At 37.6% G+C, this 72,089-nt stretch overlaps 2 long non-coding RNA genes across 2 annotated transcripts; one reads left to right on the top strand and one right to left on the bottom strand.

Moving 5' to 3' along the window:
* Positions 1 to 15,610: 15,610 nt before the first annotated feature.
* Positions 15,611 to 61,687, bottom strand: LOC132656041 (uncharacterized). The gene is made up of 4 exons (XR_009593997.1): positions 61,572 to 61,687; positions 27,365 to 27,463; positions 16,839 to 16,992; positions 15,611 to 15,741 (listed from the first exon to the last, which is right to left on the bottom strand). It is a non-coding gene; the product is annotated as an uncharacterized LOC132656041 (long non-coding RNA).
* Positions 44,409 to 53,917, top strand: LOC132656040 (uncharacterized). The gene is made up of 3 exons (XR_009593996.1): positions 44,409 to 44,487; positions 50,000 to 50,188; positions 53,662 to 53,917. It is a non-coding gene; the product is annotated as an uncharacterized LOC132656040 (long non-coding RNA).
* Positions 61,688 to 72,089: the final 10,402 nt, after the last annotated feature.

Here is a 72,089-nt window from a genome sequence, read left to right as displayed (position 1 = left end):
CATGTTGCCTACGTGGCTGTTTTCTGGGCTCGTGTTGATGTCAGAGCAGTGGGAACTGTCAGGAAAAGACAGCTCAATACCTGTGACAAAATAAAATGATTGTGACCAGGCTCATCGCCACCTACCCTTGATTCCACCTAGTTGAGTGCGCCTCTGTGAGCGTTCCTTTATCATTAAGAGTGTGTATATGCAGACTGGGCATATATAGACAATGCAAAAAGCCTGTAGACATCGTCGCTGGTATGATACTGATAGACCATGCTGATGGATAACAAGAGATAAGGTTAGTTAGTGATTGTGGGGGTTTGTTTACAGTAGGTGCTTCTCAATGGACTAAAGAAAAGTTAAAGCTCTGTAAGACATAACATGAATTTGGTTTCTGAGGAGATTCTTGTGAGTTTTTTGTGATCCATGAAGAGAATAGAAGTATTAATGGAACATGGCAAAGTTTATAAGCCACTTTATTATATTGTGATAGTGTAACTTTTTAAAAGAAATCTGTACAGCAGATAGGCTGAAAGCCCACTTGGCATTTATACTCTGCAAACTTATTTCTGATATATATTTCCTTCAGGCAATTTTTATTGTAGTAAGTGTAAGATCTTCTGAGTATTCTGGGAAATGGGAGGATAGAACAGTAGTTAAAACAAAATTCCATTAGCTTTTTGATTTTCACTACCAAAAATTCCCCTCCAGAAACCTAAAAAAAACCAGAACAACATAATGACAGTAACAGTAATCAGCACATAGTTTTTTTCTCCTAGATTTCTTTGAAAATAGAGTTGTTTTTATAATGTTCAGTGTATGTGTGGAATGATCAAGAAAAAGATTCTTAACACAGTTCATCACGGCTCTGTAATTTGAAGCTAGATCCTAAACACTGGGTAAAATTGAACGCTGGTAGAGAGCTACCTAAGGTTCATAAGTTCTTGGGTAGAAGATTGGTTTTAATTTTAGCAGCAAACTTGAGGCAAAGTAAACAATTTCATAAGTCTTTTCAACAATGTTCACTTCTAAAGAAGTGCTAAATGTTGATATGATTGACGGAATGATGAAGAAAACTGTTGGTGGCCTAGGCCAACACAACAGTCAGTGGAAATCATTTTAGAATATCAGCCTATAACTTACTGCAAGGGAATAATTTTATGCTTCCAATTTTTACGTGGTTAGCCCACTACAAACAAAGGTCAAGTCCAACTAACAATTATCCCAGTTTAGAACATTGTGCTTGTGCATTTGGCAATTACTTGTATATTTGTTTGAATAAAATATTTCACTAGCACCCACATTACCATGCATTTTGATTTTCAGTTTTCATGGTGCTGAGCTGGCTGTAGTGAAAATAATTTGTCTCTTGAGTGACATTTTGTATGTTTTATTACATTTGTTACTTCAGTATTAAATACTGCTGGGTTTCCTTTAGAAATTAGCCAAGAGAGATGACAGGATTATGTTTGTCGCCAATATAATGTGTTAGATAAATCACTCACGGTCACCTTCCCTTAAGACTCAAAACAGCAAGTGGAGTTGTCAAGTTGAAAGTTTTCTTCCATAGTTGTTTAAGCAATAACATTCAGGCCACAACATCAGCAAAACAAAATGGAGAGTGTGCATCTTTATTTGTCTCTCTGGCTATGAAATTTCCACTTGGCTCTTTTCTGGGTTATGGGGATTGCAAGTTGTGCTGACAGTGTGCAAAGGTTTTATTCCAGATGGACTCAGATCAGAAACAAATATGTGGTTCAGCCATGATGAGTTACAGTTTTCAATTACGGACAAGCATCAGAAAATGTACCTAGGTTTTGGTTTCACTCACTTCTAATTGGCGCCTGCATCGTAATAACTTGGAATTGATAATTGTCCAAGAGTTTGAAATTGAAATTATTTCTACTCTTTGTGAAGAGAGGGAAAAAAAATGAAAGATTTTTTTCATGTCTCTCAGATATATTGGCCTCTTCTCCAAATGACAGGTTCCTGACTGATCAACTGTACCGCCTGCTACTAAAGCCCAGTAATATTAGTCTGTGGAATGGTTTCATTCTCATCTCACACCTCAGAGATCTTGCGCTCAACCCCAGGCATCCCTTGTGTGTTTAAATCAGCTTAACGGCTCATACAGTGAGCTGATTTCCTTGTAGGCCTCTGTTTTCGCAAAAAGTGATCACCTTTTGCCAATGCCCTCAGGATTAAACAGGGCAGTCTGGTTTTCCTTTTCTGCATTGGCTGTACCTTTGTAGTCAATAAAAGACTAACTCGAAAGGAATCAGCTGATGAGAGAATCAATCTTCTGGAAGCCTCCCCACAGTTTTCTCATCATTTCTGTGCCGTCTGTCATCTCAGGTTGTAAAATGGAAACCCAAACTCAGTATGTGGGAAGACTTTTACTGCTCCTTGTTAACAAAAACAGTAAGACCAGGGGTTTTGATCTTATGAGTGTATAGGTAAACACTAAGCTGTAAGTGCACTGTCTTGAAGTGGCTTTTCTCTGTTTCTAATGGAGGTGTGCAAAGAATTATCAAAGTGGAATCACAAAGGTCTCCCAACACACAGGAGTGTGGCTATCCATTCTGAGGAGGTCAGGTTAAATCTGAAGGTCTTAGATACGACGATGCTGGCGGATCTTGTGCAACAGCAAGCACTTCTACCTGTTTCTTAATAGCCATAAAAAAGAGAGAGAGAGAGAGAGAGAGAGAGAGAGAGAGAGAGATGCACAGAAAGACCCTTTCTGCATTTTTATAGCAGGTTACACCGCATTAATTTATTTCTGTAGCATTACATTTTAAATCAAGTGACATTTTGTCTCATTTAACTTTTTATCCTGAACAATTTTATCTCACATAATTTGCTTTCTTGTAGAATACCCACAAATGTGTAGGAAATATATTCAGATTACCTTGGCCAAGAAAGGTCATTTATTCACACAATTCAGATTTTTTTTTTCATCATCAGAGAATTTGAAAATCATTTTCTTCCTATTTTTATTTTATGATTTTAGATCTTGTTTATAACTGGAAAGAATAGCTTGAACAGGAATTTAAAATACAGAACTTGAGGGTTTTTTTTTTTTGTTGTTGTTGTTGTTAGTTTAGGCTTTTAGTTCTTTATGACACTATCAAGCTATTTGGTTTCTTTCTGATCATATATTACATATAAATATGAAAATGTATGTTTAAATGTGTGAAACGTCTTGTGGAGTCCTCCTGTCTTCATTGAATGAGGGCTTTGTGAATACGGAGAATAGTCTTCTTCATCCTCTACTGTCAAACTGAAAAAGTCATGCAGTTTTTTCCTGAGACTTATTAATTCACTTGTTACTGGTAAACTTTCCTTGTTGGTGTTATGTTTTTGATGGTATTTGTATATATTTGGATGTGCTTGTTCATATTTAGGAAATAATATTGTAAGAAGTGTATAAGACATCCGTTGAAGTGTTCACTGTCTGTAGAGCTAGGTAAGGAATTATCCCCCAAATGGAAAAGTGTGTACTGAAATAGCCTTTAGCTGCTTACTGCGTGGTTAGCATGTCTATTTAGAGCATCACTGGTTACTGGTTGGTTGTTCATAGGTCTACAGTGTACAATCTTTCCCTGGACACTTTGTAATTAATATTTTGGATATCATAAATGTTTAAATGTTAATAAAACACCCAAATGAAATAACACAGAACTGATTCATGTGTCCTGTATTTTCAAAGAATTTTGTTATTCCGATGCTACCTTTCTTTCATTGTAAATTATCTTTTCACGCTTGTGTTTAATCTTTATTTTAGTCTTATTATTCTAGCTAAGTTCAATAGCTACAATTGCCTAAGAAAATTGGGCAGATTTTTTTTTCTCATTACCCATACTTCAAAATATGTTTAATGTTTTGTTACAGAGAGTTTGAATTCCATGGAGGCAGGATCCCCACCTGGCTGGTCACTGTGACTTCTCTTGTGTCTGACACAAAAAAACTAAATAAGTAATAACTGTGACTCGAGAAGAAGTGGAAGATGAAGCTGGTGTTTCATATTTGTTGTTCCTCCTGCTCAGGACACTGAGGCAGGAGGACCATGTATTATGGAAAGCACAGAATGACAAATAAATTCAAGATCAGTCCAGGCAACTTAGTGAGATTCTGTCTCCAGGGGACATTTGCACAGTCTCCAAATTTTAAATGTATTAAAAGTCATTTTTCAAAAGCCGTGCATGGAATTCATAAACTACTCGCAGAGAGCTAGCCAAAAGAAAGCATAACTAATTGGCTTATGCAAATGGACAATAGGTTTGTCTTATGCATGTCTGGATCAAGAAGTTTATATGAAAGCAGGATCTCATTACATTTAGGATCATTGAGAGTGTTTTGTCACAGGTAAATCCTGTGGCAATCCATTGATAAGCCAGTTAATGATCTAGACCACCCTCAATTCTAATTGTTCGCTTTTGTCACCCAGGGGACAGAAATTATTTTTGTCCACTTGTGAAACAGGCATACAGTGAGGTGCACAGCCTGATGAAAAGTCTGTGTTAAAGCATTAAGAACAGCTGTAAAATTCTTGATTATAGGATTGTACTTCTTGGTATAAGAAAACTTTCTTTCAATTCATCCTTTTGCCTAAGGAAGACACTCTAACCACATAGTATTTTTAATTTAAAGTTCATTTTCACAGTTTTTCCCCAGAATTCTAGAAATAAGCCTATAGAGAGGGAAAAATCATTTCCTAGATCACAGACTACTGGATGTTTCCGAATGTTCCCTCCTTATATTTTCACATTTTTATTTATACTAGTATTAAGATGAACAAACGGTAGGACAATACACAGTTCCTCTAGCCTCTCTGCCCATGCAGATAAGAACACCTTGAGAAGAATTGTTAACCTGAAGTCAAGAACCAAGCCCTCCTAGAGGGTCACAAGTTTAGAAAGAAAACACGTCTAAGTTTGTATAAGCCTCTAACTGAAAAAATAGCATATCTTTCAACTATAAAAAGCATTGCAATCCTAGCAATATCTGGCCTCTTTATCCATAGAAATAATTAACATAATTTCCTTCTCTTTTATTTCCTTTTTGAGGTAAGATCTCCTTGTGCTACCCAGGCTGGCTTCGAACTCATAGGTTCAAGTGATCCTTTCTCCAAAAACTCTCAAATAGCTGAGGATTGCAGGCATAGGTACTCTACTAGTTAGATATACTTGGGAATATAAATTTTTTTTTCTGCTAATTTTCATGGAGACATTATAGTAGTTACCAATTACTTTTCATTTAATACATTAGTATGAAAATGTATCGCCATATCATAAATTTGTTTTTGAGTGTTCTCCAGCTCACATGAGTTATTTTTACATTGATGGAACCAGATTCTTGACCAAGACAGCTTAAGAAGTGAAACGTTTATTTTAGCTCATGATCTCTGAGAAGTTTCCACTCATTAGGCCCCGTAAGCATGGCAGAGTCCACTGGTGTAGGAGCACGTGGTAGGTCTTTTTCGTGGTGATTGACCAGAAGGCAAAGCAAACATGGTCACCAAGAGATCTCTGTCTCCCAGCCATGCTCCACATCATTAAAGTTCACAATCTTCACAACAACCGGCTGGGAGAGCTCGGACATGGTCCTTGTGTGAATTAATTTCCTGTGTAGTCTTCTTATTCTTATTTCATGCAGTAAAAAGACCTCCAAATTAGGAATTGATAGAGCTTTGGTTATAGCCAAAGGAACTTATGATTCGAAATGGTTAAGGGGCAAGAGTCCGAGGTCCTGATTTTGTTTTTAGACAGTTCTAAGCAAGTTGTTGCTTCACGTATTAGGGTCTTAGTGTTATTGTTACTGTGGTAACGAAGCAGCACAAAGCATAACAGCAAAAGGTTGTCTTTCCTGGTTCTTGCCTCTTACAGTGGCCACAGAGTAATTATTCGCCCACATATCTCGTGTAGAGAGTGGGAGGGGGCTTTTTATATTTTAGCTCCTACTAAATCCTTGATCAGTGGTTATCAACAGTCCTAATGCTGAGATCCTTTAATACATGTAGTTCCTCATGTTGTGGTGACCCTAACTGTAAAATTGTTCTCATTGATACTCAATGTTGTAATTTTGTTACTGTAATGGAAAACAATGCAAATGTCTGTGTTTCCTGATGATTTTAGGCAACCCTTGTGAAAGGGTCCTTTGACCTCTAAAGGAGTTTTGACACACAGGTTGAAGACTGCTGTTCTAGATGTTTCTGCTACCTGAAACATTGTTCCCAAACTCACCTCTTAAGCTCAAACGGAATTAAGGGCTACTCCGCTAAAATAGATGACTTTCTTTTAGTTCTTTTTATTTCCAATGAACTTGTTTTCAAATCAAGTCATATATTACAGAGCTTCAATCTATATTATGGGAAGACATGATTCGGAGTATAACTGCACAGACATACATGTCCTGTAACATCACAACGACACACATATCCCTGTAATTTAACTCAGGCTATTTTGATGCCTTCATCTCATAAACTTAGCCCATTCCCAAGCAGATACACTTTGAAACAAGAGCTGAGTTGAATTATAATTTGGATACAAGCAAGAGAGCCCAAGTGGGATCTTGACTGCCCAGGCATATAATTACTGCTAGATTTTCCAGTTTATAACTGTGTTCTCTGATCAATTAACAAGGTAATTCTTCTAGGACAAAAGTGCAACCTGCATGTGATTTTGTTTGTTCAATGAAAATGTTGTGCAGTTTCAACAGAGACTGTGGAACCCACAAAGCCTAAAATAGTTAGTGTCTGCATCTTTGATAAAAATGTTTTTCCTTGTCTGATATGCAAGAGGAATGAGGAAGAAATTGGACTTCTCTCATCCTCTCTTCTCTGTAACAGAAGAACATAGGGAATGTTTTAAGTTAGAACTGGAAGAATTAAGCAGATAGTACAATATGAACTAGACCTTAGACTGAAACTGTAGATTTATGTATTATAGAATATGTTGACCTACCATTGAGATCATTGACACAAGGATATTGCTGTAGAGGAAATAGAAAACCATTAGCAAATTATTAAACAATCAAAGCAACCAAAAATTAAACTCACATGAAACACGAAAAAAAATGTTCATGTGGCATAGAGAGAGTGGAAGGGAACAATCAGGCGAAATTTTATGGAATATCTTACTTTCACCAGCATTATTAATGGGACTGCTGTTTGACCTGACAATGAGAATGGCCTTCCTTGTGCCGTTTTGGCAGTTTTATTTCTGTCCTTTGAAAAATATGGAACAAAGGATAAAAGGCCTTGCTTGAACACTGAAACAATAACATAGTGTGAAGAACTCCCAATTGCTCATGAGCTCAAAGGACTCCATTTTTATGACTTCCGGGGAGCTAGAAATTTGATGGAAACTTGTAAAAAAGACCTCAGATCCCTTGAAATCTTGTGACTAAATGGGAGAGTATCACAGAATTGGCCCCTTACAGCATAAGGTAGTGACTTTTTTTTTGGTGGAGGGAGATATTTCATGTTAAATAATCATAAACAACTATGGAGGAATAGCAAGTATAATGGATTTGGGTGCATTTCAGAAGGAAGACACAACTTGCCAGTCAGATAAGTTAGAAACCATGGCTTTGAGGTTACAGGCACAAGTCCCCTGGGTTTTATGATTAAGTTTGAATTATTTGATGAATAATTTTCAACATACCTAGAGAAAAGCACCAATCACATCTTTGTGGACACTGTTTTACAAATATTACCAGGGCACAAAGGCTTGCACTCTGGCCAGAATTTAATGGAACTTGAAAAAATAAATAAATGTGCTGACAAAGCTAGGCACCAAACATAAGAGATACTTGGTACATAGCTATTCTGGCCCCTGTGCATGCCTTAAATCATGATTTCCCTTGATGTCATCCGTATAAGCTATTGCCATGTGTTAAGGGATTCTTAGATAAGCCCACGTCTACTCATTTACCGCCATTTTTATCATGTCCATTTCTTCTACTTATCATTTGTGATAAAGCAACTTTGTTAGGCTCTTTTTTTTTGACTGCATGGATTATGAATATATTAAAAAGAGTTCATAAGGCGTTTTTTTTTTTTAAGCTAAGAAGACAGGCTGAAAGATGGCTCATGTTGCCTCATGTTGAGGTCTTTGCTCCTTTTGAAGTTGTGCATGGTGATAATGTGGATCTATCTGCATTCTTCTACATGCAGATATCCAGCCTGACCAGCACCACTTACTGAAGATTCTAGAGAGAGCCTTTGGTGAGCTATTTGATACTATACTAAAGGAGAATTGCAGCTGATAAGGAGAGCCTGGGCATCATAGAGTAATGGTGACAAATTAGGTAATCCTTACTGTCAGAGACAGTCCCTGATCCCCTTACTAGGAACCCACTTGGAAACTGAGAAGCCTATGGGCGTCATCTGAGCAGGGGCCTAGGTCCTTTTCATATATGGCCTTTGGTTGGAGTATCAGTCTCTGCAGGGCCTTCTGGGTCCAGGACTTTTGTCTCTGTTGTTCTCCTTGTGGATGTTCTGTCCCCTCCAGGTCTTTTTATCTCCCTCTTCTTCCATAAGGTTCCCTGTACTCTGCCCAAAGTTTGGCTAAGAGTTTCAGCATCTCCTTCAATACCCTGATGAGTAGAGTCTTTCAGAGGCGCCCGGCAGAAGGTTCCTGTCCTGTTCCCTGTCTTCTCCTACTTCTGATGTCTACTTCTGATGTTTGCTCTTCTGAATGAATTTTCAGTCTCTTTCATAGAGTCCTCCTTGTTGCTTAGCTTCTTTAAGATTATAGAATTTATATGTTTATCCTATATTATATGGTTAATATCCACTTATAAGTGAGTATACAACATATGTGTCTTTCTGTTTCTGGGTTACCTCACTCAAGACGATCTTTCCTAGTTCCATCTTTTTTTTTTTTTTTTCTGAAAATTTCATGATTTCCTGGTTTTTAACTGCTGAGTAGTATTCCACTGTGTAAATGCACCATACTTTCTGTATCCATTTCTCTATTGAGGGACATCTAGGTTGTTTTCAGATTCTGGCTAATATAAATAAAGTAGCTATGAACATAGTTGAGCAAATGTCCATGTTGTGTTTTTGAGCATCTTTTGAATATATGCCCAGGAGTGGTATAGCTGGATCTTGAGGTAGCACTATTTCTAATTTTCTGAGAAAGCACCAGATTGATTTCCAAAGTGGTTGCACAAGGTTACATTCCCACCAGCAATGGAGGAGGGTTCCCCCTTTCTCCACAACCTCTCCTTACTGTAGACTGGGACAATCATGTATAGGTAGAATGCCTGCAGAAACATGGAAACCCTGGAAATTGATACTGCCAAATGCTGAAAACTGGATATATTGATCTTGTTGTTGAATTTCAGATTATAGATTCAGTATGATTGTTCATGTCATCAACTCTTACATGAGAGATTTATGACATCCTTAATAGGCTAGGAAAATGAGTCAACTATATCTTCTAGGAATGAGGGAGAAGATGATGAGAGATTTAAATTTCATAGCGATATGTTAAGTGTGTGCTATTCATGAATCTGTATTATATTATCATTATTATTTTCTTTGTATGTAAAAAAATGAAGAGATATTGAAAATGACTACAAGTTAAAAGTAATAGGACAAGTTGGGCATCGTGGCACATGACTTTTGTTCTAGAACTCTGGGATTCAGGGGCCAGCCAGGTCTACAAAGTGCGTCCAGGATAGCCAAGGATACACATAGAGACCTTGTCTTGAATGAAAACAAAACAAAATGATAGGGGAGGTCCTCCTCTCCTTCCATCTGACCCTAATCTATCAGGTCGCATCAGGACTGGTTTATTTGTCTTCCTCTGTTGACTGGTAAGGCAGATCTCCCCTCAGGTGGAGGTGATCATTGGACTAGGGGAGGAGCATAGCAGAAGAAGAGGGAGAAAGGGTGGGGTTGGGAGGGGATGGGAGAAGAGGCTACATCTGGGATACAAAGTGAATAAACTAATTAATAAATATAAAAAATAAAACAAACAAACAAACAAAATTAATAGGATAAACCTAGACAGCTATAAATTTGGCTTGAACATCTTGGAGGCTTGTGTGATTCTCAGAGGTCTTCTTTGTTCAATTTCAATAGAAATTGCACACGTTTTAATAGGCCCAGATAATTGATCTTTTGTTGTTGTGTTCTCTTTCAGATGCAGTACAGAATCCATGTTCAATGTGGCAACTCTATTCAATATGTTTAGCTTCATGTGGTTTACTCAATAGGCATGATTTAGAAAATAACTCTAGGAATAAGTGGCATCAATGTTCTTAATGTGAATTAAAGGTTTACTTCTTAGGTAGGAGCTCCTAGGTTTGTATTATTGTATTAATGGAACCTCTCTTCCTCTAATATCTTGATTGTGACTTTGTGAGTAAGCACTTTCAATTTGTCTTGAAAAATTACTGAGATATTCAAAAGACAGACTCTTTTCTGATGGAGGACCCTTTCCTGACTTCTGGAGGTTAAGCTCCAAGAGATGAATGAGCCTTACTTATTCTGCTCTACAAGAGCCAGAAAACTGAATTTGTAGTTAATAACTCTTTCTTTTTTTAAACAACTTTACTAATTTATGAAATAGTGGCCTTTTCATAATGTAGTTATTTACTTAAGAGTTTTGTAATCATGGATAGCTCCTGCACAGCTTTGGATAAGGCCTTACATATCTGATTTCAAATGGGTGTTTTCAGTTAAATGAATATCTCAAATAACTGAAGCAATTCTCTCAAAACTCTTTATTTTACCTAGTTTTGATAAATATCTTTACAGAATTATATTATGTGGTGAAGATAAGACAATATGCTTGAACTAATTTAACTATTTCCTGATGAGTCAGGACCATTATAATGCACATTAATCATAGCGCTTACAGCAAGACAATACAGGCCTCTGGGACCGTTAAATTAGACAGAACAGGCTGTCCCTAAGAGCAAATTGACTCAACTTGCTGTGTTTCCCCGCTCAATCTTCTGTTCTCTATCCCCTTTCTTCTGTCACTTCTCCTTAGCAGCTATGATCACAAACAACCACATTTACTAAAAGTAAAACAATAATCTTAATTTTACACCTGTAACATCTGAATAAATGTATTTGTTATGTAGATTCTCCCAGGCAGCTTAATCCTAACAGCTGACATGATTCCCTTCCCAAGCACTCTTGAAATTATATTTTTTAAAATTCTGCTTTTAAAATTACACTAAAATATTTAATTAATAGTAAATGGAACATACGTGGCATAGAAAATATTGGTGTAGTTCTCAACACACACTGAGAAGATCTATATGATTCTCTAACCCCTGATAAATTCTAACAATGCTTTTGTTTACTGAGTGCTATGGACAGCTTCTTTCTCTGTCATTGTATAAATTCTGCTGTGTGTGACTCCAAACTGCTTCCTGACTCTTCAAACCTACATATTATATATTTTATTTTCAATATACAGTTTCAATTTTCCCAAGATTATTCAAACATACATTATATACTGTAATCATATTTAGATTCTTGCTATGCTTTGGATTTCGAATGTCTCCTAATAGACCTTGAGTTAAAGGCTTGGTCACCAGCCTGTGGCACCATTTTGGAGATGGTGGAATGTTTAATGAGAGCCCTAGTGAAAGAATGTTAGGCCACTGAAAGTGTAATCTTTGGGGGAGTACTGCTGTCATTGCTGCATCCTGGCATCATCTGTCTCCTTTGTATCCAAGCCACTCCAAGCCTGCTCTGTCATGTGCTCCTACACCACAACCCCAAAGCAACAGGGCCACGGTGGAGATGAGGGAGGGAGGGAGGGACTGGGAGGGAATGAGGGATCGGGACACGGCTGGGATACAGAGTTAATAAAATGTAACTGATAAAAAAAATAAAAAATAAAAAAATGCAAAAAAAAAAACAAAAAAAAAAACAGGGCCAAGTGGTCATGAAATGAAATGAAACCCCTGAAATTGAGCCAAATTCATGGTTTTCTCTTTTAAGTTTGATTATCTCAGGCATTTAGTCAGAGTGGCAGTAAGCTGATATTGTTCTGTTCAACTAAACTACCACCTCCTGGCTATGTAACTACTAGTATAGTTACCTTCCATCAGCTGAAGCCACAAAGCCTATGCAGGGTGGTTTCCATGAATGCTTTGCTGATTTTGAAGACAACTATTAAATCCATTGGTCTACTCTCAGTCTTCATCTTACTTGTCCTGGTGACAGCTTGTGGTAGAGTTGATAACCTCATGCTTCTTTTAGCTTATAAGTCCTAATGTTGCTCTCATAGTCTTCCTGTTCAATGGACCATTATCACTGAGTCTCCATTGCTGGTTTCACTTCTGCCTCCAGGTTTGGCATTCTTACAGTGCTTGGCCTCTCTTCATATTGACTTCCCAAGTACAAGTGTTCTTATTTACAGTATAAATTGATATTTTTACACCAACGATTACTGAATCCTTATCTTAAAAACTATTTCTAAAAGTGAATAAAGTGTAATTAATAAATATTAAAATAAAAAAATATTAAAAAAACTATTTCTAGTTCTGAACATCAATGGAGTATTTGTTGTTTCAGTTTGGATGCCTTGAGGCACCTTTAATTTGAATAAGGCTTTTTATTTTATTTTATTTTTTACAATTTATTAATTCTGTATCCCTACTGTAGCCACCTCCCTCATCTATCTCCTCCTGGTCTCACCCTCACTCTCCCTTTCCCTCCATACTCCTCCCCTAGTGCACTGAAATGAGGAGTCCTCCTCTCCTATTATATGACCCTAGCCTATCAAGTCTCACCAGGACTGTCTGGACCCTCTTCCTCTGTGGACTGCCAAGGTTACCCACCAAGGGGAAGTTATCAAAGAGCAGGCAACCAAATTCTTGTTAGAGACATCCCTGCACCCCTTACTAGGGAACTCCCGTGTAGACTGAGCTGCCGATGAGCTACAGCTAAGCAGGGGTCTAGGTCCTGTCTGTGCATGGTCCTTAGTTGATGTATCAGCCTCTGCAAGCCCCACAGGGCCCAGATATTTTGGCTTTGTTGGTCTCCTTGTGGGGCTCCCCTCTGAGTCCTTCTTTACCCCACTCCTTCCATAAGACTCCCTGCACTCTGAATAAGTCCTAAAACAAATTTAATATTTTCTTTCATGAAAATATTTCCCCACCTTAGAAATTCCCTGGTTTAGAAAAATTTCCTCATTTTAGAGAACAACTATGCTATTGTTCTAGGTGGTCCTCCCTAAACGGTTCAAGAAACATATATGTTATTTCACGCATTCCCTAAGCCTTTTAACTCGAATAAGCAGTGGCATAGAATTATATTTTAAAAGTCCAAGCAGAATGCTGTTGCTCCCATCCTTTCTCTCCTGGTTCAGATGTCTGTACATCTTAGCTTGGACACGCAACTGAAGCCTCCTCAGCTCATTCTTGCTGACACTCTACATGCCTTGCCAAAAGACGGAGTGATCTTTTAAAAGTGAAACACGTTATGTCATGTTATACAGTCTTCTGTTTGCCCTCTCGAGGGCTTTTTTGGTGAATGGAGAACCTTGGCCGGGGCTACAAAGCTGTGTAATATGGCTAGCCGGTGTGTCTACAACTGAACAGCCTACGAGGTATCCGTTCCTACTCTAATTCAACCACCCAGGCCCGGTGTCTCTTCTTTAGAGATACCATGCTCAGCTTTTGGGCTTACTCTCGTCCACCAAAGCTTGTTTCCTTATCTGCCAGCATCCTTTCCTCACTATCGTGAGACTAATACCGCCAGTTAAGACTCTCCTTCCGTGATAATCCCCCAACAGACTGGGCTTTCTGTGCATCGCATCAGCCTTGGAACACAGCGCTTTGTCCATTTGTTGCCCATCTCTCGGCTTCTTACAAGTTGAATGTCTGACCCTTGGGTCCAAGCTTCTCTGCTTCATCCCTGTTCCATCCGCAGATCTTGGAGCAGTGCCTCTACGCAATGCACAGTTCGCATGTGATGGGTTCGTGGGTAAATAATGACCTTTGTGCATTCCTCTATGTTGTCAGCTTCTTGTTGAGAGAAGTGTTTTTCCTAATCTATCTGCAGACTCTTGGATTGTGCTATTTACCCTTTACTGTTTACTTTACTCAAACAGGCACACTAAATCAATTTGTTCTGTCTGGAGGATAATTCTAGACCTAATCTATACTATCAGATCTTTGTGACAATGGCTTTCTCTGATGCCTGGGAGCTTTTTACAGCCATATTTCTTTATGGCTTGTGGGTCTTTCTTTTTAAACTGATTGCAGTTACCTGAAGTCAGATTGCCAGGGATGGCAGAAATTACTCTATGTGTAAAATACTAAAACTTTTACGGTGATGTGTTCAGGAAATTGGGCTTGATGTTTATTGTAATTTCCTTTGGCTCCTCCATATGACAGAGCCAGATAAAAGCAATTAAACTTTTTCTTTCTTTTACGTTAATAACATGTTTACATAACATTTGCTGAAATGACATTGAAATATATTATAGTTAAATATAAGTGAATATAAATAGTACAAGGAGAGAAAATACATTGTTTTTTTTAAATACTCATGGGAAAATGGAGAGTAGTGAAAACAACAGAAATTTCTGAACTAGAAGAAATTAAAATGAGAGTAGTAGCTGACACGTGTCTTCATGTTGATAAACAGTGAAAACTTTATAAATTGAACTATTTAAAAATGATTCAGTAAATTCTAGTGTAAAAGCAGCTCTAATACACCATACAGCAGACTTCTACGCGGTATGGAGGCTTTAAGAGATGGGCCTCAGCCCACTCAGGTAGAAGACTTGGATGTATAAATAGTATACACTTGAATGTTATTTGTTTTCGGTAACAACATAAATATTTAATTTCAGTAATAACATGGCTATCATCAGATAAATTTATAGAATATTACTGCAGTTACTAAATGATGTGTTCTTGTATGAAACCACCTCATAGAGATTCTTTTTTTTTTTTTTTTCAATGCAGTTTATTCAGGAACCTTGAACAATCATCTGACCCTGGGGAAAGCCAGCCCACAGCTTAAATAGCCTCTGGAGGCTAGCCAACCCAGGCGTGCCACGTGGGCAATGCAGATAGGTCCACATACATGGAAGCAAGCCAGATCCTCAGCCTTAGCCAAATGTGGAGTTGTTCCTGACAGAGAGCACTCACCATCGGGAAGGTGGAAGGCAGAAACCAGTCAATCTTTAAGGCACAGCATTCCGCAGCTCTCTACAGTTCCCCCTTTTTGTTTTAGATGCATCAGGCAAGAGTAGAGGTCTGATCTCTGATATTAGAAATAAATTGGGACTTTGTACCGATGTTCATTTAGGTGTCATCCACCCAAAGAGCATCAGACCCGTCCGATACCTTTTTCTCAGAGGCGGGACCTGGGGCATCAACCCGCATGCAATCAGACATGCTCTTCTCTGGGTCCAAAGCGGCTGACCCTGAGTGCAGTGCTTAGCCTCGCATCCTGAGCGTAACATTTTAGCTTTTTATGGTATCCAACCATGCTTGGGGCGAATGTCCTGCTTCAATGGCTGTAAAGGCCTGAATGATCATGGCTGCATCACACTGTTGTGAGACTCTAATCTTGCATATGTACCACAGGCAAACCAAGGAGACCAACACCAGAAGGCCTGCTAACGCTCCCATGCCCGCCCATTCCTTCAGATGATTCATGGCTGCAGCAATCCATGATGATAATCCTGTGGCTAGTCCTGTGTCCACTCTGGTAGAATGTACTGTGACAATGGCCACTCTCAGAGATTCTTAAGGAAACTCAAGCTGTATGAAATAAGTGAAACAAAGAAAAGTCAAAAGCTTTAAATAAAAATCAGTTACTATGCTGAAAACTGCTTTGACTAGAATCACATTAAATATATTAAAGAGCTGGGTAAAAATGATATTGTGTCATATAAGCAGGTAGAGGATTAGTATTTAATCTTTATTCAGGCAAACTAAACTAAGTCTTCACAAGCTTTAAGCAAGCAAACATCTAATCAAACTCCTTTTGTATTTTCTCTTATTTTTTTAAATAATGAAATAATGTATTGGTACATAATTCCAGCATCTATGTTTTAATAAAATGTTTAAGAATTCTTTTCCTTTCCCATTATTATTATTATTATTATTATTATTATTATTATTAACAATTTATTCACTTTGAATCCTGGTGGTAACCTCCTTCCTCATCTCCTCCAAGTCTCACCCCCACTCCCTCTTCATCCCCTATCCCTCTCCCCTAGTCCACTGATAAATTAAGTCCTCCTACCCTACTGTCTGATCATGATCCTAGCCTTTCAGGTCCCATCAGGACTGCCTGTGTCTTTTTCCTCTGTAGGCTGGCAAGGCTGACCTGCCAGGAAGAAGTGATCAAGGAGCAGGCAACTGAATGGTGGAAAAACACTTAAAGAATTGCTCAATGTCCTTGGCCATCAGGGAAATGCAAATCAGAACATTTGAGATTCCATCTCACACCCATCAGAATGCCTAAGATCAAAGGCTTAAGTGATAACACATGCTGGAGAAGATGTGGGGAAAAGGGAACACTTCCATTGCTGGTGGGTCTGTAAACTTGGACAACCACTTTGGAAATCAATCTGGTGCTTTCTCAGAAAGCTGGGAATAGCACTATCTTAAGACCCCTTGTATTTTAGCCATCATAACTTCTCTTATTCCTCGGCATCAACAGATTCTGCCTCTTAGTGTGGCTGTACAGTTTGACTCTGAAATGTCCTGTCTTTCTTTCTTGCTACCATGTTTGGTGATGATTGACACAGGCATGAATGGTTTCAATCAGTTGAAATGATGTAATTACAAAAACCGAATTGGTTAGGGATAAACTTATTCCTAAGTTTGGGCATTGTCAACTCAAGACACACCTGGTCACTCCTGGGACTGTTCCAGCAGTCACAGTTGAGGAATTGTCCATGTCAGATTGGCACACAGAGCGTCCCTGGGGCGTTTTTCTTCATTTCCAATCAATGTAGTAGAGTTGTGATCACTGTGGGAGGTGTCATCAATAGGCAGGTGGGCCTGGGTTGTATAAGAAAGAGCTGAATGAGCCAGAGAAAGCGAGCAGCAAACAGCATTTCTCTGTGGTCTATGCTTCAGCTTCTGTCTTGAGTTCCTGTCTTGCCTTACCTCAGTGGTGGCCTGTAACCTATAAGCCAAAAGCTCCTTTTCTCCCGTGAATGGCTTTTGGTCAGTGTTTTTACCATAACAGCAGAAAAGCAAACAAGAACAGGCAACTAGTGTGAATACTACATTCATGCATAGAGAACTTCTTTTGTTTCACACACACATACAAAAACACACAAAATGCATACCCAGACACACACATAATCTTCATACATACAGGACTGGGGCTTCATATGCTGATAAAATCATATTTTATCTGTCTTCTTTTAAATTTAATACTGCTTTGAGTATTCCTAAAATGATTTCTTAAATGTGTGTGTATGTGTGTGTATGTGTAGGTACACACACATGCCTACAGGTATTCAAGGGGGCCAGAAGAGGTCAGTGGATCCCTTGGAGCTCCTTGGTAGAGGCTATGGTCAGCAGCCCAACATGTGTGCTAACTGTTTCAGGTGTTTTCAAAAACCACTGTGAGTTGTGGCCGTAGGCCCCCTGCATATATGTAGCAGGGGTGCAGCTTGGTCTTCATGTGGGGTGGAGGTGGGGTGGGCTCCCAGGCTCTGATGTCTCCCTTTGGATCCCATTCTCCTAACAGGGTTTCTTGTCTGGCCTCAGTGGGAGAGGATGCACCTAGTTCTGCAGGGTCTTAGTGTGCCAGAGTGGGCTGGTACCGGTGGGGGACCTCCCCCTTCTCTGAGGAGAAGGAGTAGGGAGGATGGGGGAGGGGTGTGAGGGGAAGGAATGAGATGAAAAGAGAGGGGCTGCAGTAAAGATGTAAAGTAAATAAATCAATATTTTTTTTTATAAAAGAGAGGTCATAATTATTGAGAATTTGCTCCAATTCATGTTTAAAGTGCTTTTATAAAACTGAATGTTTTGGAATATTTTACAGCTCTGTATTATTATATCTTAGGGATAATTTGTAATTTAATGAAATCTATGTTGTTTCTCTCACATTTATTACTGTAAATAAAATCATTGATATGCTCGTAAATAAACCTAAGTCTAAGTTAACAAGCTATGTATTACTAGTTCTTCAAGAGATTAGCAAGTTTCAAATGTGCTCTATGTTTTAAAAATAATTTGATATTAACTGAGAAATATCAGAAAGGCATTAAAAATAATCCTGTCTCAGGATATAGCTAACTTCTGTTTGCCATTATATTGCAGACAACCACATTGTCCTCCATTGTCCATTTGAGTATTTGAAGGTTTTAATGTCTTCTTTGGGGATTAATAGCTTTTTTATAAAATGAATGTGTATGTGTGTATCCATACAATATTTTTTTGTGACATACATATTGTTCAAACAAATATGTGAGTCAAATTTTCATATATTCATAAATAAATTAATAAACCACTTTTGAAAATGTATTATTTTGCTTGGCTCTTATAGGTTGGGGCTCTTCTGCTTTTTTTTTTTTTCTTACTGCTTTAAACTTGAGTTTTTCTAATTCTCTGTTCACACATGCTCATTACACACGTTTTCCAGTTAATTAAATGCTTTTCTTATTATTTGGGGAACTTTTTAGAGGTCAGAAGTAATACTTTTCTTCACTTTGAGCTTATTCTTGCTTTCATCATTTTGAATAACTGTAGTTATCTTGGTTTGCGAGATTTATTTAGCTTTAAGTGGTATATTTCATTTTTAAATGTTTCAGTAATTATCTCTGGTGATTAATCCCTTATATTTTCTAGTGTAAGATGACACAATTATTTTATTTTATGATTTTCGCTACAGAAACAGCTAATTACACAGCTGTTTTGTCTTCCACATTTCTTCTGTCCATTTTTGATGCAGAAATGTTTTTTGATGGTTTTATGTCTTTGTTTTCCTCTGCAAGTCCCTTATTATCAACATTATTTTAGAAAAAAATTAAGGTATTTTAAGATATATTTTAGCTCCATTGGGAATTCGACCTTAATGTTAAAATGTTCAAAACCTGGAAATCCTAATATAGTTAGTAATAAATGTATGAATTAATTTGAGGACAAGGAATTTTTTTTTGTTCAGTTTCGATGTTCAGAAGTGATCTTCTTGGGTTTGTGGATTTGAGTCACGTGTAAACCTTTCAGGAGATTGTCAATCAAGGTGACTGTAGAAGTAGCAAAAAAGAAACTCCATAAAGACAGAGATAGGAGGGCTGGATCATAGCAACAGTGGGAGCCATAATCAGGAACCTAAAGGAATAAATAAGGGACATGGTTACCAAATTTTGTATAATGGCATCTCCTGACAGAAGAAAAGATGTCATGATCTCCAGCGAGAAACTCAACTGACACCAGCTCCTCATCCTATAGCCAGAAAGAACACCCACTTCCCTTCACTTTTTTTTTTTTTTTTTTTTTTTTTTCGTGTACAACAGCTGGCTAGAGAGCAAAGCATCCATACAGGGAAGGTATTTAATTCTAGATCTTTCTGTTTGTCATATTTCTGTCACTGTAACAAAATGCCTGGCTCATAATTTTGATAGTTTAAGTCCATGGTCACTGGGCTTGGTTATTTGTGGGATGCTCTGTGTCACATATTTGTGAGAAGCAAAGATGCTCACCTCATCCAGCCAGGAGAGAGTTTGTGTGTGTGAAAGAGAGAGAACGTACATTAATGACTTATGCCCTATAATTTTGCCCTACCTCCTAAAATCTCCTCTTCATCACCCAGCAATGCTATCAATTATGAATCCATTTGTGGTTAACATACTAATGAAGTCAGAGTCTTCACTGTCCAGTCAACTTCCAGAAATCTCACTCTGAACACTTCTGCACAGGACTGAGACTTCAGGACAAAAGCCTTTGGGGGACATTTCGGATCCAAACTGCACCATTTCTTTACCATATATTTAAACATTTTCAGTATTTGTGGTTCTACTTGCTTCATCAGTCAGAGTCTGAGCAGAAGTCTTATGCTATACTCAGCTATAATATTTGGTCACAGTGTTTTGACATAAAGAGGGGTTATGCAAATGTGGATATAATGTATTAATAAGGAGGAATAGAGTTAGAGTTTGAGTTTGAGTTAGAGTTAGTTGAGACAACCAAGGGTAGAGATGTGATTCTTTAGAGCTGAAGGAGTTGAAAAGGGCATTGTAAACCTACTCCTTAACAGAGTCACTACTTTCAACTAATCCCAGGCTATTGTAAATGTTGTCCCTTAGTTGTATCAAATTATCACATCACAATTAATATCTTCAACTCTTTTGAATCAATATTCACACACATGTTCCTAACAGTAATTTTGAAGAGTTCTGCTATCAGTCTCTCCATGCTGAATGTCAACTCCTCTATTGTTGCTAGATTTACTGGGAAAGTCTCTTTCTAAGATGACGTCCGGGAGAGTCAGTGCCATGCTGTGGTCATCAAATCATCTTCAGTGATAAATGGACGCTAAGCCGCCTGCTGGACTCCGTGAGGCTGTGCTTCCCTCTTTAACAGAGAAGACAAGAGGTCAAAACCATGTCCACACATGTGTGCATGCCAGTACGTGACTGTGTGCCTCTGAGTACATCAGCTCTTGACACTGACTTCCTCTCAAATAATTTGATACCATCTAAATTTTTTTCTGGATTCAAGCTCACATGCAATTTTTTGGTTGTTGTTGTGGGATGGGGACATTAAAATCCCTAACTAGTAACAGAAAATAAATCCATTCCTGCTGATGTTTAGGAAGATACATTACTCAAATAGAATATAGACTTTGCTTCTTTGAGTACGTACACAGCTGGGAACTGAATGGAAGAGATTTTTGAGACTCCTGGACCAACATTTAAAACAACAAGGGTGTGGACACTCTTTATTCTTCCCCCTCATCCTGAAGACTGGACTATGGGTGGGATATATGTCATCTGAGTTTGACCAGGCAGGCAAATATAACTAGGTGCTGGGGCAGAAACAGAATAAAGGAATGGTAGCATATGTCTTTCTAAAAGTAGTCATCTAAGTGGAACTGTGCATGCAAGAGATTTAGCTGTGTGTGTAGCGGGGAGATTTTCAAGGGATATGGGTGACGAGTAGGGAGTAGGTAAGTGTCATCTTTAGAAGACCATGGAATTTGTCACTTGCCAAAGTGAGAGAAGGAAGCAGTATTGGACAGTGGACAACTTGTTATTAGAAAGTCTCAACATGGTTGACAAGGAAGGCTCTTGCTGAAGCCACCTGGTCCACCTGGTTCTGCAACAAGGCATGACACCAGTGTCTCTGTCATACACTCACTGAGTGATGGCATCTGGCGCGCTGTAGACTGGGAACCAGACAGTTGTCAGCTGCAGCTGTCCGTCACTCTGCTTCTTGCTACAGGACCTGTGAGGAACTCCATGAAAGCTTTAGGAAGGGTTTTATTGATCTGCTAATTAACAACAGGAGAAAAGCAACCTCCTCATCTGAAGCATGTTCTTCCTAATTGCTTTGTTCCAACAATTTTTTTTTTTTCATTTATAAAAGAGGTAGACTTTGGGAATGTTCTGTAATAGTAACTTTTGGGTGCACCATATATACTTTCTATTACATTAAACTGGTCAAACAGAAAACAAACAAACAAACAAACAAACAACCTGTTCCCATGTTTCGTAAGCTGTTTAAACCAGATTGTTCTTTACTGAACATGTGGAAATTTTTTTAAATATTGAGAAGAGTTTAAGTACTATTTAGCATCTCTTAAAATATAACTTTTAAGCCAGAATTGGTGACACACACCTATAATCCCAGAACTCTGGGAGGCTGAAGCAGGCAGATCTCTGTGAGTTTGAGGCCATTTTGGTTTACAAAGTGAGTCCAGGATAGCCAAAGCTATACAAAGAAACCTTGTCTCAAATAAACAAATGTATATATGCATATATATATCAAATGTTTTCTTCATTTTTGTAGTTACTTTAATAGGTAACATTTTTATTGTCCAAGTGGCATCCAAAACATTATAATGTGTGTGTGTGTGTGTGTGTGTGTGTGTGTGTAATTTCAAATATGTTTGGCTAAACATATTTGAAAATTAGGGAAACACTAGGATCCTTTAAAATATTAAACTAAAACAATTTCAAGATATAGGGAAAATTAATGAAATATTTTATGTCTGTTATGGTAATAAATGCAATGTTTTATATATAGTTTTGGTAGTAAGCCTTCAAAATACATTTTTAATTTTTTTTATTTTTTTTTACTATTAATTACACTTTATTCATTTTGTATTCCCCCATAAGCCCCTTCCTCTTCCCCTCCTGATCCCACCCTCCCTCCCCCTTCCTCATGCATGCCCCTCCCCAAGTCCACTGATAGGGGAGGTCCTCTTCTCCTTCCTTCTGATCTTAGTCTATCATATCACCCCATTCAGAATGGAAAACAGGAGGGAAACCAGAAGCAATGGAAGAGAGGAAACAGTATGGGAGCCTTCTATAGAGGGTCTTCTGAAAGGATTCATCCAACAGAGGATCAAAGCAGATGCTGAGAAGTGTTAAGTTTTTAACTGCAATAATTTAAATGTGTTTGGATTTCATGAAGTTTCTTGTTAATATAAATTTCTATAAATAGATTGATGCAAATATGCTTAAAACTACAGTGAATTTAGTACCATTTTAAGTTAAAATAATAATATGAAATAAAGCAATGTTCAATTGCTCAGCTTTATGTGTGCTACAAGTACTGGTGACTTCTGAATTGGATCCCAAGACCAGTCTTCCCTGAGTCAGTCACATATGGCATACATGTGATTGAGAATATCTGAGCTCCAATTAAATCTATCTATGGACATTGGAACTTCGAACGTCATATGATTTTTACATGCCACAAAAGTCTTCTTTTCTTTTATCTATTTATTTTTGACAATTGTCCCCTCAACTGTTGAGAAATTTAAAATACCAACAAATTTAACTCTCTCTATCTCCGTGTGTGTGTGTGTGTGTGTGTGTGTGTGTGTGTGTGTGTGTGCTGCCCTCAAACTCACAGAAATAGTTCTACCTCTGCCACCCCAAGTGTTGGGTTTAAAGGCATGCACCACCTCTCTCATCTTTAACAATATTCTTCTTAACTCATAGGCCATAAGAAAAATGGCAGCTGATAATTCTCAACTGACAGGTCTGATTTGCAGAGCCCTGTTCCATTGCCTTAGATCCGAACAAGTAAACAAATATAAAGCAATCATGAGAAAAGGTAACATTAGGATGAAGATCACATTTGAAAATGGACCAGGCCAAGGTACTTGAAGACAGATGACTTAGAAGTGTATTGAAGTGTGTCTTGGTGCCATTTTCCTTATAGTCGGTAAATACCCTTCATTATAAATTTTCTGTGGCTTGTAAGACAAAGAGTCCTGTTTTACACAAAATAATGCCCTATATTTTTACTCCCTGTAAAGTTCTGAAATAGGACAGACACTGACTTTAATGAATCCAATTCTACACTGCACACTTAACATTCTGAGAGTGTTTTTGCTGCTTCCAAGCCATCCAATAAGCATTCTGTAAAAGTATCTCTTATTGGTCTTTTGTAATTGTCATTTAGGTGGCACACTGCTGCGTGAAAGTAACTTTTATTCTCCTGAGGCTTATTCTGTCCCCCTGATAATCTAGGCCTAGTTCTGGAAGCTTCTAGCCTCCATAAAATCTAATCTAGGCCTAAAATATTTTCAGACTCTGAGTCTTACTGCTGAATATGCTCACCCATTCTAGTTCTTTCTGAATTCTGCCTGGCTGTTTCAACTCAGCTGTCCTGCTCAAACTCTTCTCCAAGCTGACTGACTCCATCTGGCTTCTCTCTTGGTTTCTGACTGATTTGCTTTCCTTGGCCTCAAAGTAACCCTGGCAATCTGTTCTAATCTTCTGGCACATTCTTTCACCTGCAACCTTTCCCTGTAAAACTGTCCTCGTAAAACTGCCCCTGAACTCCAGAAACTGAACTGCCACCAACTGAACTACCAGAAACTCCACTACACTGCTTTCCAGCTGACTGACTTCAACTCAACTGAACTGCACTCACTGAACTGCTCTTTTGCTCTCTCTGTCTCTGTCTCTGTCTCTGTCTCTCTCCTGCTGCTTCCCTTAGTTGCCTCTCTATCCTGAACATATCCTTTCTCTGACTCATTCTGTCAAATCTATTCTCTGATTCATCACCTTTGTCTGCTCTTCAATTATAGGTCACTTTCAAATATGGATGCTTCTTCCTACAAATTGACCTTACCTACATTGTTTGGGATTAAAGGTGTGCACTAAGGACAGGGCATGCCTAAATCCCAGCCATGGGATTAAAGGTGTGTGGTATGTTTGCATTACAGCTGAAGACCAAGAAGGTCTTTAGACGTGATCCCTTGCCAGAGCAATGATGTTGCTGGATTAAAATTTCTCTACATATTTTACAGTTTAGTATGAAATAGTATGTCATGGTTGTGGGACATGTCAGTTGTTTTTGAAGAAAATTGAAATCATGGTTATACTGACTAATAAACTAGCCAGCGTTTAAATGATATATATCTCAGAGTAGATTGTTACATTTAAAACAGTTTTAAATAAAAACTTAACAAACTGAAACTTTAATTGAGTGACTTGATAGGAGGTTATTGCTTGAAATGGAACTAGCATGCTTAGATTTGAAGCTTGGATTTTTTAATTTACTGTCACAAAACTAGCTAGAAATTCTGAGATAGGTCTAAATCTTTGAATTTTTAATTTGGTAATTACAACAGAAATACAAAATATTCAACAAATGAATTCAAATACAAGATAAAGAAGAATAAGATCCACTTTGAACCAAAGAGATGAATTTCAGAGTAAAGAATTATTTGTAGAACTATTGTTCCAAAGGTTAGAGGAAATTGGAAAATTGTCAAGACACATACTAAAAATTTATTAGAATAATGATAGCTTTCTTCCTACACAGTGCTTATCAAAATTAAAGCAATATATTCATTTCCAAAGTTTCATATCAAATGAAGAATGGGTTGAAGAAGTCAGAATGATCTAATCAACAGTTGCACCATTTTCCCTCGATAAATTCTTGGTAAAAGCAGTAACTTTTTTTTCCTTTAAGATTTATTTTGCTGCTTTTTATGTGGGTTTAAGAGCAAATGATTTCTACTCCCACAATGAATTTTACATAATCCTAACTATTTTTACATTTCTCTTAGAACATTAACCACATGATAAATACCCAAACTCACAAATTCTGATATGAATATGAGCATACTTGTTTCCTTTCCAATTTTCAATTCAAAATTTAAGGTTATATAATAAACACTGTGATCACCATCTGAAGTTTTCTTTTTTGGTTTTTACTTTTTAATTTTTTTAATTTTTAGTTTTGTATTAATTACAGTTTATTCATTTTGTATCCCAGCTTTAGCCCCTTCCCTCATTCCCTCCCAATCCCACCCTCCCTCATCTCCTTCCATGCCTCTCCCTTTCCATCTTACCCTAGTGTATCAGGTCTCATCAAGACTGGCTACATTGTCTGTGGCCTGGTAAGGCTGCTTCCCCCACAGGGGGAGGTGATCAAAGAGCCAGCCATTGAGTTCATCAGAGGCAATTACTGTTCCCCTTACTAGGGTACCCACTTGGATACCAAGCTGCCATAGACTACATCTGTGCAAGAGTTATAGGTTATTTCCATGCATGGTCCTTGTTTGGAGTATCAGTCTCACAAAAGACCCCTAGGCAGATTTTTTTTTTTTTTGGTTCTGTTGCTCTTCTTTTGGAGCTCATGTTTCCTCCAGGTCTTTCTAACTCCCCTTTAATTCATAAGATTCCTTGTACTCTGCCCAAAGTTTGGTTATGAGCCTCAGCATCTGCTTTGATACACTGCTGGGTAGAATCTTTCAGAGGCCCTCTGTGGTAGGCTTCTGTCCTGTTTCCTGTTTTCTCTCTCTTCCGATTTCCATCCAATCTGTCTTTCTGATTGAAGATTTATCATTTTATTCAGGGTCCCTCTTCTTGCTTAGCTTCTTTAGGTGTACAGATTTTAGTATGTTTATCCTATGTTATATGTCTGATATCCAATTATAAGTGAGGACATACTATGTGTGTCTTTATGTTTCTGGGAAAGCTCATTCAGGATGATCTTTCTAGTTTCTACCATTTGCATGCAAATTTTATGATTTCCTTGTTTTTAATTGCTGAGTACTATTCCATTATGTAAATGTACCACAATTTCTACCCATTCTTCAGCTGAGGGACACCTGGGTTGTTTACAGATTTTCGCTATTATGAATAAAGCTACTATGATCATGGTTGAGCAAATGTCCTTGTTGTATACTTGAGCATCTTTTGGCTATATGCCTAGAGTGGTATAGCTGGATCTTGAGGTACCACTATTCCTAATTGTCTGAGAAAGCTCCAGATTGATTTCCAAAGTGGTTGGAAAAGTTTACATTCCCACCAGCAATGGAGCAGGGTTCTCCTTTCTCCACATCCTCTCCAGCATGTATTGTCACTTGAGTTTTTGATCTTGGCCATTCTGATGGGTGTAAGGTGAAATCATAGGGTCATTTTGATTTTCATTTCCCTGATGACTAAGGACATTGAGCATTTCTTTAAGTGTTTCTCTTCCATTCAATATTCCTCTATTGAGAATTCTCTGTTTATCTCTGTACCCCATTTTTAATTGGATTATTTGATTTGTTGCTTTTTAACTTCTTGAGTTATTTATATATTCTGAATTTTAGCCCTCTGTCTAATATAGGGTTGGTGAAGATCCTTTCACAGTCTGTAGGCTATAACAGTCATGAGATTACAATCCTTTCTATATTCTTGACAGCACGAATCATCATCTAATTTGATTATTGTAGGTGTATCTATAGACTCATCAATTCTAATTATAATTCTAGGGAAAATAACTATAAATTAATCTGATTCACATATTTTTAAGGAAGCTTATACATTGTCTCAATGTGATAAATCAGCTGAGGTAATGTTCCCTGTGAACAGTCGTTTGCTCAACAATCCAACCACTTCAGGCTCATAGAATTATTTTCAGTTGGAAAACCTTATGTATTTCAGATTGTATTGCCAATTAATTGGTTCAGTTTCCCAACTTTCAACTAATTCCATTTTCTCACAGTCTAATTTTGAAATCAATATTAATCTCCAGGCTTTCCCGATCTACCCTGTGTAGCAGGAAACATGGTCTCAAATCATAGCTATGCCTCCCTGACATTCAGAAGCCACCTTATGCTTTTTTTTTTTTTTTTTTTTTTTTTTTTTGTACATAAAGCCTATGTCCAAATGACTTTCTCTTTATGCGTCTTATTTCCATACCAGAATGATGGGATCAAAGTTATTGCCTGGATACTTACTGTGAACATTAAGCCATCAAAATAATATGTGTGTCTTAAAGAAGTCACCCTCATTCATCCTTCATTTGCTCCAGAGTTCAAGCAGTTCTCTAAATAGTCCTGTAAAATTAAATTTTTATTTAGTGTGAATGAAATATTTATTTATTAAAAATGTAGTCATCTGCAATCAAACATTTCGCTCACTCTCTATATCTGGATTCTGCTGATAGTTACTGGAAGCTGTTTGGGGATTGGAACACTCAGCACTATTGTATTGTGATCAATAATTAAATTTAGTGCTGACATGCATCTAGTTTATGCAGCCGTCTCTGACAATCCCATCTTGCAAAATTAATCCTTTCCAATTTATTTAATAGGGGACATGGACAATAAAATAATTCAGATGAGTACCAATGCAGGATTATTTCTGGTCAATATTACTTTATTATAAATTGGGTCCACATACTCATTAGTAAATTAACTGTCAAATCTGAAAACAGCCTTTTTTTGTTTAAAGGTAATTATTGGTGCTGAAGACAAGGAGGCACTTAACCTTGCTGTACAGTTGTCCTTACCACAGTGTTTTTTATTCCAGGCTATAACTAACCCATCAAAGCTGCACAGGAAAAATAATTAGTGATATTAAATGGATGAAATTTAACTATTACAAGGCTGTGGCTGCTTAGATAAAGAACCTGAATAACCATCAGCTTCTATAATGATTTGAAGTCTGGGTTCATTTTGTGGGTATTTTAACTTCTGTTAATTGATAATTCTACTGGAAACAAATGAAAAATTGATATCAAATGAATACTGTTTTCAAAACATGGGCTACGTGGGGTTGATTTTTTTTTCTCATAAAAATTGTACAAAAGCTGCTCCCGGTTTTCAGAGATGTTTGATAATTTATAAATTATTTTAATGTGAGTTTTAGGAAAACAGTCTTGCATATAAAGTGCTTTGTCAGCTTTGTGGCTTTTTACCATACCAACGAGCCAATAACGTCTCGATTCCACTAATCATTTTAAAGAAATATTTTACACAGTTTCATAAAAGTATTCCATTTTCTAGTTTGCTTTATGATTTTCACACACACACACACACACACACACACACACACACACACACACTCCATTGCATCAATGCACAGAAGAAGCATAATAAGCACGACTTACTTTCAACATGTTAACTTTCTCACCGATGTGCAAATGTACAGTATACCACATCAGTGCAATGACTGGAATTCATGTTACGCATTTCCCTGTGTCAGACAAGTCAGAGGTATTATTTTTCAGTGCTTGTGTGAAATACAAATTTGATGGAAAGTGCTGAGTCTTACTCTATTGATCGCTGTTACACCTAGCAAAGAATTGAAAAGAGTGAAGAGAAAGTGGCATATATTCATTCTATTGATGTTGCATGCCATCAATAATCTGCACCTTAAGATGTCCCCAAATCACATTTGTTAACTATTTCATCCTTTTATTGTGCTGTACAGAACTCAGAAAGAATGCCAGTGTGCTATCTGTCTTGTAAAAATATATCCACCCTTACATTTTAATAACTGAACTTGTGTTACACTAGAGAGACCAGGAACTAGATGATAAATAATGAAAATTCAGCTTGTTAATAATACACTATTGACTGAAATAAAGTGACTCATTTATTCAGCTTACCCACACAGTCTCAGAAATAAGATGAAAAAACAGTAACCCCAGAGAAATGTCTTACAGGTATTAAAGTATATTTTCACAACTGAACAGTGGTGTAAAATGGTTTCATAAATTTGCACCTAAATATACTAACAGTGTAGACAAAGTCTTTGAGACATATTATGATTTTTATTTCAGTGCCTCATGAAGAACAATGCTGAGTAATCAAGGGCCGAGGAAATTTTTTGTCACTTACTCCCAAGTGGGAGAAAATACACAGTTGCAAAACAAAGCATTCGTTTCCATATTGGGCGTTCTTTCTTTTTCTTTTCCCTTTTTCTTTTAACTGTTTGAGAATTTCATACATACTTATGATATGTTTTGATCTTTCTTATAACTCCTGTGGTATGGTGCATAGAAAGGTAGAGGAATAACCAAGAACCTGCTCCCTCTGTGTGAAATTATGTAGATTTTACTCTTACTGTCTCTGTATTCTGAACTAGCTGTTGGCTCTGTTGCGGAGCACACAGCAGCTTCCATGAAACCTGCTAGTTTCTGACTACATTTTCATCATGTTTTCTAGCACCATTGGACCTCACTCTTTTATGAAGATGAGAAAAGACTTATCCATTTACAAGGTTTAAATTTTAATCTGTGGGACTGAAAATTTGGCCCAGCCACTAAGAGCACTTGTTCTTGCAGAGGACCAAGGTTCAGTTCCCAGCACTCATGTCAGCTTGTGAATACATGCAACATAATTTAGAAAGATTAGACTCCCTCTTCTGGCCTCTGTGGATGCCTGCATACCCAGAATACACATATATACTCTCAGATACACATACACAATTTAAAGATTATTTGTGATATATATATATATATATATATATATACTATAATTTACCCCATTGGGATTGTGATATTTCAGATTGTTCTGAAAAATCAAGGAAATATGGGAACAGGGACTGTCTCTGACATCAACTCAGTGGCTGGCTCTTTGATCCACAGCCCTACCCCCCAAGGGGGGAGCAGCCTTGCCAGACCACAGAGGAGGACAATGCAGCCAGTCCTGATGAGACCTGATAGGCTAGGTACAGAGGGAAGGGGAAGAGGACCACCCCTATCACTGGACTTGGGGAGGGGCATGGGAGGAGATGAGGGAGGGAAGGTAGAATTGGGAGGGAATGAGAGAGGGGCTACAGCTGGGATACAAAGTGAATAAACTGTAATTAATAAAAAATATAAAAAATTAATTTAAAAAAATTTATTTATAAGATCAGTGTGTATACATACAAATTTAGGATGATGCAGTTTGTTGGGAGGAGGTACAAAAGACCTCATGCAGACCTCATGATTGATGGTTTAACGCTGAGTTTCATGCTATGAAGCATGGAGGTGAATGTAAGTGGCTCCCTCTAACTTAGGGGGGATATCAATGAGTCTGGAAAGCATGTAAAGCAATGTTTGTGTACAGCCCAGAGTGGAAGATCTCTCAAAAGGAGAATGTGATCCAGTGTTGATCAACTTTGTCTTTTCAGGAGGAGGAGTAAGGGGTGATGAGAATCAGTTTGTGTAAGCAAATCATGAAGGTCTAACATTTTAATTTATTAATGTCATAGAACAAAGATGCCATTCAGCAAAATTCAGGCACCATTCAGTTTTGGACCAAGATGTGGATGTTAAGTGAAAGGACCACATGACAGGTACTGTGGATAGCTTATGTCATTGTGCTCCTCATTCTTCCAATATCATGCAGCACAAAACATAAAAAAAAAAAAAAAAAAAAAAAAAAAAAAAAAAAAAAAAAAAAAAACTAGCTGAAGGAGTGTTTCCCTTTCAAATCCTGGCCATTTCTCTCATGGATATCATCTTCTGCCTTCACCCTGCGGCTGCCTGCCTTCCTATCAGGTCTACTGCCTGCCCTATTCACTCTGCTTCACACCATTCTCAGTCTCTCCTCAGCACTCTGAACACACAGCTTTCCTCAGGTCTTGATCACATCTTGTTCTATATTATTCTCCATAACCCCTTTTGTATGAAATGTAGTTAAAGGTCATGTATCCTATCTACAGTGTAGTGGATGGAATTCTCATTTATCTATCACATGTGAGTTCTATGAGATACAGACATTTCCAATGAAGCGGGTAATTAGAAGAGAAAGTCCTGATTGATAACAGAATAGTGACTATGGGGTAAGTCTTCCCATTCTGCTTGCAGAATTCTTGAAACGTACCACGAACTCCTGAAGACTGGTACTAGCTGGATGTATCCATTCTTTGTGTACACTTCTTATGGTGCGCAGTCACCCCCTTTCTATGTAGAGAGTAGGGTGTACCTTTGAAGTTTTCCCAGTCCCTAACACCATATGCGAAAACCAAATAGATGCTTGGTGATGAGAACAAACCTGCCAAACTGGGAAGTTAGATTTCGATCGTGTAGAAGTCATTTTGGAACTATTGCAGAATGACCAGTAGCCAGTCCTCATTTTCTTCCAGACCATAAAAGGTACAGTTATAATAATACTGGCTTTTAACTGTCTTCCTGGCTCTCATTAGTGGAAAATCTTGTCTGAGAACAGTTTTTAAGTGTCATTGATAAAGTGGGTTCAGAACCTGGATGTGAGGTCTCTAATGCATTAAATGTATGGGATCTTACACTGGCTAAAGTGTTTATGGGGGATTGCTGAATGAGGTATCTCATTATACAGAAACAGCGCAAATCGCAATTACTGACTGCATATTGTACAAAGGACATAAGTAAGTGATTAGGTATACATAATTTGAAGACTCAATTTACAGACATTAATGCCAGCAAAGAAAAAAAAGGGAGCTGCAGCTGAAGCACAAGGGCTGGATTTGAATCAGTTATGATAATCTCCAGCAGGCTCATCCTTTATCTCCCTCAGCTGTGGGCTTCATTACCTTGGCTCTGCAAAGGTGAGAAGTTCTGCCTTAAAGTGTGTTAATAAAAGTGTTATTCCTTTGAGTTTAAAAATATACTCATTAGCACTTGCCACATGCCAGAAACTGTCAGAAGCATTTAATAAGCATTAACTCATTTAATCTGTTATATAACCCTTTGAGCCACGTATAGTTTTTATCAGAGTCAATTTATATAGACGAGGAAACTCCAGTCCTGGAGCCCCCTGAAACCTGTAATTCTTGTTTTCTGGTCCACCAAAGATTATTTCTAGGAAAGCGTTTCATGAAATGTAAAGAGCTTTAAAAACGAACAGTGTAATTGTTACAAATTAATTTTTCAGCATCCGTGTTTGGTTCTCTTTCTTCTTTCCCAGCTAATAGGCTGTAGGGCCAAACATGAAAATAACCCTAGCTACTATGATTTAATATTTTGTGACAATATTGTTGTTATTACAAATAATAAAATGTTATGTGAAAAACAGAATTTATCTTTGCCCAGAAGTAAAGGGCAGAGGGTAAGCAAGGGTCATTGTGGAGAAAGTCTAAGCTGATTCATAACCCTTTAATAATATTATGCTCTCAAGCTCTTGAACAAGTCTGGGTTGGGGAATTTTTTGATAGTTTCAAAAGCTTTCCGCTTCCAAATTCCATTTGTATGTAAACAAAAAGTAAAATGGACAGGCAGAAAATGTGGAATATGTTAACAGCTTGTCTCTGATTTCCTGGCCATCTTGTGCTGTGTTCAAAAGTCTTGGGAAATTAATGAAATAGATCTGTTGGTATTTAAAATACATAGGTCAGATGGGCATAAGTATGGCTTAGATGGGGTCAGGCTAGAGGGACTCATCGGATTCAGCTCTGCCCAGGCAGCTAAGGACAGTCCAGGCTTGCTAGGGAAGAGGCAATCTTTGTCTTCAGTAATGTAGCTAGCAGTGAGTTGCTCGTGGTACAATGGAACACTTCACATCTAGGCCAGGCAAGAGGCCCCAGAGGGGTCACAACCAAAACCAGAGACAAAGCAAAGGCCTGAGAGTAGGAATGGAAATTGCTGGGAAGAGGAAGAGTGAAAGTAGGAGCCAGAGGGTGGGGAGATGAGAGGGACCTGAATGTACTAAATACATGCTTGGAATTGTCAAAGAATAAAAGCAAGAAAAAGTGTTGTTAACGATTTAATGTGATCTGACAGAAGGATTTTATACAATAGGTGAAACTGGGCAAACTACTAAGACTTACAAGAATGTCAAGGTAAACTGTAAGATGCCAAAAGCATTCTATATTAACAAACGCAAGGCGAGACTTTTAAGAGTAATCAATACTATAATTACAGGACTCTGACTCCTAATGATCCTCAAGACTTATTGAAATTCTGATTTGGGTGTGGTGCTGTGTACATATAATCCCAGGACCTGAGGTTGAGACTAGAGGTCTGAGAGTTCTAAGCCAATCCGGACTTCATAGTGAGCTCCTGGCCTACACAGTCTATAGAGGGAAATCCTTTGTCAAAACTAAGGCATTAGCAAACAGGAATTATAACTATCTTAATCAAATGTAATGCCCTGCTGTGATTAAAAAAGTACAGTGGCATGTTGGATATAATAAAAAAGGGGGTTGTTTATTACAAGGAATTACAAAATCAAATAAAACAGGCCGTCCAGCTTGTGTAAGAGGTTGGTACTTTAGCAGTTGAAGTAGTCCTAGAAACTGCTGAAATATGTCAAGAGAGCCAGACTGGTGAGGCTCAGCTGAGACCAGATAGGGTCATCTTCAGCATCACATAGGGCAGGAGAGAAGGAGGAGTGCACCTACTCGAAGTTAAAGAGAAATAAGTCCAGAAAAGGAAAAAGAACCTATGAACAATTGCTTGTGAGAAATGTTAGGGAATTTATCACTTCAGGAATGAAAATGAAAATAAATAGAAAATAAGCTTTGATTACTCTCTAAAGTGTAAGGCCCATTAGATTGCCACAGCAAGTGAAAGCTTAGAAAAGACATTTGAAATTTGTAAATCATACTAAGGGCCAAAGAAATGGCTCAGCAGGTAAAACCATATGCTGCCCTTGCAGAGGATTTGGGTTTTAGTTCCGGTACACCCACACCTGTCCAGCAGCAGCACACACACACACACACACACACACACACACACACACACGGCTGTTAACTCCAATAAGGGACCGGACACCTCTGGTTTCAAGGGGCACCTGCCCTGAATGTACAAGAATCATCCATAGAAATACCCACACATACCAAAAAGTAAAAGTAAAATTTTAAAACAAAGATATCCCATTTAAAAAATAAACCACTCAACTTGGAAGTCATTCCACCTTACCAGCTGAGCTGGGTTTCACTTTTGCCTTTTGATGTATTGCACGTGGTCTTTGTTGAGTAGATGCTAGTGCTATTGCGCTTTTCAGCAGTTGGAACTGGATCTTCATGTTTCCAAACCTAAGAGTGTTACATTATAATTTTAAGAAACTATAATTGGAACTATGAGGGGGGAAGAATGTTCTTGAAGTGTGACACAGGAAGAATTAATGTTCAGAAGTTCAGTATGAGAACATTTGAATGAGACAGTGAGTGCTACTTTATACAGTGGGAGTGTAATGAATTTAGGTCTACAAGATTATTTTTTTCTGATCTGCATTCCTCTCACACATTTGACAATGAGTTAATAAATAATGTTCCAGAGGCTGTACTCCCTGTTTCCTGAGATAAGCTAATTAGAAAGACAAAATGGAAGTCTGTGTAAAGTGTCTACCCCAATATTTTAAAAAGATTAAATAAATACTCAATAAAAAAATGACTGAAAAGACACTAAGATAAAACTTGACCACTCTGAGTTCATAAAATATTCGGAGATGTTATCTTTGAGATTGCCATGATTAACAACTTCTTTGTACAGGTAAGAAAAATACGAACCAGAGAAATGTGCAGCCTGTACCCTGTTGCTGGGTACCACAGCTCACTCACTGACAGGGACATCACAGACCGACTTCAGAAGAAGCAAGTCTTTCTAAAGTCCCTGCATAGCTAGAGGTGTGTTTTTGGCTTAGAAATTATTGTACATATACAGGAAATCTGGGTATGTTCTTGGAAGTCTTGTCATTCCTTGATTATGTAGAATGTTCCAGGTTCCATTTTGCATATAACTTCCTCTGATCATTGTAATGATCCATTGATACAGCTGCGGTTCAAATTTACTCCCATTTTACATATGAAGCAAAATTCAAAGGTGTCTAAGGATTTCTTCAAGTTCTTACATATGAAAAGTAGAATAGGAGGTATATATACATATATATGTACATATATGTATATATATTAAGCTGCTTGACTCAGATCACCAATATTCTACAATATAAGATAAAAAAAAAAGTCTGTCCTGGGGAACTGTTTTCTCAGGGGAATGTTTCACTCAACTAAAAAAGACAACCTAAAATAGCTGATGGAAACGTTTTCTTGCAGACAGGATGCTTGATTTCCATTTTATTACAGTGTAATGAAAGCATCTCAGTAGCCCAGTACATTATTGCCATCTGCCTCTTTCCCTACTCTATAAAGTGTGGGTAATTATACTTCAGCAAGATGTTTAGAAACTTAATTAATATTATTGGTTAGAGATCTTTAGATTAACAACCCAATTCTGTTTATAATAAACACATCTGGACTTGTCTACTGCCTCGTCTGTTTCTTATAATATCATATTCACAGTAATCGCAACTTCTTTCTACTTACTGTCATCACAGAATATTTGCTTTAGTACAGACTGTGTATAAACATATGGGTAAAGTAGTGCTGATTCTAAAGCACAAATCCTGTCTTGAAAGAGCTTGTTATTTAGGGAGTTGGGAACTTTTATTGCGTATTAACTAACAACTGAACACATTCAAATAACTGCAGCCATCAATGAAATGTCTCTTGTTAATAGAAAACCAGCACAGCATCTGTTTGGCTGAGGGGAGACATGTTTTTTATTTCCGGAATTATCAGTTAAACTGCCATTTTGTTGAATAAGTACAACATCATATTATGAAAGAGGAAGATAACATTTAATTTTAGATTGTTTTACTTTGCTGACACCATTTAATATATTTGAAGAGAAGTCATCAGTTGGACAGTGACACACCAGGAAGTAAAGGAAGTGATTCATTGTAAAGGAAGTGATACATTAACCCATGAGACTTTATTTGGCAGTGCAGAGTGGGAAGTTGAGAACAGCCTCTCTTGGATTAGTTATCAAGATAAAGACATGAGCAATAAGAGAAAGGAATACTATACATAGCTGGGAGAAAATTTTAGTAGGTCCTAGCAGTATATAGTCTTAAAGTTTTGTTTTCCAAACTTTTAAAATAAATTCAGTGTTGAGTAATTTCACTACAAATTAGTTAGTAAATGTTGCACTATAACTCTAATTTGGGATCTTATTTACAATGTTTAAACATGAAAAATAAATTGTTCAATTAACCCAGTTCTGCTATGTGTGAGAGAAAATAACAACCTAGGTTGTGGGTTTAATTTTGCAATCTTAGAGATGGCATTTAGGCCTTATACTAGACCTTCATTTATTACCATTGTCTTCTCACTAATTCAAAAAAAGTAGCATAATTTGAAGATCATGATCTCTTGTGCACTGCTGCCAAATTACATCTCTTAGTTTGGCAACCATTGTCCTTATCGACTCCAACATGAAAAAATGTGCTATTAATTAGATCATTGAATCAACTTTCCTGTTGAGAAAGAAAATGATCCTTCAAGAATACAAAGAAAACTAACTTGTCAGTGAACACACTTATACCAGGGACAACACCATTTCCTAGGGGAATAAAGCCCCATCCTCATTCCATTTCTCAAGAGATCCCTTAGAAGCAAGCCTGCCACAATTCTTTACAGACCTGGAAAGAAATATTCTCAACTTCGTATGGAATAACAAGAAACCCAGAATTGCTAAAACAATCCTCTACAATAAAAGATCTTCTGGAGGTATCTCCATCCCTGATATCAAGCTGTACTATAGAGCAACAGTTATAAAAACTGCATGGTACTGGCATAGAAACAGAATGGTGGATCAATGGAACTGAACAGAAGATCCAGAAATGAACCCACACACTTATGGACACCTGATTTTTTACAAAGATGCCAAAACCATACAATGGAAAAAAAAATAGCATCTTCAACAAATGGTGCTGGTCTAACTGGATGTCTACATGTAGAAAAATGAAAATAGATCCATACTTATCACCCTGCACAAAACTGAAGTCCAAGTGGATCAAAGACCTCAACATAAAACCAGACACATTAAATCGGCTAGAAAAAAAATGGGGAATACCCTAGAACTCATTGGTACAGGAGAGAACTTCCTAAACAGAACACCAAGAGCACAGGCTCTGAGAGCAACAATCAATAAATGGGACCTCCTGAAACTGAAAAGCTTCTGTAAAGCAAAGGATACTGTCATCAAAACAAAGAGACTGCCTACAGATTGGGAAAGAATCTTTACCAACCCTTTATCTGACACAGGACTCATATCCAATATATATAAAGAACTAAAGAAGCTGAAAAGCAGCAAACCAAGTAATCCACTTAAAAAATGGGGAACAGAACTAAACAGAGAACTCTCTGTAGAGGAATATCGAATGGCAGAGAAGCATTTAAAGAAGTGTTCAACCTCATTAGCCATTAGGGAAATGCAAATCAAAACAACCCTGAGATTTCACCTTACACCCATCAGAATGGCCAAGATGAAAAACTCAAGTGACAACACATGCTGGAGAGGTTGTGGAGAAAAGGGAACCCTCCTCCACTGCTGGTGGGAATGTAAACTTGTACAACCACTCTGGAAATCAATCTGGTGCTTTCTCAGACAACTAGGAATAGCGCTTCCTCAAGATCCAGCCATACCACTCCTAGGCATATATCCAAAAGAGGCTCAAGTACACAAAAAGGACATTTGCTCAACCATGTTTGTAGCAGCTTTATTTGTAATAGCCAGAAGCTGGAAACAGCCCAGATGCCCCTCAACTGAAGAATGGATGCAGAAATTGTGGTACATCTATACAATGGGTACTCATCAATGAAAAATAAGGAAATCATGAAATTTGCAGGTAAATGGTGGGACCTGGAAAGGATCATCCTGAGTGAGTTGTCCCAGAAGCAAAAAGATGCACATGGTATATACTCACTCATATAAACATACAACATTGGATAAACCCACTAAAATCGGTACATCTAAACAAACTAAGCAAAAGAGAGGACCCTAACTAAAACGCTCAATCCCCATCCTGAAAGGCAAAGAGGATGGACATCAGAAGAAGAAGAAAACAGGAAACAACCTAGGAACCTGCTACAGAGGGCCTCTGAAAGCCTCTGCCCTGCAGACTATCAAAGCAGATGCTGAGCCTGATGGCCAACTGGCGGGCAGATTGAATGGAATTTTATGTAAGAAGTCGGAAATAGCAAGAGCTCGAGAGGACAGGAACTCCACAAGGAGAGCAACAGAACAAGAAAATTTGAACACAGGGAACTTCCCAGAGATTCATACTTCAACCAAGGACTATTCATGGAGATAACCTAGAACCCCTGCACAGATGTAGCCCATGGCAGTTTAGTGTCCAAGTGGCTTACATAGTGATGGGAAGAGGGACTGCTTCTGACATAAACTGATTGGCCTGCTCTTTGATCACCTCCCCCTGAGGAGGGAGCCGCCTTACCAGGCCATAGAAGAAGACAATGCAGCCATTCCTGATGTGATCTGATAGACTAAGATCAGAAGGAAGAAGAGGAGGACCTCCCCTATCAGTGGATGTGGGGAGGAGCATGCATGCAGAAAGGGGAGGAAAGGTGGGATTGGGAGGGGAGGAGGGAGGGGCTTATGGGGGGATACAAAATGAATAAAGTGTAATTAATAATAATAATAAAAAATGATGCTAATGCAAAAAAAAAAAAAAAAGAAGCAAGCCTGCCATTAGTCATATAAGGTTGGAATCCAGTCATGCTTGAAGGGAGGAAGACGGGGATCCTTATCCTTATGATTTTGCGAAAAACTCTTACGAGGCATTTAGTACACCGTAGCATTATCATTTGGCTAAGTACTCTGACTAGGATGTGCGTTCTAGAAAGAAAAGGGCTAAATATTATTTATCTCTGTATTTCAGCACTTTGCACAATTTTGATATATTGTAGTGGATTAATAAGTGCTTGTTATTAATGTTCCATTTTCTTAGATTGTTGGTGAACTTATTTCTTTATCTTTACATAAACCATTTTTAGGAATGCTTTCTTCATATGAGATCATGGTTGTGAGTGCTCATGGGCTACCTTCTCATTTTATTTTTGTATTACTATGTATGCTTTTCTAGCCACATGTAGTATATTTTAGTATATGTTCAATAGCATGTATATTCATTACTTTTCTCATTGCTGTTAGCAAAACCTGACAAAAGAAGCCTAAGGAAGAGTTTTTGTTTGTTTGTTTTTTTGTTTTTGGTTTTTGTCCCACGGTCTAAGGATACACTTCACCATAACAGTGTGAGGTTTGACTGTGGGAGCACAAGGCAGTTGGCCGGATCCTATCACCAGCTGGGATGGATGCTACTACTCTCGTTCATTTTCTCCATTTTCTCTGTTTATTCAGTCCAGAATCTCTTTTGCTGCGATTGTGCTTCTCATGTGCAGGCTGGGGTTTCTTCTTTTTGTTAAACTGCTGGAAACACTCTCAAAAGATACAGGTAGATGTTTGCCTCACAGATTGCTCTAATCTAATCAATTTGGTTGTAAGATGAACTGCCACAAGGCTATCCCTTTTCCACTTCATAACCAGATACATCACTTTAATCCATAATATTTCACCCCTAGCCCACTAAGAGTGGGTAGTTCTTATGGGTAGGTCAAAATGCATTTACTTTATCTCCAAGAGCCCTCTAAAAGTAAACAGTTTTGGTCAAAATTGTTCAAAAACTCAAATTGTAGAAATTCTATGAAGACTAAAGCAATCTCTTAACTATGAACTCATATAAAATAGTAGTAGTAATAGTAATAACGATAATGATGATAAACAACTCAAGTATCATAATAAGCATGACACAGAGTAGATATCCCATTCCAAAAGGGAGGAATCAGGACATCAAAAGACTGGATAAATGCAAAACTGAAACCCAATGCAAAGACCAAATTTGTTATCACCAGGTTGGATTTATAAAACTCTTGGTGGCATCATCTAGACTTTCTAGTTCAGCCACCATTGGTACAAATAGCCTTTCTGTTGAGCCAGCTCCAATCCATGCCTGCAGCTTTCCATGGCGGACATCTGTTTCTCTTCAAACTTAGGTCTCCCTTATTCCAATTTGTTGACTCAGTGGCCCCTATGAGCCTCCATGAAGGGTACCATTGCTCATGTGGTACTTATTTTGCGGGCATGAAAGATGTTTATAGAGGCTTGCCCTAAGATTCTAGAAAGCTGCTGAGGCCATTCAGCATTCATGTCTGCAAAACAAGTACTACATGGGCAATGTTATCAGTTTCTGCTGCCAGTTTATGATGTATCTGGCCCCTCCCCTTTCACAACAAATGTAGCAGACTCTTCCTGCTGAACCCAAGAAACCATTTCCCTAAGTAGTTGGCTTTGAGCAGGAGACCCCAGGGGCAGGATATTTCCTTTATCCTCAAGTGAGGCTCTCTCCTGTCAAAGGAATGTGAATGTTAACAAGATGAGCACATGGTTGGGGGCTTGCCTCCCCGTGCATTTTGAACTGCTGCAGTGTAAACTATGGAATTAGTTCCTTATTGGCCTTAATGTCATTACCGAACACAATCATTTTTCTAGACCTGCTGTGATGGTTATCCTTGGTTGTCAATTAGACTACACCTGAAGTTAACTAAAATACAAGCAGCTGGATACACCTGTAAGGGATTTTAATTAATTAAATCTCTTGAAGAGGAAAGGCCCACCTTTAATCTGGATCGTGTGTGTGTGTGTATGTGTGTGTGTAAAGAAGTCTTATTGGGTAGTAAAACTGCTGGAGCTGTCTGTAGGAAAACAGAGAACAGCACATGGCAAAAAGATCCTTGCCAGTCTCTCTTTCCCTTCCTTCGTTCTTTCCTTTATCCTCTTATTTTTTCCCAATTTTTAAAAATAGAAATTGTTTTCCTCACGTAATTTTAATTTTTCCTCTCTCTGTTGTTCCCAGTTCACCCTGTTTCCCCTCCACAATGACACTCTCTTTCTACCTCTCATTAGAAAACAAACAGGTTTCTTAGGAATAAGGATAAAATATATTATAATAATATAAAACAAAAACTAACAGCAGAATTGGACAATACAAACAAACAAGAAAAATGCCCAAGAGAAGGCACAAGTTCACAAATGTCACACACATTCAGTGATATTCTTATTTTCAACATTATCTTTTCAATGATTTTACGTTTAAAAAAGTGGGTGCCTTAAACAGACTGAGTCTTGCCTTGGGGTGCCCTTCATAGTGTCTCAGTGAGGAACAAATGATTTCTTTTTGGTGGGACATATCTCTTCAACAATTACTGCTTCTTTATCTGCAACTGCCTTGTGGGAGTTTTTAAACTCACCCACACCCTTTCTTTTCTTTGCCTGGACTCATATTTTTTTTGTCTTTCTGTTCCTGTCTTTATTCTGTCTTTCATTCTATACCTAGAAAGCAATAAGAAACAATCAAACCACAGCCTGAATGTTATGCTGCCTTGACATTCCCTTCAATAAACAACTTACTTTTTGAAGTAACAGGTCACTTTTATTAAATATGTGAAAATTTTATACACATACGCTGATCATATTTACATGGGCCCCACTCTTCCTAGATCCACCTATTTCAGAGACAGTCCCTGTTCCCACTACTAGGGAACCCACTTGGAGACTGAGCTGCCATGGGCTACATCTGAGCAGAGGTTCTAGGTTGTATCCATGAATGGTCCTTGGTTGGAGTATCAGTCTCAGAAAAAGACCCCTGTGCCCAGATATTTTGGTTCTGTTGCTCTCCTTGTGGAGCTCCTGTCCTCTCCAGATATTACTATTTCCCCCTTCTTTTATAAGATTCCCTGCACTCTGCCCAAGGTTTGGTTATGAGTCTCAGTATCTGCTTTGTTACACTGCTGGGCAGAGTCTTTCAGAGGCCCTCTGTGGTAGACTCCTGTCCTGTTTCCTTGGAGAGGGGCATGGGAAGAGATGAGGGAGGGAGGATAGGATTGGGAGGAAATGGGGGGGGCTACAGCTGGGGTACAAACTGAATAAACTGTGATTAATGTAAAACAAGATGTAGGGGGACCAATAGCTCAGTCTGCCATACAGGAACAACTGTCTTCACAGGAGATGTAAAAAGAAATCAAATTCAACTGGGTGAACGTCATTCTAGAGCACCATAACTATGGATTTGGATGTTATTTTTGTAGAAGGTACAGGGAGATATAGTTCATTGGCATCTAATTCATCAATTAGCCCTCAAGACGTATGTCTTTCTTCAAAAGACTATTTCAAGAACCAAACAAAACTCTTTTTAGCAAAGCCTTTTCATCCAAGATGATAGTTATTTATTATTTTTACTTAAGCTTACTTTTTTTTTTCCCTGTAGCAACATGTTCATTGTTTCCTATCACAAAGTGATAAACAGGTTTGTTTGATTTTCAAAGGACAGTAAGGCCAAACAACTACAACAAAAAAAATGGGAATTGTTTTCATTTCTTTATGATGATATCCTTTAGGTGATATTGTATTTCTATGAATGTATTTTCCTGTTATTGTAAATTTATACTAAATAAATGACAGCATTAACTGGCAAAAAAAAAATTCTAGTTGACAAAGAAGACTAACCATCAAGTCATGAGTCCAATAGTACATGGAAGGGAATTTATATATTGTCTAACAATAATTTCATATTTAAAAGAACAGTTCTTTCTCAGTAATTCCAAAGTTATTAATGTGTTCTTTTACTCCATCTGTAATAGCAAAACCAAGGGAAGACTAAATTATCAGAAAGCAATCCTCACCCACCATGGAATTTGCCAAATATTTATCTCCTAGTTTATTCATAGAGGCCCCCCTCTTGATACAGACAGTGTGAGTTCTTTAGACCCTGAGAAAGGGTTAAACCACAGCTGTTAAAAGTTTAAAGTAAGAACTGTGGCCAAATTCCAAACTAATAAAAAAACACATACACTGCATGATTTTTAGTAGCTCTATAGCAGCAAAAAGGGTATTTAATTATAATAATTTAAATATATTTGATATTGAATCATTTGTGGGCTCTTTTATTATTGACATAGACAAGTACTATCTATTAGCATGGTAAAAACTTTCATTTCTGAAATCTGAATTTTTTTCTTTAAAATTTCTGTTGGATACTGAGCATTTGTAAAATTTCCTAAGAAGTTCTATTAACCCTATGTCATGGTCGTCATATAATCGTTGATCTAGAAAAGGCTTAGAGTGTTCATGACCTTGAATGACCTATTTTCAGTTAACCATGATCTTATCTGTGTCTATATTGAAGCCAAGGAGCAACAGATCTATGAAAACAGCAGACAAATTAGATTTCATGGGAACTTTTCCTAATCTTTTTTCCATGTTTAATAAAATTCATCTCCATTGTTTCAACTCTTACTTTCCTTTCTATCCTTAAGTGTGTGCTTTTTTTTTTTTTTTTTTTTTTGCATATGTTCAAATACCTCTGCTATATGGCTCTAGGCTGTTTTCACCTAGTGGCACTTCTGTCTCTTAGGGCTTCAATATGCCTTTTGATTAGAGACAAAAAGAGGAAAAGGAGAGAAAAACAGAGATACAGCAGTAGAGACAGAAGAGTTATTCACATCTTCCAATTTAAATTCCATTATTCAAGAATCACACACGTCTGTAATTTATGCCATAGCTGTTTTGCATTCCATTTATATTATGTGAATGAAAGATTATTAATGTTAGTAATAGTTCATTTTTCAATTGTAGGAATATGTTTTAGCATGAGGGGAATTCAAAGAATAGAAATCTACTCATGTGGTTTTTGTTATTAACTGAGACAAAATTATAAAAAACAGTACTTCAAATTATATCGAATGTTTATCTATTAGATTTTATGAGCAGTTAAATTGACATAGTGTATACAATAGTTATGTTGATGTCTGTATCACAAAATCAAATTTAATAAAAGTCTTAGGTGATACCTTTTAATTCTGAAAATTTTGTCATTTTACATAATTTTACTTCATGTACCTATGCTCAGGAACTTGGATTTGATCCTGTTTGATTGCCCATACCTACAGGGAGTATGAGCCCGTTTATTTTCCCCTTACACAGGGCATTTAGAAATGCCCAGTGTTGCTTTGTAGGACATAATTGGAAAAAAAGACATATAACATTTACAATGGGAAGGGTTCCTGAGCTTCAGAAATCCCTTTATCTCTATCTACCAAGTTCTTGACTTGCAAAGGCATGCTACTATACACAGTATTTGGACGTTGGGATAATTTGTCTTAATTTATCTAAATTTTCAGGTGATAGAATTGTTCATGTTAAAGAAAGAAAAAAAAGGAAATACCTTCTGAAGCTACACAAAGAGTTGAACGGAATGTAAGTACCAAGATGCCGGATGTAGATAAATATATAGAGAGTTTATATGCATATATTTTATATTGTTTGTATTATACATTATAATATGTAAATATGTTTCTATTAATCAAACATTGATTTGAAGGAAATTATGTAAAAGAACATTGGCATGGTTGCTGACTATGAGAGCTGTTAGACTACTTTTTTTTCTGTGCACTGGCCAGGGTCCTGGGCATGGAGAGAAAGTCAGGTGAGAGAGGAAGGATACTGTGAGGTTTGAGCAAAGGCTGCTCTGTGCTGTGTACCCTGCACACTTATTATGCACTTATTATTATTATTTTTTTTATTTACTCAAGCATACTGATAGCTTCACATAGTTGTAATGTCTTATTTTCATCCATTGAGGTTCTTAATAAGGAAGAAGATTACATCTATTTCTAGGTTCATCTTAAATCCTAATTTAAATTCTGTGACACGTATTAATAAAATAATAGGTATTCTTCACTGCCAATTGCTATTATTAATGTGTAAGGCAGAATGCAACAAGTTTATTCAAGGATATATTTACAGAAAAAAATAACTGTGTCTTTGAATTTAACATAATTCTGTGATAACTAGAACCAGTACAGATCCATTTTTCTTTGTGTCCAAAGATCTCAAATTAAAAACTAATGCAAAATTACATCATTAATATACATTTTCTTGCATTATTTTATTTTCTCTTCTGTGTTTTGTCCTATATTAAATTTTCAGCCTTATATAATATTAATCCTTTTTGCATGTTCATTTTTGAAGTTAACCCCAGATTTTTTTGATAAGATTAAATTATATAAAAAAATTATTTTCCTTTATAATATGTACAAGGGGTTGGAAGTTGTCTCCATGGGTAGAGCCCTTTTGTGCAACTCTGAGGAGTTGATTTTGGATCCCTATCTCATACCCTTGCAAGGCTCAGGAGAGGAAGCAACCATCTGCTATCCTACTGCTGTGGGAGAAGGCGAGATGGAGAGGGGATCGCGTGCAATCACTAGGAAGCCAGTCTAGCCCAATGGTGAGCTCCAGCTGTCTCAAAATAAAATTATAAGGAGAAACAGGAGAAGACAATCAAAAGTTTGCCTTGGGCACCTACAGGCAAGCACACATGCACACAGAGCACACATCAAAGGCACACACATGCACAAGTACATCAAATGTGCACACACACACGTACACATACCCGAACCAAATATATTTGCTTCAAAGTCTGAGGGCTTAGAGCAAATGCAAAGAATGGTAGGTATGTTTTTAAAATAAGTGACTTTAAAATATTAGCAAAAGCGACCTAGTATTTCTTCACTAGTCAATATTTCTCCCACAGTTGTGTTGCAAAACTACCTCTTTTGATGGAGTGGTTACTAACAGCGGCTTAACTGCTTAGAACTCATGTGCTCACTCACTTTTCTTTAATCGGTGCCTCTGCTTTTCTTAGTCCAACATGTGCTTCTTCAGATATTGATTTAATTGACAGCAACACTCCTCTGTCTTGTTTCTTTATATTTCAAGTGTGTATCATGATTGAGGTGTGGGTTTTGTTTTCACTTTTTAACCCCTTTAATATTCAGTGTCATTTAATCAGCAATTCACAGAAAGAAGATATGGGCCATGGCACAACTGAAATTTACCACAGTCGTCTTTATTTTCTTACTGCAGCATTCTCCCATTCAGCAATTAACTCCCCACCCATCCAACCACTTCTTAGCTGCTGTCATCCACAGTTTACATTCATATGTTCGTTCTCAAAGAAGATTATCACTATTGGCTCAGCTACATATCATTTAATATAATCAAGCAGATGTTGTCTACATTATATGTACCCACAGAGAATCTACTTTTTCCTCTATACTTCTGTGTAGCTCGCATGTCTTAATTTCCTTCTGTTTACAAAATGTAGCAAGCAGCACGCTTCCAGGGGGTAATGTGATCTTTTTCCTTTGTGTGTGTTTGTATATGTATGTCTCTCTCTGTGTGTGTGTCTGTGTGTATGCTTGAAAAGGCCTTCAGAAACCGAGGCTAACCTATTTTTTTTTTTTAATTCAGAAGTTATTGTTCTACTGTCTCCTAGCTGGAATCATTTTCTCTTTTCTTTTTGAAATTATAATTACATCATTACTCCTTTCTCTTTCTTCCCTTCAAGCCCTCGCATATACCTGTTTCTTGCTCTTTCAAGTTCATGTCTCTTTTTCTTCATTAATTGCAGGTACAGACATATATGTATATATTCCTAAACATGACCTACCGAGAAATCATTTTTGAAATTAGATCTGCTTGTTTCATAGTCCATGAGCATCTGAAGGATCAGTTTCTCCTGCACAAAATAAGTCATTAGGGGCAGTTTTAAACAATGTGATCATCAAGAATTTTCTTTCCTTTGGATTTCATTGAGGTTCTTGAGATTATGCTTTAATTTCAGAACAATGTTGCCTTTATGTCCTTAAAATTTTTATTATTCCCCTCTTCCTCTCATTTGAAACATATAATTATTTGAAAATCAAATTACCCTCCATAATCCTACAGATCACAACTGATTTGTTCTTGTGTCTTTTTCCCTCTCTGTGCTTTATTTTGGATAGGACACATTGCATGAAATTCACTTTTCTCCACCCATTTCTGATGAGCTATTTTATACATATATATGACAAATATTTGTGATATATATATATACATATATATATATGAATGACACTCGCTTGCAATTTTTATTTTTATTAGTTTTTTTCCTGTCACCATGTCTCTAGCCAGCCAATCCTCATTTAGCATACTGAATATTTGAGATAACTTTAACATGTAGAAATGCTTATGAATGTTCTCTACTATGTACTTTTTTGAGAAGGTTTTGTCTGACTATTATGTTCATTTAATTGTGTTATTAGTTGCTTGCTGGTGATTTGTTGCCTTTTATTGTAAAGAATGCAGATATCCTTTGACGTTTTAGAGCAAGACATGTTATTTCTCTATTTTTTGTAGGCAAGACCACAGCAATCTACAGCCACAACTAATATTTCCTCAGTGTTTTGGTGAAGTTCATTATTTGTTGAGTTTCTTTTTCTTGCTGGTTGGGGCAGAAGTGCCTTTAGGTCCTTTGTTAGCTCCTATTGTTCTTCTTTCTCCTTCTTTTATATGGTTTTTCTTGGGCTTTCAGAAGCTTCCTTACTTATTGTACCTCTTTGTTTCTAGCTCAAGACTTGAGGATGTGCTATCTGGCTTTCTGGAGCTCTCACTGTATCTCTTCTTGCTTTTGTGTCTTGCATTGCAAATTGTAATCAATTTGACCTTCCCAAACTTGCAGTGAAAGTCTCCTCATGTTACTGTTTTTCAGTTTTTTTGTTATCATTTATTACGATTTATTTAATTTGTATCCCAGCTGTGGCCCTCCTCCCTCCTCTCCTCCTAATCCCATGCTCTCTTCCTCTTCTCCCCCTAAACCCTTTCCTTAGTCCTCCTCCCCTTTTATCTGACCCTAGCCTATCAGCTCTCATCAGGACTGGTTGCATTGTCTTCTTCTGTGGCCTGAAAAGGCTGCACCCCCCAGGGGAAGGTGATCAAAGAGCCTGCTTCTGCGTTCATACCAGAGAAAGCCCCTGTTCCACTTACCAGGGACCCCACTTGGAGACTGAGTCTATAGGCTACATCTGAGCAGGTCCTCTCCATGCATTGTCCTTGGTTGGGTATCATTCTCTTCAGGGCCCCCAGAGCTCAGTTTTTTGTTTTTGTTTTTTTTGTTTGTTTTTTGTTTTTTGTTTTTGTTTTTGGCTCTATTGGTCTCCTTTTGGAGCTCCTGTCCCCTCCAGGTCTTTCTATCCCCCCCCTTCTTTCATAAAATTCCATGCATCCTGCCCAAAGTTTGGCTATGAGTCTCAGCCTCTGCTTTGATACCTCAATCAGTAGAGTATTTCAGAGGACCTCTGTGGTAGGTTCCTGTCCTGTTCCCTCTCATCTTCTACTTCTGATGTATATTACATTTGCCCAGGGTCCTCTTTGTTGTTTAGATTCTTTAGGAGTAGAGATTTTAGTATGTTTATCCTATATTATATGGCTAATATCCACTTATAAGTGAATGTATACCATGTGTGTCTTTCTGTTTTGGGTTGCCTCACTCAAAATTATCTTTTCTAGTTCTCACCATTTGCCTGTCATCAGGGAAATGCAAATCAAAATAACCCTGAGATTTCACCTTACACCCATCAGAATGGCTAAGGTTAAAAACTCAAGTGACAACACATGCTGGAGAGGGTGTGAAGAAAGGGGAACCCTCCTTCACTGCTGGTGGGCATGCAAACTTGTACAACCACTTCAGAAATCAATCTGGTGCTTCCCCATGTTACTTTTAAAGACACTTAAAAGTTACCTTACTTTAAAGAGATGTGAACGACCAAATAACAGTAATGTTGTGATATGGATAAGTGTCTCTCCTAAGGTCTAACGTGCCATAGGCCAGATGGTGCTGTTGAGAGGTGGTGGCATCAAAGAGATCCAACATCTTTTTTCATATTTATTTATTTTTTATTCTTTTTGCAATTTATTCATTATATGTTCTGATGGAATCCCTCTCCCTCTACTCCTTCCAGTCCCAACCCCTCTTCTTCTTCCATCCTATCCTCTTCCCCTAGTCCACGGAAAGGGGGAGTTTTCCTTTTTTATCTGCCCAAAGCTTATCAAGTCTCCTCAGGGCTGCCTGGATCCTCTTACTCTGTGGCCTGACAAGGCTGAATGTCAGGGGCAAGTGATCAAAGAGTTCAGGACAGAGGCACTCCCTGCTGTCCTTAACTGGGGACCCCCATGGAGACTGAGCTGCCTATGGGCTATATCTGAGCAGGAGGTCTAGGTCCTCTCCATGCATTGCTCTTGGTTGGTGCATCAGTCTCTGCAATGGATTAACTCACTCATGTTTTTTCCAGCTAAATGGGCTATTGGAATATAGGACCTACTTGGAGAAAGAAAGTAATTTGGGACATGCCTCTGATATCCTGCCCTCAATGCCCCCATTGCATACTACTGCCATGAAATAAAGAGTTTTGTGTAGGCTCTCTCCTTTCCACTGTTAGCCGGCTGGTTCTGTGTAAACTGGACACTACAAGCTAGAGTCATCAGAGAGAATGAAACCTCATTTGAGAAAATACCACCATAAGGTCAGATTGCAGGCAGGCCTACAGGGCATTTTAGTGATTGATGTAAAAAGACCTTGGTCATTGTAGGTGAAATCATCTCTGGGCAGATGATCATGGATTCTAATATTTTAACCTTTATATAGTTACTAATCATAATCTTAGTAATGTTTTATCATCAAATATTTCATACCAGATAATTTTAATTGAACTAGAATTCACTTGAAAATGTCATACCATTAAAAATTTGTAATGAATTTAAAAGACTACCATACCATCTCAAAATCTTTTCCACAATAATCTTTTATTTTTCTTTTTGGTATGCATGAGATTACTACTGATTTGTTTTTGTTTTTGTTTTGCTTTACACTTTGTATGAATTCTAATTTCAGACAATAAAAATGATGATTGTGTCTTCCTCAAAAAAAGAAAAGAAAAAAAAAAAGCTGTGCAAGTCATGCCATGGCAGAAAGCCAGGAAACAGCATTTCTCCATTCTCTCTGCATCATCTCCTGCCTCCAGGTTCCTGCCCAGTTTCAGTTCCTGCCTTGGCTTCCTTCAAGTGCTGTGACCCAGAATATGTAAGCCAAATAAATCCTTTCCTCCCTAAAATTGTTTTGGCCACTGTGTCTTATCACAGCTATAGAAACCCTGACTAAAACACACAGGCAATTCCTCATACCATAAGCCTAAGCAAGAGAGTAGCTGGTGGTTCACTCACTGAGATTTGTGGATGGTGAGATGAAAGGCAAAACTTCCCTCCTTTAAATAAGTTTTCTCACTTAATTGTCTTAGTTGCAAAAAGATAACTCACACAGCTTCCCTACTGAGAAGTATTTCAACAATTTCTTCAATAATCATGCTAATGTTGAATAATTTAATTGTGGAACAGTGACTTATCTTTGTCTTGGTAATATGGTGTTGTAGCTACCAGCATAGAAATGTGTGTTTTGGTGCAAGAAAGTGCTAGCCAGCAGGTATTCCCAGAGGCAGAAGAGCTTACAAGTTAAGTATTTCATTAATAGAAAGGCTCATGGTTTCATGGTAAAAAAAAAAAAAAAATCCCATAGGAGGCCATGGTATTCCCAAGAGTGCAAGAGTGTCAGTTAATCCTTTGAGTTTTCCACTATCACTGCAGACTTCCTGCCATTAGACTATTTACATATTTAAGAATCATTATAGAAGCTTCATTATGCAATCTTCACTGGGAGGTTGTTTTCTTTGTTTTTTGGGGGGCAGTGGTGAAAAACAGTTTGTCCATTCCAAGATATTATATTTTTCAGTCTATTAAAACAACTGGCTTTACACAAATTACATATTGAGATATCAGCAAGTTCTGAATCTCATAGCTTTATTCATTTTGGGTGATGGTATCCATGCCTGCTGTATATAACATACCCACCATAATTTGTCCAAGATGATGTCATTGTTTGTATTTTCCCTACATGAGGCCTAAGGGAACTGTGAGACAAAACTCAAAAACCTGCTAGGCTGCATCCCCCTTGTAGGCATTAATCATGGTTAGACGCTCTAATAGATTGCCATTGATTTTGCCACAACCACTTTAAACAATGTAAACATTCTTTTCTCTATGCTCACACTCATAAATTTTCACTTCTGTTCTAATTGCTTAAATTTTCAGTAAATCGTTTGACTAATTCCAATGCTAGGTAGTAGGCAGTTTTCTATGACTGGTTCTAGTTGGAGTTGACAGTTTGATACTGACTTCCCTCAGGTGGCATGGTTTTTGATATAAGCAAATAACCACACAGCCCACATTCCTAAGTGTTCTGCGTTCCTCTACCATTTGCTGGTACCTAAGCCTTGACTATGCATTTTTTATTCACTGCACACCTAAGTACCATATCACCATTTTCCTCCAAAATATATGTTCTTGTTTTTATGTAATAAATTACAATTGTGTGGGAAGTCACTGGGTAAAGAATGGAATCAATTTATGCCATGATCTTGTCTCCTCCCTTAGGGGTTAGTATAGTGGGACAGGACAGAGACCTAGCTTGGCTGGTCCATGATGACTCCCCTTAGAAGAGAGGCTAACAATAGGATAATGTGTTTTCATAGAATATTTGTCATTTCATTTCTTAGATTATTTTTTTTTCAATGCAGTTTATTCAGGAACCTTGAACAATCATCTGACCCTGGGGAAAGCCAGCCTACAGCTTAAATAGCCTCTGGGTAGCCGACCCCAGCATGCCACGTGGGCAATGCAGATAGGTCCACATACATGGAAGCAAGCCAGATCCTCAGCCTTAGCCAAATGTGGAGTTGTTTGTGACAGAGAGCACTCACCATCAGGAAGGTGGAAGGCAGAAACCAGCTCCATCTTTCAGGCGTGGCATTACACAGCTCTCTACAGTTCCCCCTTTTTGTTTTGGACGCATCAGGCAAGAGTAGAGGTCTGATCTCTGATATTAGAAATAAATTGGGACTTTGTACAGATGTTCATTTAGGTGTCATCCACCCAAAGAGCATCAGACCCGTCCGATACCTTTTTCTCAGAGGCGGGACCTGGGGTATCAACCTGCATGCAATCAGACTTGCTCTTCTCTGGGTCAAAAGCGGCTGACCCTGAGTGCAGTGCTTAGCCTCGCATCCTGAGCGTATCATTTTAGCTTTTTATGGTATCCAACCATGCTTGGGGAGACTGTCCTGCTTCAATGGCTGTAAAGGCCTGAATGATCATGGCTGCATCACACTGTTGTGAGACTAATCTTGCATATACACCACAGGCAAACCAAGGAGAACAACACCAGAAGGCCTGCTAACGCTCCCATGCCCACCCATTCCATCAGATGATTCATGGCTGCAGCAATCCATGATGATAATCCTGTGGCTAGTCCTGTGTCCACTCTGGTAGAATTTACCGTGATAATGGCCACTCTCAGCTGCTCCATCATAGTATCGAATTCTCCAGTCCAATTACCTAAAATATAGCTAGACAATTGTTTAGACGGATTTGCAGCACAGGAAAAATTCTCATGTTGTATGCTAGTGACTCAAAGTCCAGCATACTTTCATTGACAGTCAAGTTGGGAGATTTGCCATAGGGTATCAATTTGCTCCTGCACGAGGTCAATCCTCTGATTGAACACCATCAAGCCTCCTTTTAGTTGAGCATTAATTCCTTTTTGTACATCTAAGGCATGAGCTACATTGGCTAAAAGATTATTCAGGGTCTGAGCAGTCTGCCCAGTATGACTCATGGCTAATGCCATGGTGGTAGCTCCAACAGCCACCAATGAGATGACAGTAACAATGGCGGCTGTAGTTCCAAGATCCTTTTTCTGTCTGAAGAGAGTCATAGAGTGAGGGGCATCAGCGGGCACAGGCACCCAGCGAGGCATGCGAGTAACCAGGGCATACCTAAATTCACTAGCATTCCAGCATTGGGCAAAAAAAGCAAGTATCATCACCACAATTACTTGGCTCTATCTGGCTAATAATGAATAAAAATGGGGGATATAAATTTATCGCTTAATGTGCTAGCTGTAGTTGGCATTTAGTCAGCCTTCCCAATTTAAACATTTCTATCATTTGATTCTGGATAATTATTTGCTAATCATTACTTAAGTACTTTTTATTTGTGCTGTTATTAGCTTATGAAATTCCTAATAATATAATCAAAGAATTCTGGAAAACTCCTTTATTTATATTGCTAAAATGATTTTTCTCATATTTTCTGTTTTTATTCAGTTTTCCTGGCCACTAATATCTCTTCAATTCTTTCCACAAGATATTTATTTTTATATCAGAATTTTATTCTATCAAGTCTCTTCTTTACTTTTTACATATTTTTATAATGCCATGGTTTTATAGTTAGAACTCTTCCTCCTCTTTCCTTCCTCCTCCCCCCTATTCTCCTTCTCTAATACTTGTTTATATCTCAGTCCTAGAGCTTTGCATGGTCTGGGGAACATTCCACAACTGAGGCCTTCCAGGGCTTCCTTTATTATCATTTGTGTCAATGTCTTTTGTTTATTGAGTTAAATTTGTTTCCTCTGGTTTATTTATTTATTTTTTTCATGTGGCACAGAGCGAACAGAGTGAATGAGAATTATTTCAACCTTCAGTTCCTCATTAGCGGATCACCCAAATGTAAGAAGAAAACTACATTCATCTGGCAGAGGAAATCAGTGTTCCAGAGTAGCTATGAATGGGATCATATGGAGAGAGAGTCCTTCGTGAGCCAGCCATTCCTCTGTGGGGCAGAGTCTGTACTCCAGAATGGATAGCCCTTCGCCCTATGCTTTTCAGTTCTGCTGAACTTCACCTCACCTCTACAGGTAGCTTATTAGGTAACAGAAATTTTTGCTTTCGGATTATATTATTTTTCTGCTGTTTTTAGTCATCTCAATGCTTCAGTTCTGTGCTCTTGGGAAGAAGCGGGGACTGAACTGTTGTATTCACTAACTTCCAGTCAGACCTTTTCTTTCTTTTTTTTTTCTTTTGTTTTTTTTTTTTATTTTTTTCCCTTTTTTTAATTTTTCATCAATTACACTTTATTCATTCTGCATCCTCCCCATAAGCCCCTCCATCCTCCCCTCCCAATCCCACTCTCCCTCCTCCCTCTGCTTGCATGCCACTCCCCAAGTCCACTAATAGGGGAGGTTCTCCTCTCCTTTCTGATCTTAGTCTGTCAGTTCACATCAAAAGTGGCTGCATTGTCCTCTACTATGGCCTGGTAAGGCTGCTCCCCCCCAGGGGGAGGTGATCAAAGAGCAGGCCAATCAGATTATGTCAGAGGCAGTCCCTCTTCACATTACTATGTAACCCAATTGGACTCTGACCTGCCCTGGGCTACATCTGTGCAGCAGTTCTGGGTTATCTCTATGAATAGTCCTTGGTTGGAGTATGAGTCTCTGGGAAGTTCCCTATGTTCAAATTTTCTTGTTCTGTTGCTCTCCTTGTGGAGACCCTGTCCTCTCCAGCTCTTACTATTTCCCAGTTCTTACCTAAAATTCCATTCACTCTGCCCATCAGTTGCCCATCAGGCTCAGCATCTGCTTTGCTCAACCATGTTTGTAGCAGCTTTATTGTAATAGCCAGAAGCTGGAAACAACCCAGATGCCCCTCAACTGAAGAATGGATGCAGAAATTGTGGTACATCTACACAATGGAATATTACTCAGCAATGAAAAATAAGGAAATCATGAAATTCGCAGGTAAATGGTGGGATCTGGAAAGGATCATCCTGAATGAGTTGTCCCAGAAGCAAAAAGACACACATGGTATATACTCACTCATATAGACATACAACATAGGACAAACGCACTAAAACCTGTGCATCTAAAGAAATTAAGCAAGAGAGAGGACCCTAACTAAAATGTCCAATCCCCATCCTGAAAGGCAAAGAGGATGGACATCAGAAGAAGAAGAAAACAGGAAACAACCTAGGAACCTACCACAGAAGGCCTCTGAAAGCCTCTGCCCTTCAGACAGTCTGACCTTTTCATTGTAACCCCTTGCTAACTTTAGTTCATGTTGTGCTTTGTCCTTTTAATTTCTAATCCTCCCTGGGGTTTTAGTGAGCTCACTGGCTCCTCCTCTTTTGGGACTTGTCCCACGCACAAATATGAATAGTAGCCTCACTTGTTCTCTTTAAAAATTGTTGGTCACTTGTCTGATTTCCAGTTTCCAGAAATGTGTGAAATTATTTTTATGTGTTTTCCTGCTTGATTTATATTTTGTTTTTACATAACATACATTAATTCTAATAAACATTTATTTAATATTGTATTAATTGAATCTTTGAGAAGTGGAGAGATAATCATGTGTGGTAAATCATAACCCAATATAAAAGCCATATATTGGAGGCTGAGGATGTGGCTTGGTGATATAGCATCAGCTTAGCATCACATGTGTGAGTCTTCAGATAGAGTCTCAGTACCCCACCCCAATTCCATACATTTGTGTCAAAAAGATGATCCTGGCACCACAAAAAAGATTATAAAGGGAGATAAGAAAGAGAAAGCTATTCGGGGGGGGGGGGGATTCTGAAGGATACTTGCTAAAGTGGCAATCAGCAGAGGAAAGACTGAGCCTGGATATTGGGAAACTAATGACAAGCAGGAGGGAGTGGTGCCCTGGTTTGTTATTGTTGCCTTAATGAATTACCACATGTGTAGCTACTGGAGAAATGCCTGTTTTAGTTGTTGTTGTTGTTGGTTGGTTGGTTGGTTTTTTAATCTATATTTTTTTATCCCACTATTCTGCATGTCGGAAGGCTGGGTTTCACAGGGCCAAAATCATGATGGCACAGAAGGCCCTAAAAGAAAATCATCTCCAGGCTCAATTAGATACTCAACTCAATTCAGTCTTGCCTGGCTTTCGTACTCAGATCTCTTCTTTCTTGCTGGCCATCATGTGGGGAATTCCCTGACCTCCCATCAGTCTTTCTCTTGTCCTTATACATAGTTCAAATATCTCAGAACCAGGAAATATACAACCATTTTGTTTTACCCTGCTTCATCTCTCTGCTAAGTCCTCTACTACGTTTTAGCACTGGTCATGAGGATTCTGTGACTGTGTTGGCTCTGTGTGGTTGACCAATGGTAATCTTTCTGTCTTCAGATCAGCTGACAAATCACCCTGGTGCTTTCTTATCTTACATCAATATTTCACTGAATAATCAGGAGTCTAGAGCAGCTTTCTAGACTTTTCCAAGTTCCAAAAAGAATTATAAAAGAAAAAAAGAAAAGCAGAGATATCATAATAGTCTGGTTTGAGTGGCATGTTGGTTGGTTAACTTTTAGTGTCTACAGACACACACTAGAGTCACCTCAAATGAGGAATTGCTTTAATCAAATTGGCCTCCGGCTATGACATCCAGAGATTGTAATGACTGATGATTTGCCAGGGAGCTCCCAGGCCACTGTGGGCAGCATTATCCTAGGGTTGTATAAGAAAGTTAGCTAAGAAAGCTAGAAAGGAACAGAAGGAGAGGGAATGAAGAGGGTGGGGAGGGAAACACCAATTACATAGACATCACCTTGAAATTTTAAAATGACCCTTGTGATGTAGGAACTATTTTCCTAAGTACAGTAAAAATATAAATAAACAGGGCGTGTTTGAGAATGGTTTAATAAACTTCTTTCTGAAAACCGGACGTTGCATTTATTCAGTGCCTAAACGAGGCTCTTGCTTTGTTCAACAAATCCACTTTGCTTTGTGTGGGGAGTGAGCCATTCCAAGGAGCCTGCCCCCACGCAGTGGCAGAGCCCTCTCCGTGGACGGGAGATTACTATCTGCTGGGTGCTTTTAACAGGGCTAATTAAGTTCATTCACAAATCCTCTTTATTAAAGATCTCACACAGAAATATCTCTAAACATGCAACAGGACACTATTATTGAAAAGTCTTTGTTTCTAATCACAATACCAGGGTGATAATTAAAGACAGTACAAAGCACCCTCGCGAGAGTACGGATTAAGCACATCTCCACTATCTGCTGAAACACTGCGAAGGGACATGTGGGGGACAGCGCTCCGGTAGCACATGGCCTAGACATCGCTTTTCAAGTGAAAGCCTAGGGTCTACAGATTTCAGATGTTTTATTCTAAAACATACAAATGGATTTTGTGGCAAACGTTTTTGTTAATGCTCTTATTCAGAGCGCTCTGCGTACAGATTTCCAAAGACTCTTCTTTGGAACAATATTCCTGTTTTATAATTAGTGACCATTTCCTTAAAAGAAACAAACAAAAATAAAGCAACATTTTAGCTATTTAAGCCAGTAGTCCTCAAATTTTTAAAGTACCATATATCTGTTCAGGGAGAGCATTCGTGGAAATGTTTGCACTCTAGATTCCACAAAAGTACTGCAAAGCAATTTCCAGAAAGATTAAATTTAGAAAATAAAACATATCTTAATTGGGATCTGGTGTCCTATTTTACATGTCTCTATTAAAATATTCCTTTTTCCATTTTTTTTTTATAAAGGAATTTTGTTTTGATGCCCGAGAATCTCAAGCCAGGCATTTCCTTACGTTCTCTGTGAAGAAAATTTACAAGGACATTAGCAGTGCCTGTGGGTTTAGTTAGGGAATCGTGTAAAATTTTCAATGTATTTCCCTAAATGTAGACTCTTCAAATGATGACTGTGAAAGCAATTTATTCCAGCCAAACACACTTCCACATATTTTTTTTTTAACAGCACCGTGTGCTTCAACTCATTTAACGGCTTTTTAATTCAGCAGTTATTGAGATTTAATAGAGCCATGTCTTCATCATTTTGCATTTAGTAATAAATGGTGCCAGAATTTATGATAAATTAAACTGCAAAGGACCATGTTACAGTTATCTTAAGAGTTTTACATAAAAGAAACCAGAACCTATTTTGTTCAGAACAGGTACCTGAAAGTTCACATGGAGAGAAGAGTGTCTTACTGGGTATAAACTATGAAATCCATTTGAAAGTTAAGTTTTAATTATACTTTCCTCTTCCCACTTACCATGGGCAGGAGCTGTCCAGCTGGGGGACTAGCAACATGGATGCTTTAAACTAAGGATTCTTTCTTGTTTTAATATTGGTTTAACAAGTAGAAGAACATTCAAGGTTGAAGCTTTGATGAAAAAAAAATCCTTACATAACAAGGCACCAGATACAGGGGGCAACTTTTAAAAAGTTTGGTGGAGAGACAAGGCATCATGGGGTATGGAAGAGATAAATTGGGCTGGGCCAGGTCGTGGGGGAGAGTGGACAGCCCTGCCAATTACCGCTCTTATTATCCTTGCTTCCTCCTCGCTGATGCAGGAGCTTAACAGCTACTGCAAAGGGATATGAGGGCTGAAATCACAGCCTTCTTCCTTCTTCTCCTTCCCATAGGCACGTTTTACAAATGGGGAGAAAAAGGGTCCCTTCAATAAAGTATTAAACATGGTTTGCAGCCATTACCTATACGCTTTCCAGACATGTTAACGTGTATAAACTAGCTTAATTAGGTCTTTTTCCCTGCTCATCTATACTCAAAGGGCAGGCAAGCTGGGCTGGTTAGTCAAACAAGGCAAAGTCTATCAGGACAGAGATCACGCGAAAACCATGTAAATGAAAGACTCTGTCCTTAAGGTTAAAAACCTCTAGGTCACTCTTGACAACTAATGAGAGACCAGGGAGAACCTGAATACAGATATGTTCATTTATGCTGGAAGATATGTTTTGGTCCCTGAAACTTTCAGAAATAACACATCCATTTCCTTAACTGTGAGTAAAGCGCATGTAGAAGAGCCTGGTGTGTGATACACATTTACGCGTGAAAACCAGGGAAAGCACAGCTTAATCATCCACATTTTATTTCTGTTAGAATTTTCATGTCCTTTTGTGATTACTTATATAAGTTTATATATTCATCATGAAGTGTTTTTTCTTTTTATTTTGCTGAGGACCTATTATGTGAAAGGTGGTTGGTGTGCAAAGATCAGCGACATTGTCTTCTCTAGGCTACACTCGGTCTGAAGTAGAGAACGTTGGTTTTGAAGCAATTCTGCTGTCAACAACCTGTAAGAGTAGAAGCGCTGCAAGCTGGCTTGGTCCTGAGCAACCACAAAAATCATCTGCATGATTGCTTAAGATTAAGAAGTCTAAATCCTTTTGAAAGCAGTGCCAAAGTCATTAACCCTGCCTCACATGTCTCTGCTCTGTACCTATTCTTTCTGTCACAACTCATGTGTGCATTAATGTGTACACATGTTTGTGCACACAGATCTTTCCTGCTTCCTATTGTATGGCTTTACAATAACTATCGACGTCATGTTTCTGTGAGACAATTCATTGGACATTTTAAATTTCCCATTATATTTGATAAAAATAATTATGATATACTACTAGGAATCTGGAAGCTTCAACCATAAAACTAGAAATGAAATATGTTGGATTTCTATCTTCAAATGTGCAAAATTTGATAGTTCTTCCTAAGGACATTTCCAAAAAATTTCTATAAAGCTCTGATTCTTAATGCCTTTCTTTGTTTTGAAAGGGCAAAGCAGTATTTACTCCTTCACTTTCTGAGAGTCTTTTGCTCTATAGAAACCTACAAAGTGGAAAAGGGATTGGCTACTTATTGACAAAATATTTTTAATGGATAGATGTATTGAGTTAAATATATATATATATACATATAAAATATAAGCCATTTATACATAAGTTACAAAATCAAACTAATATCAAGACATTTTCAAAATAAAAAAAAACATTTTTAATTTCCTGATCATTCCAAAAAGGTAAATATTTTGCCACAAAATTTTAAGTGGTGATAATCTATTTGTCCCTTAATTTCATGATTTTATTATCTATCTATCTATCTATCTATCTATCTATCTATCTACCTTCCTACCTACCATCTAGCCATCTATTTATTCATCTACCTATCTATTTTGGGGCTAGGGTTAAATTACTTGATAAGTGACTTTCAAGTCAGGAATCATCTACCTCCAAGACTCAAGTGTTTGATTACAGATGTTTGCCACTGTGGATTCCCCGGCAGTAGGCAGTATTATCTTAAAGTCCTAAAACTATTGATACAGTCTCTCCTGTTATAAAAACAACATTTTTAGGAGTCATCACTGGGCATTGCTTAACCTGAAAAATGGAGCACCCAGGTTTATCTTGTCATTAACTTGCCCATTGCTCTGTGCAGGGCTGCTTGCTACCTTCTTGCTGCTTATGTTGCTTGTTATTTTTTTTTTTTTTTCTGGGCTGTTTATTCTGCAAAGAGCAATTGCAGAAGAGTTGGAAGCACTTTTTAGCACAGGCTATTCTCCAGCGCAAGTTCATGCCCTTGGTTCTCCTGCTTAACAGAAGCTCACATCGCCTGCAGCATCTGTCCTTTCCTTTCCCTTCAGGATTGTGTACATTTCTTTGTCATAGCGTCATTTCTCAAACCACAGAGTTCCTTTAAATAGCAGCCCTGTCCCAGGAGGATGATGTGGAAATCGTAATGCTATAATTTAAAGGATCTCCTGCTCAAAGTGCACTGTCCTAATTGACTTGAATATTTGAGACATATCATATTGTATTTCACTGTTAAAACAACCTTGTTTATTCAATGAAATAGAAAAGGCAATAGGGAATTTTTATTCCAATTCCATTGGTTAGTTGATAGTATTACTCAAATCATTGGAATACAGAGCATAGTTGGTCATCTTGAAAGATGCAGAAAGAAAAAGAAAATCAAGCTGAAAATGTCAGGTACATTAAGAAATAAAAACCTGAACGTGTGTTGGATTTGTTGCTGCATTCTAATTTATGTAAATTATTGTTTTTTTCATGACCATCATCATTAAATATACAATAATTATTTAAATTAAAATTTATGTTCATAATACATAAATATTTTAAAGAGTATTCTGCTTAAATATTTCGCATAACTAAATATACACAATTTATAAGTAAATAAAAATACGTTCCAGCTTATTTTTGTCATTTTTAGCAAAGAGGAGAATTATAGAAATGTTGCTTCATCAGTTTCTAGGTTTAGGTATGTTATCTGCAAAGATGGTAATTCTGCAATGCTTTCTTAGTATTATTAATTGTGCTAGTCAGTAAATGGCAAATCAACTGTACACAGATGCTTAGGTTTTAAGAATGGTTAACTGCTCTCAACTTTGTTCATATGCTCACCCTAACAATACCCACAGAAGATTAAACGATGCCTCACCTTTTGTCTGGAGGCTGTGATGAAGTATAATAGATCTGAAGGTGGCTACCCTTTACGTGGTCAGACGTTTTTTGTGGCCACATTTGTAAGCGAAAAATTCATCTGAGATTCTTCTTGTTCAGTTTCAGTTTCAGTTTTTTTAGGTTTTTTTTTTTTTCCAGCCTTTGTTTCACAGTGAATTTTGAAATGCTATTTAATGTCAAGGTTAGTAATCACGCTGCTGCACTGCCACCCACCCACCTTTTCATTGACTGCCTTTCCTGGGCGTTTTGTTTTACCAGCGAGATTCTTACCTTACTGCACATTCTTTCAACTTGGCCATCAATATCTAAAGTAGAGAAGCCTCTGTGAGGCGATGCTTGCAGCAGCCCTCCACTTATCACTCCTCTCCATCCGCAGAGGAAGGCTCTATCTGCTGCCTCTGAAGTGGCTGCAGACGGTGTCTTTGCTGTGCCTACATGGAATCCTTTTTTTTTTTTTTCTTCTTTTTTTTTTGTAGCATTATCATCTAAGGCTCCCCTAAGCTCAGGAAAGTATTGTCACTCTATGTTGGCAATGTTTGTGTTTCTCTGCCTCTGTGTCTGTTTTGTGAGATTGTCAGTATAACTTTTGTAGAAAGCATACAAGGACACGTTTGAATAGATCCGAAGGCATCTTGGTTCGATTCTCCCTTCTAATTTGTATATTACTATATTACTGCTATTTTGACCACTATCTTCAAACATTCTATTACTTCAAAAATAAAATTTATGTTTTGTGACACATATATAAACATGTGTAGATACATGTATATATCTCCTCTAAAAGAAAATTGTGTGTGTGTATGTTTCTATCTTTCCTTGTAGGCATAATATAAGTTTATTTAAAATTTGGCATTTCTGCTAAATATCTAGAAATGTCTTCAGAAAACAGAGCATGGAATAGTACATACAAAGCATATGAAATAATTCTATCAACCATTCAAAGGCGTTAGTACATATGGTGCCATATGCCATGATATTATACTGTCATATTTATTAATATATTTATATGAAAAGCATCTTCAGAAAAGACATTGAGTTGCTTTGTTTCTGTTGTGTATATTTTCTTCTTTACCTAATAATGTGTTTCAGTATATTTGTATAAAATCTGCAAATCTATTGAGTTCATTTTATAATCTAAATGGAATCAGACTTGGCCTTGCAACATCACCCCAAATGTTTATAAACAAAGCTACATTACTTTCTCTCAGCTCTATTTTGGCAACATTACTTAAGTAATCAGAGAGTGGAAAAATTCATTCCTTTCACAGCTTTTGTTCATAGCAGTGTTTCACAAGGAAAAGACAGGCCATAGAAAACAGAGAAATAACAGCATGCACTCAGGCTTTCTTCTAAGATGTTCCCCTATAAACAAAGACATTAGCGTTCATGTTAGCAAGGTGTTTGTTCATTTCTTATGCTAACACACTACTTTTAACTATTTCTTTTAGAATGCCTGATGGAATAACACATGCATTCTTGATGGAAAAGCTATGGTCTTTAAGAAACATTGTCACCCAGTGACAAAAGCTTGGCTCTCAGACTCATGTTCAGAATAAAAAGTTTAGGTGGTACAGCTTATGCATTGCCTGGTTACAGAACAGATCCACCAAGCAAAATTAACAGCATCACACCACATTATCCCTTAAATTTGCTTTCCTAGGAATTTGAAGAGAGCAATATATATATATAAACTTAAAATGAGTTTATCAATGAAAAGTGCACAACAAAAGACACTTAACTATAAAGGCAAATTTTATACTTAACTATCAAGGCAATTTTTAAAATCCTAAAATGTATTTTTGGATGGCAGGGGTAGGAAATCAAACTGGAACTGCAAACATATAAGCTTTTCCTCTGTTCTCTCTGAGCTAATTAAAATAAAATTTAATTTAATTAGAGATTCACCACTCCTAGGTATTAGTCATGAAAACCAGACATTTACCAGGATCTAATCTGTTTAATGATTTATGTACTGAAGCATTATGAATGATCAAGGACGAATTGAGCTAACCATCTCTCACCCAAAAATGTTGTAGTAAGGAAGAGCAGACTCAGGGACAGTTTGCGTACAGCTCAGTTTTGTGTGTTACTAGCAGTATCTTATCACCCTGATAACATGGTTGTAGCACCTGCACTGCTTTGAGCGCTAGGAATGGTTAAACATGAAGGAAGATGGACTCTCAAGTCTGTGTGTGTGAGAGTGGTGGAGAACACCCCACCGTTAACCAAGCTCTCTGCCTCCTGACGACGGGAGAACTTCCCCACTAGCAGAGTTCCCCAGTTTTCACAATTTTAACGGTTCAGCTTCCAGGCAGAGTCCTTAGGGAAAACACAGGAGATTAATATATGGTTTGCTGATGTCCCAAGGAATTCTTAGAAATCTTGGCTTTTAATCTTACCTGCAATTAAATACAAGAATCTTTTAGATAATGAGCCCAGTTTGAGATCACGTATTTTGTAACTGGTGGTTTCAGTTTGAAGAGAGGAAATTATTCATGGGGTTCCATCCCTTTCACAGTAAGTGGCTAGCAGAAACCAATGCATTGCTGCTGACATGGCAAAATTTTGCAAGACACTATTTAACTGCATTATTTACTTCTGTTTTTTTTTTGTTGTTGTTGTTGTTTGTTTTTTAAATCATGTCAACAACACTTTCCACTGAAATCTTCCCTCTTAGAATTTTTAGTTCCAGGCATGGTAGCAGATATCTGTAACCCAGTGGAGGCATGAAGACTGGACTCTTTTAGGTTAGTCTTGACTGCAAGCAGACTGGGGCCAGCCTGGGCTACACGAGGTCCTTTCTCAAAACCCAAGACGGAACAATCAAATGAAAGTTTCAGCCTACTAAAAACAGTATAAACAGTATAAGCATAAATGTGCAGAGCATATCCTATAAATGATTTCTTGTTCACAACTGACACTTTAAAAGCATCATATGACAACTCTAATTTCATTTCTTTTCAGCTCCTGGAAAACATCTTTCTCTCTCTGCTTCTGGGATGTTTGGTTGTTTAGGAGAGCTCATGTATTTGGAATTAGTGTTTGGGCTTCTGTGACTTCTGTGACAAAGTTCACAATGTTCATATGGTTTCATCGATATTATCACCTTTGATGAGATTTTCTTATCAAATCCTATTCAACCTTTATGAACCATTTTCAATATCCATTCCTTGTGAAAATCTACACTGTTCCAATATGATGAGTAGGAATACAACCAACAGAGGAATGTAGAAAAGTCTTCCATATAGGGTTTTCAAATTCCTCTGCTATATATCCAGACTTAGCATATCTAGATCATATGATCATTTTTTTGAGAAAGTTCCATGGATTTTTTTTTTATCATTTCTGTACCATTTTGTCACTAGTCAATAAGAATAATATAAAGGGTCCAATTTCTTCACATCCTAGCTGACACGTCACCTCCTTTTTCATGGTAGTCTTTCAAACAAATGATATAAAATCTTGTACTTTTAATTTTCATTTCTGTTAATTTTTTATGTTTAGTGCTTTTCTATATACTTGTCAGCCATTCGCATGTCTTCTTTGCTGACATGTACTTTAATCTCTAATTCTATTTTAAAATCAGTCTGTTGGATTTTTGTCAGAGTGTTATGAGTTCCTTGTATATTTGGCATACTGATAACTTACCAAATATTATGAATACTTCTCCTGCTTTATACTTTGGTCAACTCTCTAACTATCTGTTTGTGCTTTTGATGTCTGTGCTTTTGTCTGGGCATCAATTTGAGAAGTCAATGCTAAAGCCAATTTTGAAAAGATTTTTTTTTCTCCTCTGCTTTCTTCAAGGAGCTTGACAGCATTGGGTCTTTCATATATTTTTGAGTTGATCTTTGTATATATTAAAGAAAACAGATCCTATTTCAGTATTTTCTGTGTGAACACAGATTTTCCTAATGTTGTTTGTTGGAAACATGATCTCCTTTGTATGATACTGAGATCACTGTTGAGTTATAGGTTAGATATGTTTCAGGTTACTCTGGGATTTCTATTCTGTTTCGTTGGTCTGTACATCTGGCCTTATATAAGTAACATAATGTTTAAGTAAGTATAGCTTTCTAATATATAAAGGTTACAGTATAAATTATATATATGTATACATATAATTTATTTTAATTTTATGTTCAATGATGTTTTGCATGCATCTATGTCTGTGTGGGGTTGTCAGAAGACCTAGACCAGGAGTTACAGACAGGTATGAACCGCCATGTGGGTGCTGGGAATTGAACCTGGGCTCTTCAGAACAGTAGTCAAGTCTCTCATTTGCTGAGCCATCTCCCCAGCTCCAATTTGTTGTTGTTTTGGTTTGTTTTTTGGGAAAAGAATCTCTGGGAAGTCATGATTGTTCTGAAACTTATTCTATGGACCACACTGGCCTTGAACTGTGAGATCTGCCTGCCTCTGTCTTCTGAGACCTGGGATTAAAGGTGTATACCACCACTGTCCAGCTTTATAGATTCAGTCATACCATGTGATGCAGCTATTTGCAAGATAAGGCAGTTCTTTGTGGTTCCATACAATTATTAGAATATTTTTTCTATTTGTGTGTGATATGTCACTGGAATTTGACAAGTCCTCTTCAAGTCCTTCACCTCCATGATTGTTTATTCCAAAGTATCATATTATTTTTAATGCTATAAAAGTAGAATTACTTTTTGAACTTTTCATAAAAACCGTTTTAATTGTTTTTAGACTCAATTGCTTTTTGCATGTTGTATCCTGGGACTTTACTGTGCGTGTTTACTTCTCTCAGTGTATTTTTTGAGTGGTGTCTCTTGGGGATTCTACATACAGAGTATGTGATCCAAGGACAATGATAATTTTATAATGCAATTGTTTGAATTCTATTTGCCAAGCAATTTGATTTGACATTTTTCATAGTAGAAACCGGGTGATTTAGACAAATAAGTATGTATGCCAGATGTCTTGAAGACATTACCTGATGTACAGATATGCTTAAATCAAGGCTTTCATAAACACTTTGATATAGCTAAAATGATACCTTTATCTATTTTATTGAACCCCTCTTTAATTTTCTTCAAACATTATATTATAGTGTCAATGATTTACTTACATGGATATTGTTTCTGTTTTTCTCTTAACTATATTAAAATTTAATGACCTCAATTGTAATATCTAACTGGTATCTGTAAGCTTGTGGAGAGCCCAAAGGTTTTATACAAATTTATATGTATAAAGCCTTCACTGATATAGTTTGCCAGCAGATATTTTACCTTGAGTAGTCAGCCCTGCAAATCCCTTCCCACAAAAGATTAAAAACATCCTCCTATTACATCTAGAGATTTCTTTTTGTTATTCAAAGCCATGAATAAATTTAAGAAAAAAATGTATATGATTTTAATGCCTTAAACCAGAAAGCCTTCTTGCTTCCTATTAAAAAAATAGAATATTTAATGTTTTTCCTCTTCCATGGTACTTTTTTTGATACTGTAGCAAAGAACAAAAAAAGAATTCTGAGAACATATAAAACAAAAACTGTGTTTGAAGTGTTATAATAGAACAACCTCCTTCCTTTAATGCTAAGTCCCTTTTTAATGAAGATCTTCTCGCAGCTCCTGAATGTATAACTAGTTTATATCATGGGATGAAGCTGTCTGTTCTGATGATTGACAAGAGCCTACATTACAATGTGATTCTGAAAATTAGTCCATAGAGGTCCTTTTCAGGTACTCCTCAGCCTGAGAGCTGCCCTCCGACTACAGTAGAGCCTTTTTAACCCCACTCATTGGTATTCTAATCTGGAAGTGCTGTCCTGCCTTTTAAATAACTCAGGCATTCAGGCTCATACCCCCCTTGACACATTACTTAGCCAAAGGATTCAAATGAGATTCAAGAAACATGCAGAACAGCACAAAGGGATTGGAATATGCACAATTAATAATCATACGGTTAATTCATTTTTAATGCAAGGAGGATTTCTGAAATTCCACATTCTGTTTTGTAGCAAAGTATAAGCCATCTACTCTGCTTACATCCCCCAAATTCCAAAATATAAGCAGTATTCTTAAATTGTTTTTATTTTAAATAGATTTCACTAAAGGGATAGCTTTAGGTAACATGGAGGTTAAGACCCTAACTGGTAAAATTTGAAGGTAAGACACTCTTCAGTCCACATATTGTTTGAATAAACAAACGTGTTAAAAATTTTACAGACGTGAGGCTAGAAGACAGCTCTGGTAAGGAAGGGTTTCAGTGGGATCGATACCAGCCAAGTACATGGCACAGCGTTATGATTTGTATCTTATATGGTTTCCTGTTGGCTTAGTATTTCTTGGGTATTTGCATACCCAGTGTTAGATAGCATTCTGCCTGTGTGTGAGGAAAGTGTGTGTAGTTCATCGCCATAAGATTGTTGGTAGAATTACAACTGTGCAAAGATTTTAGATCTACGCTCAAGACAAATAGTCATCGAATCAATAGGTGGTGGCTAAATCGTTTCTGTTCATGAATAATAAGCTAATTCATTCATTCTCCATTTATGGATTGCCTGTCCCTTATGTGCCACAACCAGAGTTATGAAAACAATGACTGAGAAAGACAAAGCTCTGCTGATATAGAGTATTTTTCAAGTATACAATAGGTGAGCCAGAGAAATTCTGGTAGGTGGTGGGCAGGAAAATAAAGCATGGCAAGAGGATGGGGGATAGAGGGTGGGAAGAGGTAGACTATGAGGAAGAGTGTTGAATGCATCCCTGGGGAATATAGGAGGCCATCTTACACAGGGGTAGGAGTGAGAACAATGGCCCTCAGAGGTCATGTCCTTCTCTCCTTTGAAGAGCTGATCTAGCAGGAGTAAGAGGGAATAAATGAAAGACATGTTTCCCAATCAGCCTTAATTACAGAGTATCCTAACTCGTTCTGTAATGTGATTTGATGTAACATACTGATTGACATGTCTTGGAATTAACACAGAGAGCAGCATTCAAAAAACTGACCGCATGTAAGCCTTTGCAAAAGATCAACATAAAGTCATAATATCTCTATTTCCAAATGGTTATAACTACCTACCCACACCCACGGTATGAGATACTTATTAATTGGCTTCCAGGTTCAACATTATTTTGTATTTTGTAATGGTCCATCCCTTATACAGTGACTTGCACCATGACCAATAACAGCCACACAGAGAAAATCTGAGTTATGCAAATGGGAATGTTAACATAGACTATTTGCATAACTTGTTCTCAAAATGGTTCAGTCCCCTATTTCCTTTTATGTCACCAGGCTGTATCACTTACTAGTCTAAATCAAAAGATGATAGCTCTATATAGTTGAGAAAGAAGGAGAAGAAGGCCATGGCTCAAAAGATGGTGGTTCTATGCCTGGTATGTGGAAGATTTGACCTTCTGATATTTATGAGGCTGAGAGTCCTTAGACTCTACTCAAAAAAACAGTTCTAAGCAGAGAACTTAGCTTTGTGCTACTTAGCTTTGTGTCATATCTGCAATCTAATTCTAAAATGTGCAAGCAATCTTTACTTAAAAATCACCTAGATCAATGCAATGATATCTGCCATCAAGAAAAGTGTCCTCTGTCATTTTCTTTTATTGTTTTTTTCTTCTTGTTTTTCTTTAATTCATCAGAAATTACTGTGATTGGCACATGATCTTACATGGACCCTTATGACAGGTTTCTAGCATGCTTAGCTCTTAATCTCTACATCTCTGTGAACTTTGAACTGGCTTTTTCTCATCATTTAACTTTACTGCTTTCCACAAAGTTGAAGTCATTCATGCATAGGTGATTGCTCTAGTGAGTTTTGTTGATGTCTGAGTTTGATAGTATTCCCTAAATAACAGTTGAGTAACTTCTGAGAAAGACTTTAAAAACAAATGTTTCTAATGCATGGTTGACATGTTATATTTTCAAGTCATTATAATATTTACCATATTAATGAGTTTAAGAGTCTTTTTCTCATGAAGGGCAATATTAGACTTGCCCAATGCTCAGTAGTATGACCAATGTATGCTCTTTCCTTGGAGAAGAGAGATGAGAAAGATTAACTTTACCTCTTGATAAGATAATCCTTGTTGTGCTAGGCACAGCCCATATGTTGGCTTGGTTCACAAAGCTCAAATTAGGTCACGGTCATTAATGCCTTGAATACCAAGCTGAGAGTGTTTTATGTATTAAACTATCAGTATTACTATCTTTAATAAACTTGAATTTTAAAAGTAAAATAATAGCCAAATTTTATAATAAGAAATAAAGTATCCAACTACATTAGCTGTATCTTTTAGAAGATTAGTCCATTAAAATTGTTGCCATTAGTGAATTATTAATGGATAAAATAAATTAAAATCCCTTTAGCAGGAGCTTTCCCCTTGCAGGCTGTGTCAGGCCTAATGTCAAAAGATCCAATTTTATATTCATTAATTTGTGTCCATTGGCATTTCCATTGTTAAATATTCACAACTAGGTTTTTAAAAAGTCTTGTCTAATCACCTGAGTAGTCCTTTTGGAGAAGAAATGAACATAACTTCAGTTTCTTGATGCTGAATTGAATAAATGCCTAATTTAAGTGTTACCGTTGGAAGATAGCCATGGGCCTCCAAATTAAAAGACTGGCAGGATTTGTGCTGCTTCTCTGTCAAAGCGACATACTCTTTTTCTGCAGTCTTTGTACAGTCTACAACTTGGGAGTCAGAGGAGGCCACCACAGTATTTCAGTCAAACACCTCTACTCTGGCTGTTCATACCTCAAGGGTGATTCCTGAGAGCAGCTAAAATATACATGGATGGAAAGTTTAAGAGTATCATCCTATGAAGCTGTGATACCAACTCTCAGTTGCAAAGAAGACAAAGAGGCATGTTGAAATCTTACAAGTCTTTTCAACAAGTGATTAAACCTCGCTCCTCCCTAAGGCTCAAAATACTCAAAGTACTCAAAATAGGCAAAGAAAAAGGGAGGGATGCAGTTTTAATTTTTTTTCTAGTTTTAATCTCTCTATCATTGGAGGGAAATCTCTCTAGACACATGGGACCTATACTGCTTGTTTGTATTTAGGTTATGTAAGTGCTGCTTTAAAAGTGCAGCCATCCTAATTATCATGGAACATTTAATAATTCATAGGCCCCCAAATGAGCTGGCATAGCATGCAGATTAGAAGAGATCCATATGGTAATGAAGCCTATTTACAGATCTCTATCTGAGAGATTCATAATGGCCAGTGCTTCAGCTAATAGGGATTCAAATTGGTCTGCAGTAAGAATAGAATATTTCCTTTCTAGAGGACATTTTTTCCTTGACTTGCCCATTCTTTCTGTCTACTTTTGCTTTGAGTTTATAAATTAGTTTAGGATAAAAAAAAATATGTCAGGAGAATCACCCATTTACTTTGTTCTCATCCTCAGACTTCTGCTGTTATCTTCTTCTAAGTCATCAAGATAGCTATTAAGATTAGTGTTCATTGTCAGCTTGGCAGAATCTAGAATCACCTGACATACAGACCTCTGGGCATGCTCGTAGGGAACTGTCTATCTTGATCATAATTTATGTGGGAAGACCTGCCAATTGTAGAGAGCACCATTACCTAACCTGGGATCCTGAGGCTATGAGCCAAATGAATCCTTTTTCACATAAGTTTTTTTTTTTGGTCACAATAGTTATCACAACAGCAAAAGGAACTAGGTCAGAAATTGGTACAGAGAGGTGGCACCATTCCTGTGGTGACATCAAGCACATGATTCAAGGCCTTCAGAAATGCCCTGTGGAAAGAGTGCTGGAAGAGTTGGGAATGCTGAAGTAGAGAAGTTTTGACAGGTCTAAACACAGCTGGATGTGCCAGTCTTGTGGGAGTGTGGAGGTCATGCATTTTGAGAGAAACACAGTTGGCACCTGGGCTATGAGGATTTAGAGGGGACGAAGGACCAATGAAAAGCCAGACTAAGGACCATTTGGGCCATATTTCAGCCATGAGTCTGAATTGCTTTTTTTTTTTTTTTTTGGCAAAATAAATTTAAAGGTAGAATTGCATTCTAGTTGGTTTTAAGGAATAAGTTGTAGTTAGAAAGAGCTACACTGGTGAGCTGAACTGGGATGACAGTCAAACTATACTTGGGGTCAAACATCAGCCACTGGAAGTTTCATATATATATAAAGTTTCATATATATATAAGCAGTACAGTGTTTCCTTAAGGTCAACACTCTGGAAGAGATACAGCTACCTCAAGATAATGACAAAACTTGGCACTGTCATCCATGTAGTACTAGTTTTGAAGCTATGGATGTTACTAGATTGAGGGTATCATGGAGAACAGTGGCAGTCAGACAGTATGTACAAGGTCTGAGTTCCCACCAACAGGCCATGAAAGAACATTGCATAATTCTGTGAAGGTGAAGCCCAAGATGCAATGTGGACGCCAGGGTGCTGGAGATGCCAGGATCATTTGCTATTCGTCAAGGGATGTTGCAGACATGGATTAGAGCTGGCCCTGTAGAAAGTCAGTGTATGTTAAAAGGAGAATGGGAGGGATAGGGCTGTGTAAATCTGTTGGAATGTAGTAGGTTACATTGAAGATTGCAGGCAAAAAATGGGAGGATTTTATGTTTACTTTGATGGATTTGGGTTTTGCTTTGGTGTGATTATTCCTTGCTCTTCCTGGTTCATGCATATTGGTAGTTTGTAATTTTTTTTTAATCTATAAAAGTTCACAATTAAGAAATTTTAGACAATAAAATATTAGAATTTTTATAGTCTATGGGTACATTTAAAGTTAGACTATATTCTATATTGTATAATAGTAGAT

Source organism: Meriones unguiculatus, chromosome 8, assembly GCF_030254825.1.
Source record: "Meriones unguiculatus strain TT.TT164.6M chromosome 8, Bangor_MerUng_6.1, whole genome shotgun sequence".
NCBI lineage: Eukaryota > Metazoa > Chordata > Mammalia > Rodentia > Muridae > Meriones > Meriones unguiculatus.
Note: the sequence above shows the minus strand (reverse complement) of the source record. Positions and strands in the feature narration are given on the sequence as shown.